Source organism: Carlito syrichta, unplaced genomic scaffold (genome assembly GCF_000164805.1).
Source record: "Carlito syrichta isolate Samal-C Ts95f unplaced genomic scaffold, Tarsius_syrichta-2.0.1 Scaffold307168, whole genome shotgun sequence".
In the NCBI taxonomy this organism is placed as follows: Eukaryota; Metazoa; Chordata; class Mammalia; order Primates; family Tarsiidae; genus Carlito; species Carlito syrichta.
The window spans coordinates 1-72,089 of record NW_007251264.1 but is presented as its reverse complement, the minus strand read 5'-3'; the positions used below and the strand labels follow the sequence as shown (position 1 = coordinate 72,089).

The 72,089-nt window shown below is 38.2% G+C and overlaps 1 protein-coding gene across 1 annotated transcript; it reads right to left on the bottom strand.

Annotated features, from left to right (window-relative positions):
• Positions 1 to 34,182: 34,182 nt before the first annotated feature.
• LOC103266373 (utrophin-like) lies at positions 34,183 to 70,326 on the bottom strand. The gene is made up of 11 exons (XM_021715495.1): positions 70,090 to 70,326; positions 69,800 to 69,936; positions 61,701 to 61,739; positions 61,407 to 61,472; positions 60,252 to 60,317; positions 50,620 to 50,778; positions 50,043 to 50,283; positions 47,006 to 47,114; positions 45,082 to 45,174; positions 39,971 to 39,993; positions 34,183 to 36,209 (listed from the first exon to the last, which is right to left on the bottom strand). Exons 1-11 carry the CDS (start codon positions 70,324 to 70,326, stop codon positions 36,201 to 36,203), a joined length of 1,179 nt encoding a protein of 392 aa, XP_021571170.1. The 3' UTR covers positions 34,183 to 36,200.
• Between the last annotated feature and the right edge of the window lie 1,763 nt (positions 70,327 to 72,089).

The following is a 72,089-nucleotide window of genomic DNA, read 5'->3' as shown; positions in this document are numbered from 1 at the left end:
AGACTCTGCCCTTTTGTGTTTCTTTCCCTTCTGTCACACTGAAGTGAACATGTCACAATACTAAAGAAGATGCTGACATTAGACTTTTATTGCTTCTTTGGACTGTAACACCATTGTTACTTTGGGGTGTTGTTGTTGTTGTTTTGGTGTTACTGCATTTAAGAGCATTTAAGTAAAGGTTTGCTCTCAGAATAAGAGAGAGGTATGATAACTAAACTGAATATGCCAATATCCCTGCTCTATTCCCAGACCTCTGCTGAAGAGGCACAGGTGAGCACTGATAGAGTCAAGTGGACACTTGACATAAAGGTAGCCTGACCAAAGGTGGGCAGGTCTATTACACTGGTACAGAATAAAAGGTGCTGCCCAGGCAGGCCACACAGATTGTCTCTGCATAAAATTTGGGTAGGGAAATAAGATAAAGTTAACTAGCAGGAGGGTAGTTAGAGAAATAAGAATAAAGCATACAAAGACAGCAGAGACCAAAAGAGGAGCATAGTCACCAAGGGAAAATAGGTTAGGTTGGCTGGGTCATGGATCTGCCTTGTGTCTTCAGGTACAGCTCTTGTGTTTCTCGACAGTTCACTCTCTCTTCGTGCCATTGGTCTCGGGGTAACCCCACTGTTGGAGGTAGCTCTGAATTCTTCACCACCGATCAGCTAAACGCAATGCACCATTTTCTATTTTCATTTGTTATTGTGCTTGAGTCTCAAATGTGGCAACAACTTAAAAGTGGAGTACAACGTAGTGAATGTTATTAGCCACTACCTGGCAATCTGTTTCCATCTACAGCCTTCTTTACTTACAGAAACTGAGATACAGAGAGAGAAATTCTCCAGGAAGCTTCCAAGAAGTTTTCTTGTTCTCAAGAAAAAAAGACACATTTTTCTTTTCTTCTGGTTGCTGGCGTGGCTGAGAATGAAGATAACACTAAAAGCATGGCAAAGGAGAAAGAGAGAGAGAATAGCATCAACCATTATATCAACCTGAAGTCATCTCTACTTCCAGACTTACCATCCCTCAATATTTTTTTAAAATCTTTTATGTTTAAAACTGTTAGAGTTGAGGTTTCTATGACATTGTATACCTATAGTTGGAGTGAGGCATGTTCCTTTCTTGCCAGCCGAAGTTCCTTGTGATGAAGATGACAGGAGAACCTGGGAGCCAGTGGAGTTTTTCAACAATATGGAAAAGTCTCAAATAGGGTCCCTGGCATCCCACATCCAGGCCTGGTGCTTCATTCCTAGTGTGCCAGAAAACAAAGATCAGTTTCCCAGTTCCTTCCTTGACTTTTGACCTGAGGCCCCAGGGCAAACCACAGGTGGACAGCTGATGTTTGGAAGCCACTCAGGAAGGACCACTGTCCCCCCGCATTTCTCCTGGTCATCCACTTAGACCTTCATTTCCGTGTCACATGGCAGGGATCACGTTAATTCAAGTGGCATGACTGACAGTCAGGAAGAGGGAACATTTCAAGGTCTCTTTGTCATGTATACATTAGTATAAGCAAACCTGAGAAATTTTCTTTAAATTGTGTCCTCACATGAAACAGAAGGGAGAAAGAGGAGGAAGTAAAGGTCTTTTTAAAAAGGATGCATTTGTTTGCTAGGGCTGCCATAATAACGTACCACAAACTGGTGATTTAAACAATAGAAATTTGTTTTCTCACAGTCCAGGAGGCTGGAAGACCAAGATCAAGGTACCAGCTGAGTTGATGTCCTCTGAGACCTCTTTCCTTGGCTTGCAGGTGGCTGCCCTAGTGCTGCCTCTTCACATGGCCTTTCCTCTGTGCACACACACATTTTTGGTGGTTCTCTGTTGGCCCAATTTCTTCCTCTCAGAACACCTGTCAGCTTGCATGAGGGCCCACCCTAATGCCTCATTTTAACTTAGTCACCTCTGTAAAGGCCGTGTCTCAAATACAGTCATATCATGAGGTACTACTGGTGGTTAGGACTTTAACATTTGAGTTTCGGAGAGAAACAAAGCCCCTACCACAGAAGGAGGAAGTTTGCAGCATCAGTGGAAAAGTTCCTTCCTGGGCATAGGGTAACCATCAGGTCCCTGCAGCATGATAGGTGAGGACCCAGCAGAGCGCTGCTGAGGATGACCTTACAAAGGCCTTGCCCCATGTGGGTCCCAGGGAGCTCTGCTTTCCTCATAGTCTGCCCTGTTCACTGCATACTCTGCCTTCCTGATCCTGCTGAAGGTTGACCTATGATTCTCCCTGGACACTTCACAGCCCACACAATCATGTTCTCTACTCAAACCCTTCAACCGTTTTCATTGATGTGATAGACCTGAGTGTGGCAGCCCAGACTCCATCAGATTCTTTGGCAATGCTTCCTTTTCTGTCTCAACCCTTCCTGCCAGCAGAGTTGGCTAGCCCATTTGCCCAGAACCACTTGGCTTATTTTAAACTCATGATTCTTAAAAATAGCCACCAACAAGGTTTATTGGATTTCCACCCATGTTTAATGGTATGGGCTTATTCTCTGACTGGCCTGCCCTGGGTACTGAATTTCTTTAAAAATGTCAGTCTGAGGACTCCCACGGTCAAAGTCAAGCAGGTTTTATTTCCACACACCGGGCAGTTCTGTTTTCCTGAATAACTATCAAAGCAGATGAGCAATGCCCAACTGTGTGTCTTCTTCTCCTTTGAAAATATCTGTCTTTTGTGTCAACTAACAAACAGGAATTTCTACCAAAGATTCTTCCAAGCACACAAAGCTGACCTTGAACTCCATGAGTGTTAGGAAAGCAGTGGGGTGTTTCTTGTTGGAAAACCACAGTAAACATTTCCAAAAACTGTAACTGTCCATCACACTGACACTCCTGGTGTTATTTAATGTCCTCTGTAGCTGGAAAAACTGATTATTGGCCAAGTATGAAGGGAGAAAAGGAGGAGTGCTGTGTTTCTATGGATTATTTTCCTCCTTCTGAACACTTGATGTTGTCTCATCCATATTATATTTGCTGTGCTGCAGTTTCCCTCTCAAGTTTCCAATGAAGTGTTTATCTTCCAGCATGGTTGTTTTGTACTTACTCGGGAAATCTCTGGCACTATCAGTCTCAAGTGGCAGAGAAGAGACTCCTTAAGAGCAGCAGAGACCAAGGGCAGCAGGCCATTCATGGGTATCCTCTGGTCTCTGCCTTGCCCTTGTCTGTATTCTGCCTCCCTGTGTCCTGCTGGAGGTCCCTCTGACATTGTGCCTATGAGATACACACAGCCCCTAGTTCCATTCTCCCTCCTGACTTTTTCGCTGTGATGAGATGCTTGAGAGCCTGGTGACCAATTTTACTACAAAACTGGACTTTTAACATGACCCACAACTTCAACAGAAAGAAGTCAGTTGTCAGTATGTTTCTTTCTGACTAGTTCCACATTAATCTTTTTAGAGGTTTCTGCATATATTCTCAGTGCATGCATTTGCAGGCAAGATAAAGCCCAAAGGTATCAATCAGCCTCCAGAGAAGCCTTCTCTCTCCTCTGTGCCTTTCCATCTTTCTGTAAGTGGACACTGTGATAAGTACGTACCACGTGATGACCTTAGAGGGCAAAAAGAACATCTTTGTCCCCATAATTTAAAGTCTAATTTCCAATTAAGTAAACTTAGTGAAGGGTGAAGATGAGACTGTAACAAAACCAGAAGACTCCCTGGGAATCCCTTGTCTACTAAAACGGAATCATAACACTCCTGTGGCAATGAACCTGAATTACCTGATATCCATTTCTGTCACAACTAGTCTTGGGTTTCTGCCTCCAAGGGAATGTGTTCATTACAGTTAAGAGAAATATGAAACAGGGGAGGGGAAGTGGCATTCTTATTCAAACCTATGTCTTGCTCCATCAAGTTTTCACTTTTTTTTCACATCTATCTTGTTATGGAAAATTGATAGGAGCTGTAATTACTCTTGGAAAGAAATAGGTCAAATCACTTCTTTGCTTGCAGAGAGGGCTGCAGGGATGAGAGGGTAAGAAGAAGCATCTAAGCAGAGACACTGCTTGCCTCTCTGTCCTGATATGGATTAAAGGCCATCATTACCACCGACAAGGAGAGGCACAAAAATATGTCAGTCAGAAAGATGTACTCTATCTTTCCATAAGTGGACACAGTAACAAGTACATATCAGGTGATGACCCTCGAGGAGAAAAAGAAACATCCTTGTTCCATAATTTGAATTCTAATTTCTAATTTAGTAGCTTGATCGGTAGCTCAGTGCAAAACTTCCAGTCCTATGGCCTCTCAATCCTTCCTAATTCTATCTTTCAAAGTTTAAAATGATGCAACCATGTAAAAGTTATGCCTTATTATACAGAGGAAGAAGTTGTGCTTAAGCCTCAGAAAATTGCTGCCAGCAAAGAATAAAGAGAGGGTAGAAAGATCTAGGAAAGGGATGCATCATCTCAGACCTGGTGGGATCCCAGTAAGTTTGAGTATGTTGCATGATTTTGTGCATGCTGTGGCCATGAGGCAGATGAAGGATTCCTGAGCTCTGCACCTGGAAACCAGTTGGAGCTTTGAGAGCTAGATTTTGATCTGGTAACTGATGGTCTCCCCTGCCAGCTCTATAGCTGCCTTCTGCGAGTCAGGATTCCAGTGCCATCATTTCCTGCAACTCTGTGGATTTATCTTTTCTAAGAGATGAGATCTTACTCTTTTTGTCACATAGGCTGGAGTTCAGTGGCACAATCATAGCTTGCTGAAGCCTTAAACTCTTGGGCTCAAGTGATCCTCCTTGCCTCAGCCTCCTGAGTAGCTGGGACTACAAGTGCATCCACCACCACACCCAGTTAAATGTTTTCCTTTGTTTGTTTGTTTGTTTGTTTGTTTTGGAGACAGAGTTATGTTGTTCAGGCTGGTCTATGTAGTCTAAAATTTTCATGCTTTCCCTTTCTGTAGTCTAATGTGGTTCTCCTGCCTCACTTTGCCTCTTCCAAATTCAAACTTCCTGGGAACCAGGTAGAAACAAGAAGCTAAGGGTGGGAGAGGCGTTAGGTTGCAGAGGAGACATTTTGGTAGGGACATTCCTCCAAACTCCATTCAGATGTTTAAGCAATCTGAGGCTACCTCACTGTCACGTATTCACGGGGTTTGAATATCCTCCAGAGATTTTGCAGGTAGAATTGACTTGAATACTAAACTTTGTAAGGCCTATAGCAACCTAGAGCCCTCTCCATGACTTTTCGTGATTCATGATGATAAGCTAAATCAGGGGGCCTGCTGTTGCCACTGCTGTGTCCACAGAGGCTGCCTTGGTTACTACCCAGGCACAAGCCTCACCTTTCACCTGAGTTTGTCATAGGTGCACTCATACCATGCATGTTAACTACAGTGCAGCCTCGAACTTGTGGGCTCAAATGATTCTCCCACCTCAGGCTCCTAAATAGCCGGGATGGCTATCAAGTATGTTAACGTCACTGGAGATATGAAGAGTCTTAAGGAAGAGTCCTAGCATGTCACATGCAGCCATCAACAAACCCACTTTCTCATCTGTCTTGTTCTTCCTTCTTCTTCTTCACCTTTCTTCCTCAATTTGCCTCCTCTCTTCAAACCTCCTTTCCAGAGTAATGCACACATTTATTCTTTTGTCTCCTACAGAACAAATGTACTCTCAGGAGCCCATGACATGCCACTGGCTATTCTTAAGCTCTGGTATTTTTCCAAACACAAAAAACAGTCCTCAAGGGAAGTTCTGGTGCCAGATATTTATCTAGTGCCATTGGCTACTTTTTATCAATTACACTGGCTGTCCCAGTAATGGTGCTTGTGTCCACTAATCCTAAAGGAAGAATTGATAGATGAAGCATTCAGGTAGGGAAAAGGAGTTTAGTTAATTCACTACCTGCCACCCAGCCAAACTTTTCTCAGCTCTTAAGTTTTCCTGTTCTAGTTGATAGAGAGAGCAGCATATGGATTGTCCAGAAATTTGCTTTGTTTGGGAGCACATCCTAGGAGGAACTGTTGAGTCCCTGGGTCTTAAAAGAGGCCTACCTTTTGCATGCTTTCCCATTCACCATCGTGTGGAGCAGAACTGGCAGCCCTGATGTGTGACTCTCTTGCAAAATGCCATCTAAGGGCATCTAAGGATAGGGATTGAGGCAGTTCATGTGGACACAGCGGTGGAGACAGCAGGCCCCTGAGTAAGCTAATCATCATGAATCATGAAAAGTTATGGTGAGGGCTCTAGGTTGCCTAGGTCTTATAAAACTTAGCTAACTAAAATGCAAATTAATTTCATATTGAGACTATCCCATCATTCTAGAACATTCCAGAGTTAGGAATCATACCTTTAGAGGTGCTCTCTTTTGGTACAAATCATACATTGCCATGGAGCGCCTGTATATTCTTCTGCTCAGGCTACCATAAAAAAAAAAAAAAAAAAAAAAACCCACAGCCTCGGTGGCTTTGACAAGAGACATTTATTTTTTCACAGTTCTGGAGGTTAAAAGTCCAGGATCAAGATGCCATTAGAGTTGGTTTCTTGTGGGACTTTCTTCCTGGCATTGCAGATGCTACTTTCTCACTGTGTCCTTACATGACCTCTATCTCTTCTCTGTGAACACATGGAGAGAGTGCACCCTTGTATCTCTTTCTCTTCTCATAAGGACACCAGCCCTATGGGATTAGAACCACACTCTTATGATCTCATTTAACCTTTATTACAAACCTATAGGCCTCATCTCCAAACATAGTCACATTGGGGGTTAGAAGTTCAACATATGATTTTCAGGGACTCAATGCAACTGCAATCAGATTTTTCCTACATGGAAAACTTTAAAAAGTGGCTACGTCAAAACAGTCGCCACCTTTTATAACACAGATGATTCCTGAGATAAAATCATATGTGTGAGCCTTATAGACAACTATTTTATAACTTACCAATGCCTTTAGAATCTTTATTTCCTTTGGTGCTTATAACCCTGTAAGAGAGGTGGGGCAGGTAACTGTATCATCATTTTTAGATGAAGGGAAAAGTTCACAAAGAGTAGCTCATTTTGGAAATACTTTTGGCTGGGGAAGGGCTGAGCTGCAGCTGGAGTCCCCGTTTTGGGCTTCAAGGGGTTTCTAGCACAAGACTCAATGTCCACACATACATACAGAAACCACAGTAAGCGTTTCCAAAAACACATAAAATAAAATGATCACATCAGACCCATCAAAATGTTTGCCTTGGTGGTAAGGGGAGGAGAAGGGGAGCAGATAATGACAATAAAAGGGAATTATCAGATGATAAAAGCAGAAGAGAAGTCTGGCACCAAGCTGGGCGACAGTCTGACAAGAACCAGAGGCTATGATTAACTCAACCCTCCACACCTGTTGAACAGAGGCGAGAAATGGCTTGATGCCCAGAGTGTCTCTGATGTGAGACGGTTGGGGACCGAGCTAGAAATACCCAACCTGGCTTATCTAAACCAACATCTTATAATAAACATGAAGGAAAGTGTGGAGTTCTCCTGGAAATGGTCATCAGTTCCAAACCTTACTCAGGATGTCCTTGCCTTGTTGGAGTTTTAGCCTGATTGCTGTTAGTTAAATGATCTATGGCATGCTTGCTCTTTTGAGAGGCTGTTTTTTGAAGTAAGAACACAACTTTGGAGTAAGGCATATCTGGATTCAAAGCCCAGGCCTGCCTGTTACCTGCTGAGGACATAGCCTTGCCAAGCCGTTTCTCTAGCCAGCAAAATGGGACCCCAATAGCTATCCTGCAGGGTGTCATGAGGACTGGAGCAATGTATGCAATGGGTTTAGCACAAGTGTCTAGCAACACAGAAAGTGTTTAATAAAGGCAAATTTTATTATTTTAATTCCCAGTGAAGTGCCAGGAAAGAATTAATTGAGGGATCCAGAGGTGATTGAATGCATCTTCCCATTGTTTAGAGAGCCACGAGGCAATTAATAAGTAACCAGATTTAGGGACAGGTTTTATCTTAGGGAAATCATATATGAAAGTAAGAAGTTCTATAGTTCTTAGGTATTAACCATTATTAAAATATTTGTAAAGAGTTAATAGTAATGGGCATGTGTACTTTAGTAACTTTCTAAAAAAATTATGCTGTCAAAAGAATTATCCCATGATTCTCTGAAGAAAACATCTAGTTCTTATTAAGCGTAGAGAGAATGGTGACCTTAGACCAAGAAATGGTTGAATATTGCAGTCCTATTCTCCTCAGTGCTATTTTATCAGATGTTTTAAAAATGGATAAACAGGAAAATTGTCTGTCCAAAGGATCACAGGATGTTCTTTGTTGTGAACAGAAAACTCTTTCCTGTATTTAAAACAAAATTACATTCTCAGCTTTAGAAATCATCGTTTTTACAAAGATATGAGTATTACATGTTCTCACTCATAAGTGGACCTTGAATATCTATCGTAATACTATAAGAAAAGGATCAACAGTGGTGGGAATCTATGGGGGGGAGCAGGGAGGGCAAGGGGGTGGGATTAATGGTAGTCAATATCTGTCTGGGGACGGGGGAGGGACACCCCTTATCAACAAGGGTGCCTGAACGATGCATACTTGTATACCTAACCCTTAACTGTACCCCACAATTTTAAAATAAAAAATATGTTTAATAAATAAATAAATAATCTATTTTTTCCTCTTGTTTTTTCCATGAAGCTTAGTAGTAAATGGTGACCATGTTGGCATGATTGTAGGCGTATGAGTCTTATAATTTTTATGCGACTTTTTTGTTTTTGTCAACTACAGAATTAAATACAACTCCCTTTTGCCTTTTTGTCCTTGAATTTTGAGTGTGTGTGTATGTCTGTGTGAGTATGAGAGAGAGAAAGAAAGAGAAAGAAAGAGAGAGAATGACCATTACTAGTGGAATGGGTATAAAGTAATTGTCCACAGAGAAACTTTGAGTTTCCAAAGTGAATTTCCAGAGATACTTCCTCCTTTGTTCACTGCAAAGTAAGCATATACTGAACTTTCATAAATGCTCTGCTCTCCTTGGTATTATGTAGATTGATGGAAAGAGAATACTAAGATTCCGGATGCTCTCATTTTTGCTTCTTATCTTGGCACTTTCACCATGCAGACCAGACCCTTCTGTGATATATGCCACTCCATCTTAAAGGAACACTGTATGTCCCCATTGCTACTTTATGGTTCATATTACCTTTCCTTTCTCTTTCACAAATACGCTTTGCAAATGAGTTTATTATACACCTAGCATCTCATAGTTTCCTTATTTGATTAGTCTCTTGTGGTCTGCATCTATCCCAGATTCTACTAAAAAATGTATAGCTAAAGCATGGAAATTAACTCAAATGTTCATTGAGGGATGAATGGGATAAAATATGTTGCATACATATGATGATATATTATTTAGCCTTAAAAATGGATGAAATTGTCATGCATGTTACATCATGGATGAACCCCGAAGATATACTAAGTGAAAAAAGTCAGAAACAAAAGGAAAAATGATTTGTGATTCCATTTTTGTGAGGTATCTGGAATGGGGAAATTTATAGACTTAGAAAGTGGAGTAGGATTTTCGGGAATACAGTGGTGTAGCCAGTTGTACTGCATGAGTCTGTGTGTGTGTAAGTAATCGTAGAAACGTTTCTGCATGTGTTTCTGGGAGTAAGTGGAAGTTTGAAAGGCTGATTGAATGGGGACTCAAAAGCAAGTGGCCAGGGCTCTCCTGTGAAGCTGCTGGTGCCACAGCTGTTCTGCTTGGACCCTAGCACTCCCCAGAGTGCAGAAGCTGAGCGCCATTTTCTATAATCAGCAGAGCTTTTCACAGGAAGAACTGCTGGAGCATTTACTGACTCCACCGACACAGCACCAGGCTGAACGCTGGCAGCAAGGACCATGGAAGGAGTGCAGCAAGGGAGCCTGAGACAGAGTCCTGAAGAAGCAGTGGGGAGCAGCCACCCCAAGCCTGGAGTGGGCTCCAGAGCCTTGCCACCAGGTCCCAAGATTCGGAGACTGTGGTAACTGCTGGAGAGGGAGTTATTAATCACATTTGTGGCAGGAACAGCAGCCAGTAGCGACACTGAGCAGATTCTCTAATGCCTGGGCAGAGAAATGCTCCTAGGCAGCCTCTGTGGAACAGCAGAACTGCATCTTGAGACCAGGTGCTGATCTCTGCATTGTGTTGGGCCTGCTCTTTGCAGTCTCAAAGAACATTGCCCCTGGTGCACAAACCCTGGTAGGTAACCGCAGATGTGGAACCCCAGACAATACCTTAACCAGGTAAAGATCCAACAAAGAAAGAGAACTACAGACCAATATCCCTGATGGACATAGATGCAAAACTTCTCAACAAGATTCTAGCAAATTGAATCCAACAACACATCTCAAAAATCATCTACTGTGGTTAAGTAGGCTTCATCCCCAAGGATACAGAGCTGGTTCAACATCTGCAAGACCATAAATAAAATTAAATATATCAACAGATGTAAAAACAAGAACCATGTGATTATATTATTAGATGCAGGAAAAGTTTTCATTAAAATCCAGCATTGCTTTTTGCTAAAAACCCTTGAACACCTTGGCATAGAGGGAACATACTTCAAAACTGTGAGTGCCATCTATGATAAATCAACAGCCAACATATTGTTAAACAGACAGAAATTGGAAGCACTTCTCTGAAAACCAGAACAGGACAAGGCTGTCCACTCTCACCCCTCCTGTTCAACACAATGTTGGAAGTACTACGATTGCTAGAGCAATCAGTGGTATCCAAATAGGAAAAGAGGAAGTTGTGTTATCCCTCTTTGCTGACAATATGATCCAATACCTTGAAAATCCAAGATAATCTGTCCAAAAACTCCTTTCACTGATCAAGGACTTTAGAAAAGTCTCAGGGTACAAAATAAATGTGCAAAAGACAATCACATTCTTATACGCCAACAACAAATAGGCACAGAACCAAATAAAAACACAATCCCATTCACAATAGCCACACAAAAAAGAAATACCAGAAGAGGTGAAGGATCTTTACAATGAAAACTACAAAACACTGCTCAAAGATATCAAAGATGACATAAACACATGGAAAGATATTCCATGCTCATGGAATGGAAGAATCAACATGGTTAAGATGTCCATCCCACCAAAGGCAATCTACAGATGCAACATAATACCCGTTAAATTGCCAGCATCATTCTCCTCAGAACTGGGAACAATACAGAAATTCATATGGAAACATAAATGACTATGAATAGCCAAAACAATCCTTAAAAAAATAAACAAAGCAGGAGGTATCACACTTCCAGATTTTAAACTTTATTATAAGGCTACAATAAACAAAACAACCTGGTATTGGTACAAGAACAGGCATATTGACCAATGGAACAGGATAGAGATTCTGGAAGCCAAACCTCAATTTCTCACTCAACTCATCTTCAGTAAAGCCTCCACCAACAACCACTGGGGAAAGAAGAACCTATTCTGTAACTGGTGCTAGAAAAACTGACTGACCATGTGCAGAAGAATGAAGCAGGACCCCTACCAATCCCCAAACACAAAAATCAACTCCAAATGGATCAAAGACCTAAATATAAAACCCCAACCTTTAAGAATCTTAGAAAATGCAAGAGATACCCTAATAGAAATTGGAATAGGCAACCAATTTCTGATCAAAAACCCATGCCATAAGAGATAAGATAGACAAGTGGACCTCATCAAACTGAAAAGCTTCTGCAAAGCAAAGAAACCTTCAAGAGTGGGGAGACAGCCCATAGAATGGGAAAAGATATTTACCAACTGTATATCTGACAAAGGCCAAATATCCAGGGTCTGCAAGGAACTCAAATGTGCTGAAAGGAAAAAACAAACAGCCCCATTAAAAAGTGGGCAAAAAACATGAATAGATACTTCTGAAAAGAGGACATACAAGAGCAGCCAACAGACACACGAAAAATGCTCAGCCTTACTAATCATCAGAGAAATGCAAACAAACCACATTGAGAAACCACCTAATTCCATCATTAATGAAACAAAAAACAGCAGATGCTGGTGAGGATGTGGAGAAAAAGGAATGCTTCTACACTGTGGGTGGGAATTTAAATCAGTTCATCTTCTATGGAAAACAGTGTGATGATTCCTACAAGAACTAGAAGTTGGCCTTCCATACGACCCAGGAATCTCACTCTGGGAATATACCCAGAAGAACTTAAATCACTCTATAAAAGTGATGCCTGCACATGCATGTTTATTGCAGCACTATTCAATAGCAAAACATGGAACTAAACATACTGCCCATCAACACTGGACTGGATTTTTTAAAATGTGGTACATATACATGATGGAATACTATGCAGCCATAAAGAAGGACAAAATTATGGACTTAGCAGCAACTTTAATGGATTTAGAGTCTATCATACTCAGTGATCTATCACAGAAATCAAAAACTGAGTACCACATATTCACATTCATAAATGGATCCTGAATATTTACCCTAACACTGTAAGAAAGGGATTAGCAGTAATTGGAAATTGTCAGGGGATGGACAGGGGCACATAACATCAATAAAGTTACCTGATCTCAAATCAGGCAAAGTGGAGACCAAAGGGAGGTCCAAACTTTACCTGTATGATGACTGCTTGTATGACTAATCCTGAATTGTATCCCACATCTTTAAAATAAAAAAACAAAAACAAAAAAAGTGGAGTAGTGGTTGCCAAGGTCTTGGGGGAAGGGAGGATTATGAGTTGGTGTCTAATGGGTACAAAGTGTCACAGTTTCAGCTCAGGATGATGAAAATGTTTTGGAAATGGATGGTGATGATGATTGTACAACAATGTGAATGCACTTAACGCAACTGAACTGTAGACTTAAAAATCATTAAACTGGTAAATTTTGTTATATAAGTTTTACCACAATAAATGTGAAGTCTTTTTTCAATACTTGTAAAGGTGTCTAATGATTTCCTAATCAATTTTCACATTTTGTCATGGTATACAATTTCCTTAAAGGGATAGGCTATCTATCTACTATTTTCTATCTACATTTTTGCCTTCAAAAATCTCATGTGCCATGTTTCTCAATTGCAAATCCTGTCTTAACCTTGTTGCTTTTGCTCCAGTCTGACAAATACAACCATATTGCTTTTAACATTGTCCTGGCACTTTCATCAATTTAAAGAATGAAATTTAAAATGTTTAAATATTCATTTTATATTTATATATGAGTCATGATTTCACCTTCTAAAAATATTGAAGCAGTAGTTTTCTAAGTCTATGAACCCTCAGAAATCTCTAAAAATGTTTTTAACTATAATTTGTTAAAATAAGAGAAACTTCCTTAACCTCAGTTGACTTTGTGTTTCAGAGCAATTTGATTCTGTTGTAACAGTAGGAGGTTCTCAAACTTTAACCTGTATCAGCATCATCTGTAGGGTTTGTTAGATACTGTGAGGCCCAATCCCAGAAGTTTTGAGTCTGTAGATCTAAAGTAGAGCCCAATAATTTATACTTCTAATAAGGTTTCAGGAGATGCTAATGCTGATGGTCCAAGAACCACACTTTGAGAACCAATATCTGAAAGCAAGTCAAAATATGTTGACTATTGATGGGAAGGATTATCTGAACTTGGTCTGCAAATTCCATTGTATTGACAATAGCTCTTTCATCTCATAAAACTTGACAACCATTTTTTCATTTGATTAATGGCTATTGAGAGTTTTCTTAAATATATTAAACTAATGATCCCACCTTCTTCACCAAAATATCTTATACCTAAAAGTAAGTCAAACAAATGTGTACATTACATTTTCAGACTGCGTTGCTAAAATAATACTTTCCACTCTTGCAAAATGAATTAACCTTGATAAGAGGCTTCCTGAGACTCATAATATAAATACCACAATGTAATTTTCAATAAACGTTTTTGTGATGTACAAGACGAGGAAGATAAGTATTATTTAAACCCTAGTAATGATATGTTTGTTGGTAGATTTTGATTTTAATGTCTCTAAGTTTGCAGTCCATTTTAATCAATAATAAGACAATCGCATATGCAATCAACCTGGGATAGTTACATTTGTGAAAATGCAATGCTTCTATGGAGATAAAGCATATAAATATATATCCAAAAATCTACCTGCACACTGCTTGATGTCAATGCTAACATGATTTTTACTAACATTACTTTGACATTCCATTGTTTCTGTCAACATGATTTTACTATCCAGGAATCTCTTGCCCAAGAAGATAGAAGTTGCAAATAACTTCATTCTTAATCCAGGAACTTTCCCAAACTCCATTTAAATGAACATCAAATTATTCAACTCTTCAGTTGATACCATCAAACATCTGTTCACTCCTCTCAGTCTTAAGATTTTGCCTCAAATCCTTGCCTTGCTATGTCCACAAATTTTAAACAACTATATCATAATCTTTATCCTATCCTAATAAAAACCCTGCATTGAAATAACCACCTTAAACCAGACTCCAAATTCATAGGTGTATATTCTGTCTTTGCCCTCCCCACGCAAGACTGTCAAGTAGTGGTGTACCAGCTGTGTCTCAGCAATAGATTATTTTGGTGTTTTCTTTTGTTTTGTTTTCAGGAAATCAGTATTTGACACTTTTAGAACTCCCACTAGGATCACTGTTCAAGGTCCTTGACTTGGAAATAGGTACTTGGAGGCACTTTGAGCCCTGGGGGATCCTGTTAGAAATGCAGATTCTTAACTCTTCTCCACCACAGCAGACTAAGTTTAACCCTTAGGAATAAAGAACCCACTTCAGGAATTATTTGTTATCTGATCAGATTTGAAAAACTTTTATTTGTGGTGCAAACTGCCTTAGGATTAACAACACGACTACTTGTCCATCCTTGTCATTTTTTGTTGTACATTTATAAGGAAAAAGCTTATAGAAAAGAGGAAAAGCAGAGGTCCCAAGACCCTCTGATGCAGGTCAAGGAACCTCAACTTTGGGATGCCACCAGAGTCACCAAGGAAGATGAAGCTGGCAAACCCCAGAATTGAGATTTGGCTGGAAAGGACAAGTAGGTTTTTGGCTTTGCACAGGAAGGAATTCAAATGCAAGCAAGCCATAAGTAGGAAATGAAAAGTAAGGTTATTAAAGAAGTGAATCCATAGGAAGAATAACCCACATGCTTCGCTGGGGTTTCAGTTGGAAAATGAAAGTAGTTTATTAAAATGACAGAAAGACAGCTATTCCATAGGCACAGTAGCCTGGCCTCGTCTATAGGTAGAACAACAACCATACATCACTGAGGTTTTTTTAATTTTATTTTTATTTTTCGAGTTGGAGTCTCACTCCATCGCCCAGGCTGGAGTGCAGTGGCACACTCACAGCCACCCCAGGATTGACCTGCTGGACTCAGGTAATCCTTCCGCCTCAACTTTCCAAGTAGCTGGAACTACAGAAACACACCACACTCAGCCAATTTTTTTTATTTATTGTAGAGATTAGGTCTCGCCAAGTTGCCCAGGCTGTTCTTGAACCCCTGGTCTCAGGTAATCCCCTCCCCTCAGCATCTCAAAGTGTTGACACCACATGCTTGAGCCACTGCGCCCAGATGGGTTTTATTTTTACAGCTGTCTCTTGAATATATACTAAGCAAGGGGTGGATTATTCTTGGGTTATTCTAGGAAAGGGGTGGAGAGTTCCCGAAATCAAAGGTTCTTCTCCCTTTTAAACCACATAGGGTAACTTCTGGGAGTTGCCATGGTAATTGTAAACTGTCATGGCACTGGTAGAAGTGTATTTTTGCATGCTAATTTATTATAATTAGCTTATAATGAGCAAAAAGGACAAGCATAGGCCCCTTTTAATGCCATCTTGGGAATAGTTGGCCTCAGATGGCTTTGGTCAGTCTTCTCATTGCAACCCTCTTGTCAGTGAGGTCAGGCCTTGTGATCTTTGTTTTGGGAAACATCCTGCCAGATCCCTATCTCCCTTTCATCAACCTGGTCTAGGAACTGGAAGGCCAGGTTTCTTGTCATATGCTGTTTGAACAAACTTTGTCCTAGGTCACTTCCCAAACCTCATGAGAAGTTTCCTCAGCGAAGTCTTGTTTTGTTTATGAAGTCTGGTTCTAGGAAAGATCTCCTCTCCAAACCTATCTTCTGTAATTAGTCAGGCTGGCAGTCAGAGGTAGACTGGCCTTCAGGCTGGTGGGCTTATGTCATGAGGTGCCCTAACCACACTTCTAACAATTCCAAAATTTCCATGGGTTTGTCTTAGTCTCACATATGTCTATCTGCATCCACTTTGGCCAGATGCCTACTTCTCACATTTCTTACACTACAACTTCAAATCAACTAAATAATTCATAATTCACAAATTAGCTAAATAATTCATAACTCACAAATTTACAATTACAGTTATCTTCCTCAGTATCAGACAGGGTTGAGGGATAGTGGGGGATATTCATCCCAGGACACCTGCAGACATCAAAATGCACAGATACTCAAGTACCTTGTATAAAATGATGTAGCATTTGCATATAACTGATGCACATCTTTCTGTATATTTTAAATCATCTCTAGATGCTTATAATCTCTAAAACAATGCACATGCTACGTAAATAATAGTTACACTGTGTTTTAAAGTTTGCATTATTTTTAATGTTGTTTTTTAAAATTGTTTTCTTTTTTCAAATATTTTCTGTCTGTGGTGGTTGAATCTGCAGATGTGGAATCCATAGATACAAAAGGCCAACTATCATGGTCTCTGTGGGAGAAGTTTTGATATAGAAATTGTTTATTTGAGAGGTACCTTAGAACTAAAAGGAACCAAAATTCCAAACATCCAATTGTCTGCAATTTTTGATTGGTGTAAGACACTATCTAAAAGAAGTTCCGATTTCAAAATTGTTTCCTTAAGAAAATTTTTGATCAAAGCAAAAGAAAATGTGTAAAAAAAAAAAAAACTATTTCTCTTTTGATACTCTCAAATCAAAAGATAAACCTAATGCCTTTATCCTGCTATCCTTTTCCCAGCACACTATACAACTATACACTCCTATTTTTATCTGTTCCTGTGTCCCTCTCTGTTATACTTCCCTTCCCCCTTGACTGGCTAGAAATCCCCAAACTCAATTAACTATTCAATGTTTCCACAGAGCAGGGAAAACCTCTGCAGGGGCCAAGGAAAATTTCCCCGTTTACCCTCTGAAAACCAACTGGCAAAAGGCAAATGAAAAGGAGAAAAGGCATGCAAATACATTAATATGCATGAGGGAGAACCTCAGAGTGATACCTCCAAACATCCCAATGGACTCTTTTTAACAGGGGAGGGGAATGATTGAGAATTTAAGTAATGCTGTCGAGTAGCAATAAGTGATTGCTAAAGAGAATGAAGGAATTGGAAAACACAGATTAATTTATAAAGAGTTCTTTTAGGAAATTGAATCCTAAAACACAGACATTATCTTGTGAAAAGTTCCATTCGGGCGTGATTACATTCTTCAGTTTTCTTTTCTGCAATAGATAGTGAGATGACATAACAGAAATAGGAATAAAAAACAATTATTCTCCTTTATTAGTCCTTCTGATCTTTACGTTGACAGAGGGAAACTCTCTTCCAGCATCTGTTGATCTTTAAAGGCCTTGCATCCAAAATGCTTATTATATAAGACACCCATATTTTGGGGTAAAATATTTCCATTTCCCTCACCTTTTATGATTGAGTCTTGATCTCACTCTGAGCTGAAAGCCATAGTCAAATAGTTTCTAATCCCCTGAAATTTGCAGAGGAATGTAGAACAGTTTTTGGAACAAATAAGTCAGAGTGTCCAGGTCTGTACCAATTAATTTGCTCATTAGTGGAAACTCAGATGCAGAAAATTAAAAGAATAGGCAGAACAGAAAGATCTCAAGGGTAACCTCAAAACAGTCTTAATTAAATAGGAATCTAGAAGGCGTTAGAAAAGCTAGAAGTGTTGCACAGTTTTTGGAGGCTATCCCCAAAGACTTTCTTATGAACACAGAATAGGCTCTGACAGCCTTGTAGGTAGAGAAAGGCTGAATTCATCTGACACTTCAAGAATAGGTTCTTTACCACCTTTAGATAGAATGCAGAGATACATCCTGAGGCAGATGTCATCCTTAGCTTTTATTACTACTATAAGAGGCCAGGATGTGCCACCTCAAATATAGACGGTTCTTGACCTACATTGGTTCTGCTTACAATTTTTTGACTTTACCATGGTATGAAACTGATACACATTCAGTAGAAACTGTACTTTAAGTACCCATATAGCCATTCTATTTTTTTTTCTTTCTGTACAGTATCCAGTAAATTATGTGAGATAGCCAACACTTTATTATAAAATAAGCTCGTGTTAGCTGAATTTGCCCAACTGTAGGCTAATGTAACTGTTCTAAGCATGTTTAAGGTAGGATAGCCTAAGCTATAATATTCAGTAGCTTAGGTGAAATAAATGTGTTTTCAACTTAGGATATTCTAAACTTACAACTAATTCATCAGGATAAAACCCTATTGTGAGTCAAGGATGCCTTTGTAGCATAAGGTTTATTTTGAGCTGATTATTTTGAGAAAAAATAGACACTGGAGAAGGTCTGAAAACAGAATATCAGTTACCCTTCTGTAAGGAAAATTTATAAATGAAATCTCCATTTCTAAGGATGTCTCTCTCCCTGTACCATGAAGGGAAGTATGACTTTCAGCAATGAAGAAGGAAAGGACTTAAATTTGCATAACAAACATTCCTGTTTTTCTGGTTACTTTCCCAAAACTTGCTTCTCTCACACTCTTCTTTTTTTGATTTAGCTTAAGATGATATTAAAGCCCAAGTTTTAATCACTTCTTTAAGTTACTCTTCCTGACTTTCTCCAAGGTATGTATGAGATATGCATGCTAATAAACCTTGGTTTGTTTTTCTCTTGTTAGTCTGTCATTTGTAACAAAGGCCCCAGCTGAGAACTGAGAAGCATAGAAGGGAAGATTTTTTTCCTCCCTTTTTTAATTTTAATTTTTTATTTTTTTATTTTAAAGAGGTGGGATACAATTCAGGGTTAGGTATACAAATGTTCATTATGCAGGTACCCTTGTTGATGAGGTGTGCCCTTCCCTCCCCTGACAGATTCTCACTACTGCCAATCCCACATCCTCTGCCCCACTGGCAGTTTCCCACTACTGCCAATCTTTTTTTTATAGTATCATGATAACTGTTCAAGGTCCACTTATGAGTCAGAACATGTGATTCTCAGTTCTTTGTTTCTGTGTTAAATCACTCAGTATTATAGACTCTAAGTCCATTCAGGTTGCTGCAAAGTTCATGATTTTGTCCTTCTTTATGACTGTGTAATATTTCATCATGTATATGTACCACATTTTTTTAATCCAGTCCTCTTTCGATGGGCAGCACAGTTGGTTCCATGTTCTTTCTATTGTGAACAATGCTACAATAAACATATGTGTACAGGTATCTTTTTCACAGAGTGATTTGAGTTCCTCCCGGTATATTCCCAGTAGGGGAATTGCAGGGTCATATGGAAGGTTGATTTTTAGACCTTTTTTGTTTTTTGAGTTATTGATGATGGTTGTCCTGACTGGAGTTAGTTGATGTCAGTGTAGTTTTAATTTGCATTTCTTTGATTACTAGTGAGGCTGAGCATTTTTTCATGGTCTGTTTGCTGCTCCTATGTCTTCTTTTGAGCAGTGTCTATTCATGTTTTTTTGCCCACTTTGTAATGAGGCTGTTTTTTTTTTTTTTCTTTTTGGTATGTTTGAGTTCCTTGTAGTTTCCAGATGTTAGGCTTTTGTCAGACATACAGTTGGCAAATATATTTTCCCATTCTGTGGTCTGTCTCTGTGCTCTCTTGACGGTTTCTTTGGCTTTACAGAAGCTTGTCAGTTTGATGAAGTCCCATTTGTCTAGCTTATCTCTTATGGCATGGGCACTTGGGGTTTTGATCAGAAAATGGTTGCCACTTCAAATTTCCATAGGGTGCCTCCTATATTCTCTAAGGTTCTTATAGATTGAGGCTTTATGTTTAGGTCTTGTATCCATTTAGAGTTGATTTTTGTATATGATGATAGGTAGGGGTCTTGTTTTAATCTTCAGCATGTGGTCAGTCAGTTTTCCAAGCACCATTTACCGAATAGGTTCTCCTCTCCCCAGTGATTGGTGGTGGAGGCTTAGTCGAAGATGAGTTGGTTGAGAAATTGTGGTTTTGCTTCTGGAATCTCTATCCTGTTCCATTGGTCCATATGCTGTTCTTGTACCAATACCAGGCTGTTTTGATTATTGTAGCTTTGTATAAAGTTTAAAGTCTGGAAGTGTGACACCTCCTGCTTTTTGTTTATGTTTCCATATGAATTCCTGTCATTTCCAGGTCTGACAAGAATGCTGCTGGTAATTTAATGGGCATTGTGTTAAATCTGTAGATTGCTGTGGGTAGAATGGACATCAATGTTGATTCTTCCAATCCATGAACATGGAATAGTTTTCCATTTGTTTGTGTCATGTTTGATTTCTTTGAGCAGTGTTTTGTAGTTTTCATTCTTTCACATCTCTGGTTAGGAAGATGCCAAGCAATTTCTTTTTTTGTGGCTATTCTGAATGGGATTGTGCTCTTTATTTGGGTTTCTGTTTGTTTATTTTTGTTGTATAGAAATGTGACTGTCTTTTGTACATTGATTTTATACCCTGAGACTTTGCCAAAGTCCTTTATCAGTGTAAGGAAATTTTTGACAGATTCTCTTGGGTTTTTGAGGTATAGCATTATGTCATCTGCTAAGAGGGATAACTTGACTTCCTCTTTTCCTATTTGGATACCCTTGATCTCCTTCTCTTGACTGATTGCTCTAGCTAGGACTTCCAAAACTATGTTGAAAAGGAGGAATGAGAGTGGGCATCCTTGTCTTGTTCCGGTTTTTAGGAGAAATGATCCAATTTCTGTTTAGCATATGCTGGCTGTGGGTTTCTCATAGATGGCTCTTACTATTTTGAGGTATGTTCCATCAATGTCTAGACGTCTGAAGGCTTTTATTAAGAAGGAGTGCTAGATTTTATCAAAAGCTTTTTCTGCAACTAAGATATAATCATGTGGTTTTTGTTTTTACATCTGTTGATGTATTTAATTACTTTTATAGTCTTACAAATGTTGAACGAGTCCTGCAACCCAGTGATGAAGCCTACTTGGTTGTGGTGGATGATTTTTGAGATGTGCTGTTGGATCCAGTCTGCTAGGATTTTATTGAGAATTTTAGCTTCTATGTTCATCAAGGATATTGGTCTGTAGTTCTCTTTCTTTGTTGGATCTTTACCTGGTTTGGGTATCAGTGTGATGTTAGCTTCAGAAAATGATTTGGGTAGAGTTCCATCTTTCTCAATTGCCTGGAATACTTTCACTAGGATTGGTATCAGTTTCTTCCGGTATGTTTTTTAGAATTTTGCTGCTAAGCTATCTGGTACAGGGCTTTTTTCGTTTAAGGTATTTTTCTTATGATGTACTCTATTTCCTGGATTGTTATTGGTCTATTTAGGGTCTCTGTTTCTTCTTGTTTCAATCTGGGGAGGTTGTGTGATATAAGAAAATCCTCCATTTCATTCAGTTTTTTGAGTTTGCTTCAAGTGTACATTGTAGTGGCTGATAATCTTTTGTATTTCTTCTATGTCAGTTGTAACTTGATCTTTTGCATTTCTGATTGTGTTTATTTGGGCTTTTTCTCTCTTTTTCTTAGTCGGTTTAGCTAGGGTCCATCAATCTTGTTTATCGTTTCATAGAACCAGCTTTTTGTTTTGTTGATTTTTTGTATTATCGTTTTGTCTCCTTTGTCCTGAATTTGGGCTTTTATTTTGGTGATCTGAGTTCTTCTGATGAAATTAGGATTTTGGTGATCTTGCTTTCCAGCTTCCTATGGTGATTTGTTAGGCTGTTAACTTGTGATCTTTTCATTTTCTTCATGTGTTTTCATAGAGATCTGAATTCCCCTCTTAGTACTGTTTTCATGGTATCCCAGAAATTTTGATAAGATGTTTCTTTGTTTTCATTTGCTTCCAGGTATCTTTTAATATCTGTTTTGATTTCCATGTTGACCCAGGGGTTGTTTAGCATCATGCTGTTTAGCATCCATGTCTTTGTGGGTTTTGGGGGAATTTTGTTGATATTGATATTTATTTCTATTGTGGACTGAGAGGGTGCATGGCAGTATTTCAATCTTATAGAATTTGCTTATGCTTGATTTGTGACTGAGGATTTGGTCAATCTTAAAGTACATTCCATCGTAATGAGTACAATGTATATTCTGTGGTTGTTGGATGGAGTGTTCCTGATGGTTTCAATTAAGTCTAATTGTTCAAGCATCACATTGTGGTTCTGAATCACTTTGTTGATTTTTTGTCTTGATGATCTGTCTAGGATTGTGAGTGGGGTATTTAAGTCCCCAGCTATGCTAGTGTTAGAGTCAATATCTTTTTTAACTTTACCTGGAAGCTGCTTTATGAAAGTTGGTGCTCCAATGTTGGGTGCATATATGATTAGGATGGATGTTTCTTGTTCATGGTTTGAGCCTTTTATCATTATGTATGATAATGACCTTTCGTATCTTTTAATTGTTGATAGCTTAAAGGGTATTTTGTCTGATATTAAGAACAAAACACCTGATTTCTTTTGTGTTCCATTTGCCTGAAATTTAGTCTCCTATCATCTGACTTTGAGTCTATGAGTGTCCTTTCTGGTGAGATGAGTCTCTTGGAGACAATATATTGTTGCCTTATGATATTTTATCCAATTTGCCATTCTTGTCTTTTTAGTGGTGCATTTAGTCTATTCACATTCAGACTAATTATTGAGATGTGAGAGTTTATCCCTGTCATGATGTTCTTATAGCATTTGTTCTTGTTGCTGCTGTTTGTTTATTGTCTTTCTTTTGATCTGGGGGTTGATTCATGTGTGTTTTCAATCTTTTCCTGCATTCTTGTGAAGGCTGCTGTTGTTCTTGTTTTCCTTTCTTCTGTGTTTAATACTTTCTTAAGTGTTTCTTGTAGAGCTGGTCTGGAGGCAGTGTAAGCTCTCAGGGGTTGAATGTCTGGGAAAGATTTTAATTCTTCATCACTGACAAAACTTAGCTTAGCTGTGTAGGTAATTCTTGGTTGAAATTGTTTATCTTTGTGAACTTTGAAGATTGGGCTCCAAGCTCTCCTAGGCTAAAGTGTTTCTATAGATAAGTCTGCACCTATTCTAATCAGTCTTCCCTGGTAAGTAGTCTGATTTTTTTTCTCTTGCCGCCTTTAGGATTTTTTTCTTTTATACCTATTTTGTTTAAGCTAATTACTATGTGTCTAGTAGTTGGTCTTCTTTATTGTCTCACAGGGGTTCTCTGAATCTCTTGTGTTTGAATGGTCACATCACTTATGAGATGAGGGAAGTTTTCTTGGATAATTTCATGGAATGTTTGTTCCAGGGTGGTCTCTGTCTCTCTATCTGCCTTGGGAATTCCAATTAATCTTGTTTTTGGCCTCTTGAAATAACCGTTCATCACTTGAAAGTTTTGTTCTGTCTTTTTAAGTTTCTTTTCTGTGTTTTTAACAGTTTGGGTTACTTCCATGTTTTGATCCTCAGGCTCTGAGTTTCTTTTTTCTGCTTTGCTCAGTCTGCTTTCCATGGTTATCAGTTTGTTATTTATTTTATTCACTGTATTCTTTATTTCTGTTATTTCAGTTATCAACTCCTTCATTCTTTCTTCTAGTCTCTCCTCAATTCTATTTATTTTCTCGATTAATGTCTTGATACCTGGGTTTGTGGTTTAAGACCAGTCATTCTGGGGGCTCTTCATTGTTTGCATTCTAAAGTCTATATTCTCAGTATCTGACCTCCCAGGGCTCTGTGTGAGACCCATATCCTTCTTTTGGTTTTTCTTTAGTTGTGTAGATCCATCCCCCCCTTTTTATAACCTCTTCTTTAATTCTGTTGTTCAAGGATGGGAGTATAACTTTTACTTCTGTTTGCTCAATCTCCTCATCTTCCTTATGTGAATTCTCTGGCTTTGTTCAATTCTGAAAATGGACTGTGGGTGGAGAGCTGCAATTTTTGCAGTTTTAAGATTTAATTGAGGGAAAACCATGATTCAGAAACTATCTGCAGATCCCAGTATCTGCTGAAAGGTGTGTGGACTCCCTGGAGCCTACTTCCCACTGCCTTACAATCTGTCCATGCAGTGGGGGAACAGGTTTGCCCCTAAGCAAAATGAGGTAAGAGATAGGAAAAGGAAGGAGGGGGATGAGAGGAAGGTGGAGAGAGTGAAGAATAAGAGGGAAAACAGACAGCCATACCAACTATCAAATGAAAACAGACACAAATAAAAGATTTTTTAAAAACCAAAAACATACAGGAAATCATACAAACACACAAAGTGACCCTCCCAAAACCCTATTAATGTACTCTCCCTCAAAAATACCCGTACGCTAAAAGGAAGTCTAAAAAAAGACAACAATAAAATAACAGAAACAAAACAAATACAAAAACATAATCAAAGACAGAAAGAAAGCAAGAAGAAGAAGAAAAAAACCCTCACAAAACTAAAACAAAACCATGCAGAAAAAACAAACAACAACAAAAACAACTTGCTCTGATGCAGTTCCTGCTACTTCAACTTCCTTTCAGCTCTGGTCTCCAACTTTTTCCCTCTCATCTCAGCCCAGGCTGATAGGGTTGCTCTCAGCATGGGTCAGATGCCCCATGGACTATTGTGGGAGGAGGGTGGATCAGATATGGACTCATCCGACTCACTGCTGTCAAGTCTCCCACTCAGATCTGACATGACTGTGCCTGTTCCAGTGTAGGGGAGGGATATCTGTATCTCCATGTTTGATGAGATTACCTCTAGGTCCCAGGTTGGAGGCTGGGTGAAGCTGGGTGGGGCAATGCAGGTCTCTGCCTCATACCAAGACAGAGAAAATGGCTCTAGCCGGCCTTTCCTCACCAATGGTGGGGCTCCTCTCCATCTCTTTCTGACTTCTCTCTCCACAGATCGGGGTTCCAGCTGCTTTGCTGGCATGAGTGATGGTGTGTGCCAGGCTCCAGGTGATGAGGATCAGCTATATTTGACAGGCTTTTCTCAGGAGAGCCTAAAGAACAGTAGACGATCCTGCAGGCCAGCAACTCCAATCTCAGAGTGGTGGGAGATTGTAGTCGTCTCCGGAAGAGAGCCCTGGGTGCATGAACCTGAGTCTCCCCTCAGATGAACTTTCACCCACCAGCACACACCCACTCATGCAGAGAGTCTTTATGGACACTCACTTTTGCAGTCTCTCACAGTCCGACCTGTCCTGTCACCATCTTGCTGGAAATTCCCACACTCTCCTCTTCCTGTCAATAGTATTAAACTAGAAATCGAGGATTTAATTTGAAAGCAAAAAATTTGAATGAAAAACAATCCTTTCATCAGGCTTCCATTACATCACCAAACACTTTGAGAAGACTTAGAACAAAAACAATAATAGTCAAGATAAATGTATGACTTTACAGAAAAAAAATTCTAGATGCTTTCATCTCAGTCATTGTATATGGGAGAAGGGGGTTTTACATATATATACATATATATATAATTTGTTCAAGACATCAGGGTAGTTATTCTCTGCTTCTCTGTAGTACAGAACTCAAATATTATTTTCTTCTAGTTGGTTTCTGAGGCTACAATTTTACAGTAGTAAATCTGTGCTCTGCTTGCTTTAGTGTCTTTTTACGTCAAAGTAGTCGGTACCTATTTGATTTATCTTAGAAAAATGAACAAACTTCCTAACTGTTTTGGTCAAGAAGGTTATTGGGGCATCCTCTTACTCCTCACAAGTCTTTAACCATGACCTCGAAGACATCAAATTTTCTGTCATTCTAGTCTTATTCAACATGTGATTGGCCTTTTGTTGTGTTCTAAGAATGAGGTGAGCTCTAAGATTAATTACATTTATCTGTTTGCTGTTTTCAGAAAGGGCATATGGTTTCCAAAGAGAGGGTACAATTTTGTCAAAGTAAAGTTCATTATCTAGAATATGACTTATTCCAAGGAGGGTAATTCCTTTCCCATAACATGCTGCCTTTCAAAACTTTCTCAGCTCAGTAACTAAGAGACAACTTAAGAGGATTCCTGGATCTCACTGGCTATTGGCATTGCCAGCTTTTCTGAATCTCCACATCACTGTATGATGTGATTTGCTAACCAAATCTTTTCTCTGAGAAAAAAACACAAACATTCCTTTCATAAGTTAAAATTAACTCTTCAAAAATATCCCACTCTATGCTTACTTAATTAGCACCATTTTGCCTATGTATATATTATGTGAGATAATTGAATAAGCCTTGGGTATTCTGACTCAACTTCATGTGAATCATCAGAGACAAATAGCTTATTACACTTTCTCCCTTAACCCAGTGACAAACGTTTACTCACTTTGTCTAAGGGCAACACCCACAGTAGCTGAACTAGAGGTGCTCTGTTTGCTTGATTTTTAGAATTTTCTTTAAACTTGGTAGTCCCTCATAGTGTACATTCTTTGTCATTCACTGAAGACAAACAACTATCAGTAAGTAGACTTACCTCCTAGGAAATCCTACTCCTCTCTTTATTGCATATTTCCACTTTTTATTGAATTCTGTAATGCCTCTTCCATTTTCTTTAAAAAGGGGCACTCATGACTGTCTAATCTCTGTTTATAAGCTATCTAGGCCTTGAATAGATATGTTTTATACTACTATAGAAAATCAAGTCTTAGTTTTGTTTACTGATGAGTCGTAAGACTGAAATAGGAAAATATTAGGTAAAATATACTGTAACAGTTCTCATTTTGCTTCTAAAAGATGACTTTTTGCAGAAGCAAATCTACCAGGTGCCAGAACTCACTGCCCTTATCACAGTTTGTCAGTTAGCTACAGACAAGAGAACTAATACACATGCTGATAGTAGATATGCCTTTGAGGTAGTTTATGATTTTGGAAGATTCTGCAAATGTTCTTGATTTCAATAGAAATCTCAATCAAGAACGCTCACTAAATTAAAGGAATTTTGAATGTGCTACTGCTTCTTCACAGGTGGCTAAAATAGGAACTTATATAAAAAGAGATAAATGTGGAGTTCAGGCAGCCTTCACTAGGATCCTAGTCCTTATGACTCTTCCAAGAGACCAAATATTTAAATATGTTCAAATAAACTATTACAGATGTTATGGTTTGACTGTAGCATAAAGAAAGGGTACTGGGAGATACCTAGATGCAAATTGCCTGAGAATGATTTCGGGTACCCTGGGGATGACCTTTAGTAGCAATGGAGCTTTGAAAATATTTTACACAAAATCTCCTGCCACTCCAGCAAGGACATATTTGCCTGTGTCTTCAATTAACATCAGTAGGGAAACTTTACCAAAATGGCCAAGGTTGTCTCTGTGCATGTCCCATTTGTCAACAGCATAATCCTGGTTAAATAAATAAATATGCGTATGTGTGTGTGTGTGTGTGTGTGTGTGTGTGTAAAGGTGGGACATGGAAACAAACCAATCCTCAGAACTCTTGTGAATACTTTCAAATGGATTTCATACACTTGCATTCTATGATGAGTTTTCAATATGTTCTGATAAATATTTGTTAACTTGTATTAAATATTTACATTACTAGCAATAACTTTAAAAATTACTTAATTTTGTGTTCCCAAACTTGGGAATTACTTATTTATCTTTTTAGCAATTGGAAATCCATTTTACTGGTACTTGTTGAGAGCTTTGCAAAGCTCTCTCACTTACTCAGAAGGGCATTTGTCCATGTCACTTTTAGTCTTCAGGCAAAGTGGAAAGAATGAGCAGGTTTTTGAAACTCAAGTTATGAAACTCTCAGAGACTTCTGTGGTTTAACTTATTAGTCAGTATTAGTTGTTTGCTTTAATAATGATGGGATTAACAACTTCTGGAGTTTGTTGACTCTCCTTTTATGGGTTAGTAACAGACAAGTGAGTGGTTTCAGAATATATCCACACTACTGCATGCAGACATAACCAAATATTGCTGGGGATTCATACCATACACTTAGTCCTATCATCCATAGGAAGAAGCTTTTTTTTCAAGTCACATTTACATCCTTCTAAATCACCTCTGCATGACCTAGATACTGGGTCTTCTAGAAAAGATATCAGAGAAATATAGCCCTCAAACCCTGATGAAAAGGATTCTATCAGGTATTGCTAACAACTAGTGGGACTGTGAAAATCCAAGGAGTTTATTCTTGGAGTCACGTCTGTTAGAGAAGTATAAACCACCCTCAAAATGGAAGATGAAGTCTCCTGTGGAACCTTAGGTTGAACATTCTTTGGACCCATTCATAAATAGATCTTGAGAGGAAACGATTTCCTCCAATACCTCTGAATTCACCCAGGATTCATGAAACAAGACACAGATTATCACACTTTCAAATGAATTATCCTGTTCATTATTTTCCTATCTTTCCTCTTTTGCTGGTTTCAGGCTACTTTTAACTATGTTATCTACAAAGCACCTATTTTTAATTTTAATTTTTTTTTTTTTGCATCCTTAGTCACTTCTAGGTTTAAGCTAGAATTTACTTGAGAACTGATTATGGCATAAACCAAATAAATAGTTTGATTTGTATATGTTTCCCTTTGGGAAATATTCAGCTTTTCTTCATATCATTTCTTTGCAATGAATTAGTTGGCTTCCTAATTCCACAATTAGGTGACTTTTTAGATGGCAAATATCACAACACTAGAAATCTAAAACCCTTACCACATTATACCCAAATATGCTAGTTCTCGTCTTCCCCAAGACAATGTTCAGGGACCTTTCATGAAAGCTAGTTTTTGTAACAGAAATTTCACAGAAATGAAACTTGAGAGCAGAGGGCATATATTTGAAGGCTGTCTCACTTTCACAGCTCTTGTAAGACATATTACTTCTCTTTTGCTTTCTATCTATCTAATGATAACAATACTACACATTACATTGTCTGGTGCCATACTACCCTTGAGGGATAATAAAAAATAGTTCCAAATTGCTTGGCAATAATTCATCATTGTTTCATAGGGGTATTTTGGCAAAAAAAAAAATCATTGGATGGTCCCCTAGTGTAAAGTATTGAGTTTTTGGCTACTACCTGGACAGGGACTCCTTACATTAGTAAACTGATGCCCACTTTCAGGATAACCTCTGACATTGCCTATAATATATTTTGGCAATCAGTTTGTTTTTTCTTAGACAAAGAAATTGGCAGATAACATTCCAAGAAGAATAAAAATTAGGACTTGATTTGGAGTCCTAACTATTCAAGGAGAGTTGGATTACTTTCTTCTTTCCTTATGATTAATTTCTTGCTTTCAAAAAGTCTGAGAAGTTGGGATAATAACATATATGATAATCCAAAGACTAGCAGGAGAGTTAGACAATACCACCAAGGCTTTAGAACCCCTGGTCTGAGAGTTTCATGAAATTGGTCATGTGGTGGTTGAGAATAGAGCTGCTTTCAACAGCATCTTTTTAACAGCAGCTATTTTTCTGGGCTACAGAACTCAGATTTGTGATTCTCAGAGTTTTACATGCTATGTGTAGCTGATGTCCCATGTTATGATCCAACAAATGACCACATAATGAAAAAAGGACAGGAAAACCTGACACTTATGGCATCTGAAATGACCACCCCGCGAACATAATACTTCATCATGACACCTCAACTTGTGGTGAAAATGTGACTTGCTTATGTTTTCAGACATTAATGGTGTATCCTTTAGCTCAGGTTGAAGAAGTTGAGAACTAAAAGCATCTACCCCCATGCAACTTTGTCTCCACTATCATGACTTCACCAGTCTGTCATCTTCACTAACATGGATTTGGTATTCCTCTGTCTTCACAATCAATATTTATTATAATTTTATTATCAATCCCTAAATTTTTCTGAATACCTTATTTATATGAACATCAAACTGTTAACTCATTCAACAGATGCATCAAACGGTTGTGTTTCCCAAGCTCATTTAAAGCCCTTGGCTCAAAGCCTTGCCTTCCTAAGACTCTCAATCGTAAACAATTCTAGCATCCTTCTTATGCAATCCCAATCAAGTCCTTTCTCCTTCTGAGGTGCCACAAAAACTCTGTCAAGCAGTGTTTTCTTAGAGCTTTTAAAAATTAGTCCAACTTTGTTTCACAAAACTTTGTTTTGTGGTATTTTCTGGAAGCAGCAGGTATATAGAACCCAGATTCCTAAGAATCACCTGTGGAGCCTCATATTCAATATTTATGAGGAGAGTCTACCCAGACTCCAAGTGATTCTGAGGAGGGTGCCATGAGGACCACAGTTTACTGTTCTAACATCTAACTGTGTTTAACCTTGCAAAACCAGTTAAGGTTCAATTAACTAATTCATCTCTGAGGGTAGGCCAAATAAAGTGGCATATTCACTGGTGCCCTTATTCACAGGTTTAATCCTAATCTGTTCTGATTCAGTAACTCCATTAATGTATCTGTGGGTGATAAAACCAAAGGGAATTGGTACTTGCTAACTAACTTCAAGAGAATCAGTGTACATTTCTAATAATTGCTATCTAGAATTTATTCTTTTATTATCAATATGAGAAATAAAATTAATAATTAGTACATGCTTGCTCAATACACTAGAAGAATAGATTTATAAAATATTTCAAACAGGTTGTGACAATCTATTGTTCTGCTTTTAAAAAAATTAGAAATAAATCTGAAGAGAAATATGAACCTTTACCTGCATGCAGAAGAGCCAGATCTTAAAAAGGGGCATTGGGGAGACAGAGAATAAATGTTATTTGTAGCTCTATTTATTCCATGGCAGTCACATTTCAATTGTATAATGTTTTACTCAGTTTTAGCAGAAACTGGGAATTCTTATTTTTAATTAGACAGAAACAAAAAATTTAAAAAATCAGTATTTTTATATCTGAAAAGTGGTCCTAAAAAAAAGTGGCATCAGAAACTAATTGCGATCACATCCTGTAGCAACCTGACAGCTTTTCTTATTTAATTATGGTGATAGTTAATTTTATGTGTCAACTTGACCAGGCTAAGGAATGGCCAAATAGCTGGTAAAATATTAATCTTGGGTGTGTCTGTGAGGGTGTTTCTGGAAGGGATTAGCATTTGAATTGCTAGAATGAGTAAAGAACACCATTACCAATGTGGTGGGCATCATCCAAGCCACTGAGGGCCCGAATAGAACAAAAAGGTCAAGGAAGGGCAGACAGGGTCTCTGTGTGTGAGCTGGGAAGCCCATCCACTCCTGCCTTGAAACACTGGTGCTCCTGGTTTGCAGAACTTTGGGCTCAGACTGGTTCCTACACCGTTGTCTCCCCTGGCTCTCAGAACTCTGGGTTTGGACTAGAACTACACCAGCAACTTTTTGGGGCCTCCAGCTTGCAGATGGCAGGTGGTGGGACTTAGCCTCCACAATCATGTAAGTCAATCTTTCATAATAAATCTTTCTATAGATTTGTATTAGCTGAAATTCTTTAGCTGATAACTTTTATGCTAAATGATTGGGATTTCAGTTGCTCTGGCCAGGGCTCTTCTAACCTCAGTTGGATTTGTTTAGCTATTAAATTAATTAAACATTGTTAACAATTCAGTCTGAATAAATGTTCTGAGCAGTTCTTAATGGCCTTTTTATTCCATTTCTCATACAGATTGTTTTTCTTTTCTTTGTTTTTTGTTTTTACTAATTTTCCTATCAGTTCTGAGGTCTTCTCCTTCTCTTAGGATTTTGGATACAGGCACGCTGAATTTTCCTGTATGAATTTTCCTGTATGTCTGTGTTTACCCTGAAATTAGATTGTTAGTTTGTGGTGAAAGAGTATCTTGACCTTTGTTTTAAAAGGACTTGTAAAGAGGCTGCTTCCTTTTTCTTCATTAAGACAGTGGACATGATGCCTAAGGAAATGGATACTTTATATTCTGACCCCAAGTCCTCTGCTTTACCTATCTTAAAGTTTACATATTTAAACCAAATGACTTCAATTCATTACCCTCTCTGTAACTACACCCTTTGTTCTGTGACTTTGCACTTTCTCGCACTAAATATTTAGAATGTATTCCCCACATCTAGTCTTGTAATTTGCTTTGACCAACAGAATTCAGCTGAAGTAGCCGGTGTGGTAGCGCGCACAGGTAGTTCCGGCTACTTGGAAGGCTGAGGTGGAAGGATGGTGGGAGCCCACATGTTGACACTGGTGTCGCTGTGAGTGTGCCACTGCACTCCAGCCTGGGCAATGAAGTGAAATCCCAACTCAAACAAAAAAATAGAATTCAGCTGAAGTGATGGTGTGCCAGTTGTCAGCAAAGGCCTCCATTTGCTTCTGCCATCGCATCAGAACATTCTACTGCTTAGCCTGCTAGTGGACAAAAGCACTCGTGTCCCCAGTCATCCTAGCTAGCCATTCCACATCAGTCAACGGCCAGTCAAACCCTGGACATGAGTACAATCCAGCCAAGATCAAAAGAGCCGTCAGGTGATCCAAGGCCAGCCTCAAATGCGTGAGCAAGTCCAGCTGAGATCATAAGAGTTCTGGCCAGTATAGCTGAACCTCATGTCCCATAAGCTAAATAAATGTCTAGCATTGAAATTTTATGTCTGCTGTGGGACATTATTGTGGCAATAGGTAACTGATACCACAAGTACTGGATATAATGTAATTATGACTGTCTCCTGGCCTCTGTAACAGATTCATTCTGGTCACTTAACCTCACAAAAACATAAGCTGACATTTTATGTCAGTGACGTTTTTAGACCTTACACATAGGGTTGAAATAGTAGTGTTGGTGGTGGTTTACTGTATTTTTATTAAATTCTCAAATTAATTTAGAAAGGCCTGTGAAAAAGTTGATGTATTGAAACAGTGAGTGTGGGTGGAAGGAAAGATGCCCAAGAGAAAACTACATTCTTTAAAATATATGTATAACTTCATAGAAAACAAAAATCTGAAGGCTTAGTATATATCTCAGTTCATTTTGTTCTGCTATAATAGTCTACCACAGACTGGGTAATTTACAAAGAAAACAAATTTATTTCTCACAGTTCTGGAGTTGGAAAGTCCAAAATCAAGCCTCTGGTATCTGATGAGGGCCTTCTGGCTGCATTAGCATATGGTGGAAAGTGGAAGGGCCGGAGAGTGAGCAAGAGTGGACCCAAACTGCTTCTGTAACAAATACACTCTGGAGGTAAAGACCACACATCAGCAACAAGGATGTCAATCCATTCACCTCTCAACACTGTGGCACTGGAGATTAAGCTCCCAACACATGAAGTTTGGGCAACACATTCAAATCATAGCAGTCTGAAAAAACTTTTTCCTTTGCTCTCACTTCTATTTTCAACTACCTATTCAATAAGTAGCTAGAAGTCAATTGTTTCCTTGGAAATGCTTAATGGGGATATTACTTCATGGTAGACAGGATGTTTAAAATGTTCATAATCATGTTATCAGTTTTCTTATTTTAACAAATTTCATTTTGGGTGACTTTTCTATTTCATAGATAGCTTTTAATGTTAGAATCAAGTAACATGATTCTTAACACTTGAGCATCCAATGTAATACTATAAGAAAATGACTGACGGTACTGGGAAACTATGGGGAGAGGGGGATAGGATTAACAGTAGCAAATATCTGTCTGGGGATGGGAAAACACCTCTTATCAACAGGGTGCCTGAATGAAACGTAATTGTACACCTAACCCTTAACTGTACCCCACAAAACCATAATAAAAAATACTGATTAATAAAAAAAAAAAAGAAAGAAAAACAAAACAAAACACTGTTTCCCACTGGATGACTTCAGAAATTGATTAAACCTAGTAACAGAGTGTTTAAAATTCAGTGTCCAGATAAAAAAGCAAAGTATTTAAAAGCATGAGGTGGAAAGTGGATTTGAAAGGGTAACTAGCTAAACTCCAATAGCATCTAGTTATTAAAACAGAGACACAGTAGGCTTTATTTGTCTATATTTAAATCCAACATTATTTTTCTCTATCAATAAGCCTTCTATCTGTAAAGGAGATTGAAAATTATATAATTAAAGTATGTGTAAGAGAGAATAAAGAAAAAGAGAGACAGAATGAGAACAAGAGGAGACAATATTAGTATGAGAAAAACTGCAGAAAATATGCAGATTTAACAGGATACAAAGCTCTCTCTATATTTTTTCATAAATGTACATTCGAAGCTCATTTTTTATCAGTGAACCTAGCTGAAGAATATCAAAGTCATCTTGTGTTAAAATTACTTTTATTCAGGATGAAAAATACAATATGTAACCAGATTAGATGATAGTCTGTGATTAGTTCTTTACCACACATTTCAAAAGAACTACATACTTATTTTCCATTGTTGTTACTGCAATATATTTCTTTTTATTTATTATTACTTAGAAGATTACAATGTAGTGTTTTATGTAGTTTTTCCTTAGTAGCAGATAGAAGACATTTTGCATACAATTACAGGCAACAAAAATTAACACATGACTTTCAAAGTAAGAACAAGGAAGACACCAAATCTACAACTTGGAGTTCAGAGTTCAGGGAACTTTTTTTCTTTAAATAGGTACTTTCTTGGGTATGATATGGCCTGATAAAAGCTCTAGACTTTGCAGACTGCAGTTGGCATAAAGCTATTTCCAACGCAATGGATGAAGATGGATTTGAGGTAGAAAGGTGGTCATGGCTTTCCTTTTATATAAAACAATTTTCTTCTTCTCAAAATATCTATGCTGCAAATAAGCACCCTTGCCCCCAACCCACCCAACCTATTCTAAAATAATAGCTATTTCTAACTTTAAGCCTCCTTCTGGCCAGACCCCAGTTAAAGAGAACCCAAAGTTAAAATATCTTGATGTTTTAAAAGCACATTATGTTTGAATCAAACACATTATTTTCCTTTTTTTTGTTTTTGGTTTCTCTACATTTGGTAACTAAGTAACATGTTTAAATGGAAACAATTAAATGTTAAATCAGAAGCTAAACCAATACACTCAAAGATGTAGGTGGTGTTACCACCATCTAAGCATTAATTTCATTTTTCTGTAGAAGCAATGACATAGACTTTTGATAAACATCCTTCCCAAATATATCGATCAAGTGAAGGGTAATAAAACATGTTAATTCACCCAAAAGGTAAAATAAGCCATGCACTAAATTTGTGTCTGCTTTCGGAAATAAAATAAAATTATCAGGAGTTTCAAGAATTATTAAAGACTTGAAAATACAAAACAACAATAAAATTATCTTTAAAGGGAATGAAAGACAATGATGTGTTCTGATATCACAATAGGTCAAGGTGTGCTGTGCATTTAATAATGACAACCCAAATCTGGGAACTAGGAAAGGTTGTACCAAATTTTGTTTCTATGTCAACAGGAAAATATGCTTAAATGGGCAACCTTTGGTAAAATGATCTTCGAGATTATTATAATGCAGTCTTCTCTATCATATAGATTAGGACAAAAAATAAATATTCAAGTCCTACTTATATAAAAAAGGGAATACAATGCAGGGAAAAATATCCCAATAGAAATGCCATTTAGGGCCACAGGAGTTTTACTGCGGTGATCCAAGTGGTCACCAAATAAGTAAGAAGAGGATGTCAACTAAAGTTAACGGTATATAGAGGGCTGTAGCCTAATCCATATAGATATTTTATATATGTATTTGTAATATTTGATTGAAATATGTGAATGTATTAATTATGCCAAATTGTGAAAGCAAATACATGGAATCTGTTTGGTCATGTAGCTGATGAATTATAAATAAGGAAAACATTTTGATAACAGAATCAATGAAATAAATGAAGTTATTGTACAAGGTTAATATGAACAGCAGAAGGAATGTAAAAATGTCAAGTGGTCTTCTAATTCTTATGCAATTTGTGTCATGGTTTTTAAAAAGACGGCATCATATTAGAAAGCCCCCACCCACTTTCCCAATGCTGTATACATTATACAAATCAGTGACAAATGTATTACCATTTCCAAATACCTCTCTGTTCATTAATATACATTTGCATAGAAAGGGAAGAAGAAAACAATAATATACGGTTATTATAAAAACAAAATATCCTTTTCTCTTTGGATATAGTCAGTGTTTTACTCCTTCAGTAGAACACACAGTCAGCGCTCAACAGTGTGGGTCATGGACAGACATGGAGCTTCTGATTAAATGAAACTTGAAATTGGCATTTGCTGAAAGGGGCAATACTGCATGTCAGGAAATGTTGGTTGGCTAGATGAATACTTCACATTGCCTGCAGGAAGGGAAAATAGCACGGTCAGAACAACATTTACATAAAACATTACAGGTAGCAGAGATCGGTCAACTCTTCAAGGAAATGAAAGCGCCTCTTTCAGAATCAATCTTAACTCCCATGTGGCCTCTGCTCTATGACTTCTGTTCCCTGCAATGAAGTCCTTCCCTCTTATCCTGAAGTTACCCCACCTGCTTTCTATCACTGCATCTGATTCAGAGGGAAGTCTGGAAGTCTTTTATCTCGCTCAGGCTGTAACCCGAATTAAAATTGAGAGGACTTGTATTCTTTCTACTGAAGGTGGATGAATAGGCCGGTACAAACTCTCTCTCCACTATGGGAGGTCTCCAGTAGAGTGGGTACCCTAATAATGCCAACCCATCTCAGTCCCATGCTGTAGTCCAGAGAAGAGAAATAAAAGACAGGAATCATAATCCAAGGGTATGCAGAGGTGCCAGTTAAAGAAACATTAATAAGGGTACCTGATCTCAAACCAGGCAAAGTGGGGACCAACGGGAGGCCCAAACTTTACCTGTACAATGAGCACATGTATACCTAATACTGAATTGCACCCCACATCATTAAAATAAAATAAAAATTTTGTAAAAACTGAAAAATAAATAAATAAGCAAATAAATAAATAAATAAATGTTCCAGGGAAGAGAGGATATAAATCTAGGGCACACTCAGGAGAGTGTCATCAACCTTTTGAAGGGAAGGTCAAATAGTTGATCTTTTAAAGTATTTTGAAATTAGAAAAAAAAATAGAAATCACTCTAAAAGGAAATTATCCAAACAGGACCAGGCCTTATAAATCACGAGAGGTCTTTTAGGACTCCTAAAAAAATATGCTTTGTCTGTCCTTACCCCTTACTTTATGGGGGATATTGGCATGAAATCTTACTCCCTTGGAACTGTCTTCCCAAGGAAGTTGCTGGAAAAGTTGCCAGAGGGGCCTCTCCTTTCCCCAGGTAGGCCAGAAGCAGCAAACCCATTTGACTGTGACCAGAGCCCCCATTACTATTCAAATCTGGCTTCTTCAGAAACTTGCTTCTATACTTTGAACACTTCATTGTCATGTTAGAGGGCGAAAAAATTCAGCAAACACTGAGAGGATGCCCGCTGGATTCCAGGCATCATACTGAGGCTCTCACAGGAAGCCTGTGTGAAAGATATCTCAGCAGTGCAGTCTCAGCAAGTCTCATTCAATTCTAACACAATGTAAGTGCTGACCATAAGTCAATTCAAAGTAGTTTGAGAACAGAGACGGGGAGAGATTAATTCTACCTGAGAAAGGAACATGTTACATATAAATATTGATCACTAATGCTTTGGTGCCGATGCATATTGCAAATAAAGTCTAAGAGGATTTTAAAATTATCTCTGTTCTCTATTGTCCTTCAGAATTGGATGTGTCTATTAATTAGATGCACAATTATTCTCACTTTTTAAGCATCAGAATTCTAAAAATTTAACGTTATGCTATGTAAATGTTAACTTAACTCTCTAAGTGAAAATATACACTTTTCACAAATTTCCATATGACCTAAGACATAGAAAATGAGAAGAGGAGGAAAATCCTGAAAGGGCACAAAAAAAACAAACAAACAAAAAGGAGGGAAGGATAAAAAGAGGAAAGGGATCTCCTGCATTGAGTCTGATCTGATGTTTGCTCCTTCCACTAAGCCTAGCTCTTTTTAAACTCAATTTTTAAATTCTAAGAACAAAGTAGGAGGCAAGGATCTCTAAGATCACTTTCTGTTTTAAATTCTGAGCACTTGTAAAGTATTTGAAGATTTAAAAGAAGATTCTCTCTTCTGTCCTTGGCCTCTGTCAGTTACAGCCTCCTCACCACCACCTGGAGACTGTCAGGACTAACCTCATCAGACCCATTTTATCCTTGTTCTTAATGGGTCACCATAAAATGCTCCAGACTTCTTGTCTCCTTTTCATCACCTGTAGTCTGCTTCATCTACAGACCCGCACACTCCCCATGTCCTGCCCTCTCTAGTTCTTGAAACCTGTGCTCTATGCCCTCTAGCTCACATGGTCCATGATCAGCAAAACCAAGAGTTCGCAAACTCTCCTCTGAATGCTGCCTTCACTTGCTTGTTCTAATCAATATCTGAATCTCTCTGAAGACAGACTTTTTCCTCACACACTGCATGAATATCTTCCTAGGCCTCCAATTAAGGCCTTCAGAGCATCTTTTTTCTCATCTCCCCCAAAAACACTCAGCATTGACCTCATGTCATCAGACTATACCAACCCATTATACAGTTAGCAATTGGCTCCTTGGGTCATGGTCCCTCACTCTTGAACAAAAATAACTCAGTGTTACCTACTGTAAAGCTGTGTTTAAATCTTAGCGAATTCAACACCCACAGAGATGATTCTTCAAACATTATGGCCTCAGTTTTTTGGGCTCCTTTCTTCCAACAATCCCATCCTCCACCCTTCTTAGCGATGTGCTCAAAGGTACAAATATGAATCATCACCAATATTTGCAACTTTTCTAACTTTTCTTTTGCAAGTTTTAATTTCAATCATGCGACCTTTAGACAACCACCTCTATCTTTCCAGCTCACTTCTACTAGGACCACATCTTCATCCATCCTTTGAAATTAATATCCATTGATCTTTCTCTTTTTATTTCTGTCTCCACACAGGACATGTCCTCAGCCTCTCTTACGATTGAGCTTAAGTATCTGGTTAAATTATTATAAATCACTTTTTTGTTCCTTCCCTTGAATCACTGTACTTACTTTGCCAAATCACAACTTCAACTTTGGTTAAATGCAACACAGTCCATTCTAGTGCTTGTGTTCATGAACTTGAATATAGCTGGAAGGCAACACATAACCTTGCAGACTGGCCTCATGCTAAATCCATGAGTGGCACCTTTAATGCTGTCTGTAGTCACACTCTATTTCTCAGTCCATCTGCCTTCCTCTTCTCTAAGCTGCTATCACACATCCTCCAGTCTCTCCTCACACCTCTGATACCTCCTCCCCAACCTCACTCCCTGCTGGTCTCGGCTTCCAATTCACGAAGACAACAGAAGCAAGCAGAAGACACCCACAGCTCTTGCCACATCCCTCGTCTACTTCACACATCCTTGTCTTCTAATCAGAGGTCCCAGCTCCTCTTGCCAATAAGACAGTCAATCAAAAGGTTCACCATTCCCAAAAGATTAATAAACAAGTTCATGAAAGAAAGTGTTCTCCAAAGAGCTCTTGTGGCCTTGTGGCACAATATTACTAAAAGTGTCTGAGAAAGAAAACAATGAAAGGCATAAGGCTATAGCTGCCGACAGTTGTCAGAAAAGTTTTAAATAAAAAATCACAACTTTCTGCCCATCAAAGTAACAAAACTATCTTTGTAGTACCAATCATTTTTTAAAAATAAAATCAATGTTCTGTGATAGCTACCTTAAGTAGACATTTGGGAGACCAGTGGTGGTCAAATCTATCTAGAGTGACTTTATGTATTACGTACTGTACCACTTAAAAGCTGTTAGAACACAGAAGATCAAATGCATAGTATTTTTGGTATCTGGAAGAACCTGGCTTGGGAGCCCCCTTCCTCCTGCTCCCACAGACTGACAAACTGTTGTACAGAATCAACTAACATTTAAACATCAAGCAAGTTTACTTTATTTACATAGAGAATAAAGTAGGAGTAAAATCAAGAGTAGCTCATCTGCTTACTCTAGGTTGTGATCAGTTAACTAATAAGCCAATCAACCCATTAACTCTTACCTGTGGCCTGCTGGGGACATTGGCTGAAAGAGAAAACAAAAGAAATCAGATGAAGGTGACACTGTCACTTTGTAGGCTACAACTTTCAGGCATGCAAATATGTGGAAAGGACCACTCTACGAGTCCAGCTGTTAAATGGATGCTAATAGGAAAATAAGAAACAGGTCTGAGTTTCTTTCCTGGCTAAATGCTTTAACAAGGACTAATTTTCCTAGTTAGCTTCTCATATCCCATGGGATTAAAGCTTTAGTGTCTACACTAAAGAACTCAGTGAGCATTTAATCTTGCAAAAAATCACATTCCTTATTTAAATCATGACATGTATTTGGTTTAAGTATCAGAACAGAGCAAATTCTGTTTAATTTGCCTAATAGTACAAATTTTGACCAGGGGACCTTTGAGGCATGAGTCTTTGGTTTCTGCCATTCACCCTTGGCCCACCCTTGCTCCTGAGACCTGGGGAGATGGTGGCCAAGTGCTTGCATCAAGGAAAGGGCTTGCCTAATCCTCAGCAACCTTCTGGATACTTGGGATCATAATACCTTGGATGGGATCATAATGCCTTGGATGGGCCCAGCTGGGAACACTGGAGAAGTCAGAATGTGGTGTCTGATTCACCTTTGCACATGGGTAGCTCAATTCCTTTTTGGTTCCAGAGCCCATGACAGTGAAGATGACCTGGCGGGTTTTGTGAGGGCAGCCACTACCAAATCTCTTCTCCAAGTCCTCTGTTTTCCATCCCTCCTTTCATGGCACAATCATCTTATTCTCAACACTCAGAGAAAAAAGAAGAGATCTGCCCCCTAATAATGGCAACATCTGTTCTCGGTCAATTAAGAACTGTCCCTAGTCATCTAGCATGTCGCACTCCTTCCATCTCTCACTTTTCTATGCTAAGGGGTAAGAAAGATATCAGTGGCTACACACTGGGTGCTAGTAGCTTTGTGAGAAACAAGAGCAGGCGTGAAGGGTACCCTTCCTATGACACTTGCAGGGAAAATGTTAGCCCAGTGTTTAGGGTAGGAATCAGCCTAAAATAAGCCTATTCCCATCATATCTGTAGATTACATTATGGGTTGGGGGGAAAGTAGACTGCCACATTGTCCAAGAGACAGATGAATTGAATTATTTTAAAGCATACCATAGGTCTCCACACTCTTTCTAAAAAAGACAGAGTTATGCTTCTCTTGCAAGTAACAAATATAACAAATAGTCAAACTCTAGACAAGTCTAATCCATTTTGCTCCAAGCCAATACTCTTAACCCTAAGCTTTTTATCAAATAAAAGGCTATGAGTATTCCCCTGAACAAATCATACAAACATATTTTGAAGGAAATTATTGCATTTCAGTAGGTTTTGAATTCTGGATGAATGTCATTCAAGCTTAATAAACTTAGGCAATTCACAGTGAAAATATGCCTGTGGGTCAAAAATAATTTTAAAAGCATTTGTTGGTCTAGCAAAAATTACTTGGCTTACTACCAGTATCCTGTAATATTTGAAGGACATAAATGAAAAACTGACCAAAAAAATTACACTAAAAAAGAAACGCTTACAGCAGTCAGTGGGAATTTTAGTGTGTACATTGGTTAATAGGCAGCAAAATTACATTCCCTACATTAACTCTTTGGCAGGAAGAGGTGCAAATGCCTCCCCTTCTATTCTGAAATGCAATATAAATAATTTTTCAATGATTTTAAAAGGCTATTAAGTCAAGTGTTCTATCATGCCCAGCTGGATATTAATTCAGATGAAGGAATTCTACGGTATTATGTGCAATAACGTGTAGACGTGGTTAAAAAAATTGGCATGGTATAGTAAACAATTCATGCAATTAGGATTTCTGAATACAAAGTTTCATTTTAATTCCAAGATTGCCAGAAGTGGAAATTCATTTGGGGCCATGCTAATTTTTAATCCACAAAGGCTCAAAAGTCAGGATTAACATGCAGATCAATTCATTGTATGCTGGTGACAAGCAATTTTAAGTTCTCATTAGTTACAGGGACTCAAGGGATTGGCTTGGCATTGGAAGGGTGCCAATCTGATTTGTTTAGATAAATCCTCCAAAGGTGGTCAGTAGGCTTTGGGAATTGTAAAGGCTTATTAAACCATTTGCCAGCTGAGCAACTTAAAAGGGGCAACAAAGCAAATGAATCCTACAGAACCTTCTGAGTACTATTTGGGAAGGCTTCAACAACTAAACCTTCCCACTTAAAAAATGTAACCATTCGTTCACTCATTCATTCAATTCAGAAACATGTATTGGCACCAAGTCTATGTCACATGCTGATATAGAGTCCCTATCATCAATTTTTTAAAGGTTTGATGATTTTAGGTAGAATTTTAAAATATGTATCCATTTTATAAATAAGTCAATCAATGCAGCCTTTAGTTTTATGGAAAGCTGTCTCTATTTTGGGTGTTTTTACATAGCAAAATATGAACATAAATACGAAGAAGAGCAAACTAAACCAAAACTAATAGCAGGACTTTCAGAAGCCAAAAATAATATCTAGATTTCAAAGGATTAAATAAACTATTCATAATTTCTTGCTGAGGAGCTGAGGATATACTTGAATTCTTCAAAATAACACATGACTAGTAATGTTCGTTAACAGAAAACTATAAACATTAGAAATATTTGTGAATGTGCAAAGTTAAGATTATGAGAACATGAAGCCAGTTTCCCATTAAGGAATCTCAGCACTCCATAAACCACCCTCCAAACGCTGAGAATGAATGACACAGGTGACAAGTGTTCCAATACAAGGGAGAGGTTGAACCTCTGTGATGTGGGTCTCATTGAATACACTGTACATATTCTTTTCAGGAGTCAATATCCATGAATAGCTAATTAATTCCTAATCAATAGGAATTTTATACTTCCCTTTAAAGGGAGGAAATAACATGAGATGAACACAGTTGCTGCTTAAGATTCATTTTTGGTCTATAATTATGATTATTTTTAATTCATAATTAATATACTTAAAACTCAATCATTTTAAGTCTGTTTAAAAAGCACATACATTAGTCTTTTACAAATTCTAGATATCAGAATATACCTTGATAAAACTTTAAGAGTAAATTCTTTAGAAAATGACCCTTGTAAAAAAAATCTTACATTTTTAGAATAAAGTTTTTAATATGAACATTATACATTTTATATTAATTACAAGGCATGTATTTAAATACATTTCCCATCCTGGTTCTCACTGCCAACTGACTTTTAAATTGAATATGTCCACCATAACACTTAAATAAAAACTTGTAAATAGGCTTTGGCTTACAGAATTTGTTCTCAACTTAATATTAAGATATTTAGGTATGAGCTGAACTGAAATGTAATTTCATTTGGAAACTTAATTTTGAAATTCTGGCTTATAAAGACTATAATGGGCTTTTATTTAACCATTAAGTAACATACAACTCAAAATCAAAACCTCTAAAAAAAATTCAATTATAGAGTCAAGTATAGTTCATATAAAAGATTTAATCTGTTCACCTATAACAGTGGTTACAGACCCTAGAGAATATGCCACAATCTAATAGCATGTGGACATTCACTAAGCCTTATAAGCTTTTGGGAGACTCTACAGAGCCAAAAGTGGGCATGTTTGTGCATGTGTGTACCTGTGTCTGTGTATACCTGCACATGCTTTCTGAGGGGCAAGTGTGAGGATTAACATGCTATATAAATGTGAGTCAGCAAACTTGAGAAACTGAATCATTGAATTATAAAAAAACAAAAAACAAAAAACTTGGGAAATGACACACTTGTAAATATAAACTGATATATGTATATGTTTGTAGAAACTGTAATATGCCCTTTAGGCAAATGCTCCTGAAAAGTCAGAGAAATATATTTTACTTTTATTTATTTATTTGTTTATTTTTCAGAGATGGGACTTTACTGTATTGCCCAGGATAGTCTTGAACTCTAAGCCTCAAGCAATTCTTTTGCCTAGTGCTGGGACTATAGGCAAAATATATTTTAAATAGCTGTTTTCACATCCTAATGATAACCTTTTTAAACTACAGAGTCATAAAAAATGAAGAACAATTTTTGATAAAATCAATATATCTTATCTATACACTCCTGATAATTGATTTCTTTTTTCTCATTTCATATATTTTCTAAGGAATTGACAGAAAAGGGTAAAATAAGAGGCTATGCTTTATATAAATTCTTAGTTTAGTGACTGCCTAAATTTAAAATCAGTTTAAAGGGAAATAATCCTAAAATTATAAATACTATCTTCATATCTTTTAAGAGATTGTTTAAAATATAATTGTAGCATCAAGTAGTGTGTGTGTGTGTGTATATGTATACACACACACACATATATATATACACACACACACCTTATACAAGTAAACTGTTTTTGTTTGAAACAGCCGAAGTGATTTAGGTGAGAGCTCAGTGGAAATTGCAAGGTAGCAAGATGCTAAAGCCAAACATTTGGAAAAATGAATAAATAAAGATCATTATATAAATTTACCTGGGAGTCAGACTGTGGCTTTTAGTTATTCATATGGAAACTATGCCAGGTCCTAATCTGTGATGACTTAAATTGTCTGACTTTTATACAATGACTGTTCTATTCCATGAGAAAAGAAACTGGGGGAGGGGGAAGAAATCTGAAAATAATCCATTTCTGCACTAGTATCTGATGACATCAGAGAACAATGTCTGAAGAAAAAAGAGGGAATTACATTAAAAGTGCTCTTTTCATGCTTTGTTTGGCATGCTTCTAAAAGTTCTTCTTGGAATAATATCTGTTTCGTTTTGTGCATTGAAGAGGTTATGACTTCTTAAAATCAGACTTCTTATTGTATTTGCCTTCATTTTATCACTCATAAGGCATATTGAAAAATCTCTAGGAGCAGCAGTACATTGACACTGTACCCCAGTGATGTGGTGGTATCTGGGCTGAGTTCCATTTTTTGCTTTTAACCAAAGTATGTAATGTTTGCCTTGTTTTCAAATAACCTTCAGTCCTGTTTCTAATAATGCTTTTGTTATCTTACTGAAGACAAAAGGCTGCATGCAGAAAAAGAGAAAGGGAAAGGAAAAGCACAACTGTGGCATTATTATCTTCATACTCACAGCAGCAAGATGGAAATGTGCTGTTGATCTGCTCCATGACCTCTGTGAGATCTGTGCTGGTGTCATGCGGTGGAGCCAGCAAGTCCTCTCCCGCTGCAACAGCACATAAAAAAGAACAAACTTTCTAAAATCAATATTTAGCCCTCTACCAAAACCCACATTCTGGAGAAAATGCTACTACCAGCCTCTAAACGTTGATAGGAAAAGAGTTTCCCCATCAAAAAAAAGAAGAGTTCCCATTGAAAAAGACCATTTAAAAGGAAAACCAGTAGGGCTCCGTGGCTCAGCCTGTAATCCTGTGCCTTTGGGAGGCTGAGGTGAGTGGATTGCCTGAGCCCGCGGGTTCAAGACCCGCCTGGGCAACTTGGCGAGACCTCATGTCTACAATAAATCAAAAATTAGCTGGGCGTGGTAGCGTGCGCCTGTAGTTCCAGCTACTTGGAAGGCTGAGGTGGAAGGATTGCCAGAGCCCAGCAGATCGAGGCTGCGGTGGCCGGTAGTGTGCCACTGCCCTCCAGCCTGGGTGACAGAGTGAGACTCCAACTCAAAAAAAAAGGAAAACCAAAGAACATTTTAGTATTGATGTTGGTAATATAATTTTACACAATTAAAATGTACTAGATGTTTGTGTAGAAAGAAACCATGCACGGGGGAAAATATAACACTGAAAAATAAGTAATGTAGTCATATTTTTTAATGTATGAGTTAGAAATCTATTACTTTGCATTGCAAGTGTTTTTTCATACAAGATAAATATTCTACTAATTTTCTTTTTTCCTTCCTTTTTTATTTTTTGGAGCCTTCGGCATAGGCTAGCTTATTCTGCCACAAAAGTAAAGGTATCTTATAAAATACTTTTCCCTTTGTTGTGTTTTATATTCTATAATCAATAGTCAAAATAACTGTCATATTCTTAAAAATATTAAAACAATATTTTAGTTTTTCTTCTGATTAATGTGTCAAAAGATAGCCCACAAACTAATTAATTTGGTTATAGTATGTGGTCCTCAGTAAAATTTCAGAATTTGAATTTCATTGATAATAACATGTTACTCCTGAACATCTAGTTAACTGAGTTCATCCTAGTATTACTGACAGGTCCCCTCTGTGGCCAATGACAGGCTGGGTGGGACCTCTGCCTCAGACATGGAGAAGGAAAGTCTACATGGACTACGATGGAGAAAAGCAGATGAATAAGTTCCCAGACTTGAGCAGAGAAAGACATAATGTTTGGTATAATATTATTTAGTGCTATGTCCTGAATATGTAAAAATGTGAAATTTCAGAGACAGAAAATGCACATGTTCTCAAAGCAAACATTCTCAAAGCAAATTAAAAAATATTTTCTGGATCATTCTAAAAGGAAAAAGTAGTTTTTCCACCTTCCACCAAAATTCAACCCACTACTACATATTATATAAGCAGGTGTATTATAGCTGACTATTATACAATGTTTGCTTTTTGAGATTGTTTAAATGGATTTGAACTTAGAGAATACAAAGCTTTTTTATGCCCTAAGGCAGCAATCCCCAACTTTTTTGGCATCAGGGACCAGTTTTGTGGAAGACAATTTTTCCATGGATGGGGGCGGAGGGGATCACCTGGCATGAGATTCCCATAAGGAGCATGCAACCTAGATCCCCTGCAAGCGCAGTTCACAAATTCTCATAGAAATTCGCGCCCCTGTGAGAATCTGATGCCACTGCTGATCTCACAGCAGACTGAGCTCAGCTTGCATGCTGCTCACCTCCAGCTGTGCGACCCAGTTCCTAACAGGCCACACATGGTACTGGTCCTAGGTCCGGGGCTTGGGGACCCCTGCCCTAATATACCAATGTGCAAGAAGGCTACTTAACATGAAAGACAAACAAATATTAATGTACAAAGCTGACTGGGCAGAGTAGCTGTGTTTGAAAACACCGACCTGCCTGGTGGAACTGTGGGCCAGGGTCTGGATCCAGCGCGTAGCTCAGGGCCGAGTGCTGAGGTGAAGTCCAGGGGGAGACACCATTGATTCGGGAATCAGATTCAGGCTGGAATCAAATTCCGAGGATAAAGCAGGGAAGGATTCGAATCACCACAAACTTTTCCTTTAACTTCCCCTCCCTCACCATAGATAATTACATCATGCACAGTTATTTGTCCTCAGACATTTTCAAACACATTTTAGCATCAGCTGGGATCACCGGTACTTCACCTGAACACTAAATGGTCCCTCCCTTTCCACCTTGAAGCACTCACTTGGTTATACTGCAAGACTTATTTATCAATGACATTTTCATCCCTCAATTTTTATCTTATTTTTACGCCAACCAAATGAATTTAGAAATGTGTTTCACTCATCTTGAAAAAATTAGTACTGGGCTTCTAATATGGTGGATTTATCTAATTTCAAAATCAGCATATTTAAAGGCAATATTGGAATGTGGCGAAGAGCGTAATTTTGGATTCAGATTGCCTGGATTCCAATCACTCTGCTACTTAGAAGCTGTGTAACTCTGGGCAAATTATATAACCTTCTATGCCTCCGATTCTTTATTTGTAAAATGGGCATGGTAATGACAGTGCTTGTGCCATAGGGTTTTGTGAGGGGAGTGATGAATTACTATTTCTGAAATGATCAGGACACTTTCGTACCTAGTAAATATTTTGCAAATGTACTCACACACACATCTTTGAAATGGTGATGGATATGTTGACAAGTATATGGTCAAATTACCAAGAATGATCCACTGTATAAGGAATACAGGAGTTATCATTTTTTTAATGCAAATTTTTCCATTAAATCTATATTAATTGAGGCCTGGTAGTTTTGCCAGTTTTTACTATCAGAGTTGAATTTTCCATCTACTTCTGGCATTCATCATGCTAAATCATTAAGAAGAGATAAGAGCCCTTACAGTCTGAGATATACAGAGCCATTTAGATATCAGCTATCTCAAAAAGCATTACTGTGCAATTCTGAAGGCACATGAGCCATTAGGCAGCACTGTCTAATGGGATGGAGAGAGTAGGGGAAGGTAAGGGTGAGCGGAAGAGCCTTTCACTCTCCTAAGAGCATAAGCAAGCCAAGGCAGAGAAAGCTTTCGAGCACAGCTTCACTCTGCAGCAATCCCATCTAAGCATTAAGCTGTTACACTAATACTTCCTTCATATTCTACATAAGAGATTGCAAGAGAAAACCCATCCCTGACTCAGATACCATTTAGAAACTTCAGATTCACAGTACAAGCAAGATAGGTTTTCCTATGTATGTGACTGGCACCAAGGTAAGAGTCAAATATTCCGGGCTTCTAGAAAGCCAGGTCTTGGGTTACTCTTGAGGATCTCTTATTTTCCAAAGATGCAGAATTCGGAGGCCCTGAAGTAAGCCTTACACAGAAAAGCTCTACACAAATTCTGTAACAGTGAGAGAGACAGAGAAAGATATGTGGTCAAATGATAAAGAGTGAACTATGGCCCACTGTATAGGTAATGCAGAAATGATTCTGGTTTGAATAATTCTGACAAGTTGAAAGGGCTGATGGTACACCGGGCTCAGTGGCTCAGCCTGTAATCCCGCGCCTTTGGGAGACTGAGGTGAGTAGATTGCCTGAGCCCGCGGGTTCGAAACCCGCCTGGGCAGCGAGACCTCATCTCTACAATAAATCAAAAAATCAGCCGGGCGTGGTAGCGCATGCCTGTAATTCCGGCTACTTGGAAGGCTGAGGCGGAAAGATCGCCGGAGCCCAGCAGGTCGAGGCTGCGGTGGCCGGGAGCGGCCACTGTACTCCAGTCTGGGCGACAGAATGAGACTCCAACTCAAAAAAAATAAAAAAGAAAGGGCTGATGGTAACTGTGAAAAGATGGTTTTCTGAAGAGAAAGTTGTTTCTACGTTGAGTCAACAAACCATTTCTGGAGAAAGGCATTCCTATCACACTGCCTAAAGGTCCCATACGGCACAGACTAGAGAAGAAGGCACGAATGTTGATGTCAGGGATTCTTTAAAAGAGAGAAGTTACTGACCTCTGTGCTGGGATTCTACACTCTATGTACCTGCTACAAAGGTTTTTCCATCACTAGTTCTATGACATGACTCCTATTCCTAAATGCTATGTGCAACTAAGTACTTAATTCTCTACATTACATTGTGTTTTTAAATATGATACTATCTTTTTATGATCCCTAACAAGACTACAGGTACCAGAAAGGTAAAAACCGTATTGATGTTTCTTTTATAATTCCAAAGAACAGTGTTTTTCAAAATTGCAAGCCATTACCCATTGATGAGTTATACAATTGATTTAGTAGGTCTTGGCCAGCATTAAGAAAGCAAAAGAGAGAGAAGAAAAATAGAAGGAAGGAAGAAAGGAGAGAGGAAGGAAGGAAAAATAGAAGAGATGACATTTCTCCACAGGGGCAAATATTACTTTGCATTCACCATACATGCATGCATTCACCATAATGTAAACTGTATTTCTTATCATCCAGAAAGTTTGCAAGCAACTGCCATAAAACATGGTTCAATGTTAGGAAGTAATAGCAACAAATTAATAACTATCTGTTACTCAAGTTATTGAAAATAGAAAATAAGGATTCCCCGAGTTAGCATTCTTGGCTCACTGAAGAAAGCTCTAGCATGTAAATTTCAGGTCACTCTATCCTTGCATCGCCACAGATGTAATTTAGCAGATATGTGTCATAGGATATTTTCCCTCAAACTACTCAGAGCTGAAACAGATTTCAGTATTCAAGAAAAATGGGAGATTTTATTGTTAGCTGGGCAAACACGCTTTGTGTGTGTGTCCCAGTGAGGATTTAATGCTTACATGTGAGAAGGAATTGCTAAGGCAGTCTAAATGAACTACGAGGGTGAGAAATTGAAAGGAGAACTCTCTATCTCTCCTGACACCTAGACCAAGTCCCAGGGCAGTGGACAGGTGGTGTGGGGAGGCGTGACACTGAATTCTGCACACCCTACCTGCTCCAGCAGCTGTCGAAGGCGGTGGAGTTGAGACTCCAGCTGTTTATTGTGATCTTCTAGAATCTGCATCCTAGCCTCCAGCCGACCTTTGTGCTGCCTGAGAAGTTTTGCTTCTGCTATAAGTTCTGAATCCTCGGACGTGTGATGAGGAGACACAATCGAGTCTGGGGGAGAACCGACTGGGAGCCCCCTTCGGAGGTGCTGATCCTTCAGCTGCTCATACTCCACCTGCAGATTTCTAACACAAAAATGGAAAAAGTGGAATTACTAGCGTGTCCACAGACTACTCTCCACAATTGCCTGTGAGCTTCAAATTTAGCTTACGCTATCTCCTCTTACATAAAATGTGTATGGATAGTAAAATGAGCATGCGTGAATGTCCCAGGAGACATCACAGAACCCCAAAATGCTGCTGGATCTTCAGCCTGTATCCCAGCTTGTTAATGTCCTCTGAAACTTTGACTCCACCTTGGTTTCTCTGAACAACAGTCCTGAAAAGAGAATGTGTAGGGACTACACTGAACTTCATGTGAAAGAAAGGATGACATATTCTCTTCTCCCAGGCCTGACATACCTTTGTTCTTCTTCCAGGTCGGCAATGATCCGCTCCAGTTCTCCACGTTCTTCTCTTTCTACCGACTTCAGGATCTGAGCTGGGCTCTGTGGCTGGCTTACCGGGGACTCCCCTCCAAGTGTCTGGCAGTACTGCTGGATAAGGGCATGCTCATCCTCGCTAGAAAGACAAAAAAAAAGAAACTCAGAGGATCACATACAGATAGTGATTTCTCTAGACATAAAGGAAGTAAAAAGGATGAAGAACAGGATGGTGGCTGGGCCCAGTTTGCCTTAGAGCTCAATGTCTCCATGACCTTCCTTTTAAAACTCTAGGAAGACATTCATCTAATGGCACATGTGTATTACACAAGCCAACATTTGGGGCTTTGCCTTAGTCTAACAGCTCTATGTCACAAGACTCAGAAAATATATTTTGCTCAACAGGAAATAAAAATAAGGCACAACACTTAAACAGTTAATATAAAAGCCATTGTAGGCAAAGTCAATTGTCGAATGCCAAAAGGGTAGATTAAAACACCATTGAGTAAGAATCAGCTGACTTCACTCTCTGTAGCATCTGGTTGAAAGCAATTCTGAAATGCTTTGTAACCCATAGGATGGTGTTTATAATCCTTATGTTCCTTTAATTAAATAACTTAGCACAAATTATAATTGTAGATGCTTATGAAATATCTATAGATTTTACTTGACCATTTTTAGGATGGGTCATTTTGCACTAAAACAAGAAACTACATTTAATTCACTTGGGTTCTCCCATTTATCTAACTGCACAAATTATAATTGTAGATGCTTATGAAATATCTATAGATTTTACTTGACCATTTTTAGGATGGGTCATTTTGCACTAAAACAAGAAACTACATTTAATTCACTTGGGTTCTCCCATTTATCTAACTACTTGTCTAATGAAATAGACATGACAATAATGCTGCTGAATTAATGACTGACATACACAGAAGTATAATAAAGCAGACAAAGCTGATATATTTGTGGCAAGGAAATGTTTTCCGGTAAACCCAGAATTCCTTCTCTCCCTTTAAAAGAGAGCTCTAGCCAGATCCCCTTGTAAATGTACAAATGTGGTCTGGCTAGTACTAGCAGGAGCGTCCTTGGGCAGATTGCACTTGGTCTGTTTTGATGGTTTTGGTAAACAATTCCTGGAATTTACGGATCTGTAGGATAGAGCATCAGGAAAACTTCATGCAAGCTATGTAGCTATCAGAGTACAAAATGGAGTTATCCCATGACAGATGCAACTCCTTTCTGTGTACGTGATGTGGCTGCAAATATCCACTAGAGACATCTGTTACTTTGGGGTTGCGGCACATCCTAACACCATAAGAAAAACATTGGTGTGTGGTACTGGCAGTCCCAAATCTTGCTCACCTTCACCCAGGGCCTCGAGATTACTTGTGCCCTTGAGCTGATTAGTAACACTTGATACTGGGCAAGAGCTCTGTTTCTGGTGACTATGATTTGGAAATCCATCTCGGGTATTATGGCAGTTTACTCTGACAAAGAGAGGACTTCAAATTGTATCCGAAATTTAGTGAATTCTTAGAAAAGGTTTGTTCTGAGCCTTAAAATCAGAGAGACATGATGATGAGAAAAATAAGTGTCACAGTGTATGCTTGCCAGACAGCCAGAACAAAGGTTTAGATGAGTCACCTGTTGATTTATTTTGCTTCCTTATCAATAAAACTCCCCCTCTATCTCTGTTTCTTTCACTCTCTTTCTCTCTCTATATAGAGAGAGATAGAGATATGTATGTGTGTGTATATTTAAATAAAGGTCATACATTTTTGTTAGGATCACAATATAAACATAAATCCTAACCCAACCATTCGTTTTTATCAAATAAATTTTAAAAGGGTAGGGGGGTGGGACTCTTTCAACACAGTTAGAAGCTAGAAATGGGAACATGAATGAGTTAAGGACTGAAGTAAGCTATGGCACCATCCTCTGATTCCCTTTCCTGAGAAAATTCAGCATCACTGGGAAATAAGTAAAGGAGCCTCTAGAAGAATCTCGTGCTTATTCCTAGGCTTAGAAGGATGAGAAGAGGAGAGGATGTGTACTACACCACTGCAGAGAGAAGATCCAGAAGGTCCTCAGTTGCCCATGTAGCTGAAACAAACAGAAATCTGGCAAAGAGATATGGGCTGTGTGTGTGTGTGTGTGTGTGTGCGTGTGTGTGTGTGTGTGTGTGTGTGTTTTCCTGACAGGAAGTAAGTGGCAAACACCCTAAACTTAGCTGTATTATGCAGGGGCAGAGACAAGCTGTGAGACTAATGGCTATACCATTGGGATGCCAATTAGCTGCTATGGATCATGCAACCTGAAGTCAGTGATGCTTAGAGGTACCTCACTCAATTCACATAGAGAGAAAGGCAATAAGAAAGAATAAAAAGTATAGCTCTACCCTGTGGACAGGACAAATAGACAAAGTACAAAGACATATTAGATATAAAAGAAAATAATAGCAAAGTGAGTTACAGTAAAACATTTTGTAAATATTTCTCAGGATGAAAAAATCTGGGTCTAGAAACTTAAAAAGACAGAGTATCCAAAAAATAATCATAGAAAAAGCAGAACATTCATTCACACATATCCCAGGAAAATATCTATATTTTAAGGACATAGCATTATAATCAGCCAGAAATCAAAATAAAACCATACAACATATTCTGAAGAAGAAAAAGGTTTACCTTCCTCCTCTCCATAATGTTAGATGCCCAAAGACAATGCAGTAATATCTAGAGTCCTAACCTACCCATTCATATGACCAGCCAGGTCATCATTCATATGTACAGGCAAAGCATTTTGCCCCTTTGACGAAATAAAGAATGAGCAAGGATAATGCAAAATAGAATAGAAGTAGATGGTCATCTTAGATGTTACAATAAATAAGAGGCAAATGGTTTCTCATATTGGTTATAAACAGTTAATTATGCAATACCTACACATAATATACCTCAAAGAAAATAATAAAGACTGAAAGTAAAAATGTAAAAAAAGAAGTAATATAAGGTCAACAAGAATTAAAAGAAAACTTGGGTGTCCTAAGTTACCTAGCCATGATTTGGCCACAAATCCTGGCACAGACTTTCTCTGATATCACAAGGTATTTACCTCCTCAGATCATTTATGCCAGAACTTGACCTCAGAAATTAAATTTAGTGCTTAACATTAACACCAAGTAAATTTTTGTTTTAAAGATTTGAGGATTGACTATCCATGCAAAACCAGTCGAAATTAGAGTTGAGATGCATTTTGTTGTCAACATTCACATAGATTCATTTCCCTAGGGAAGCTGATGAAGGGTAACATATTATAATTTTCATCGCTACTATCATTACATTCTTTCATTAAGGTATCTGGAAAAGAATGAAGGCAATTCTCACAAAAATAAGAATTTAGTAATCATTTGTATATAGTGTATAATTTTAGTCTTAAGTGTTTTTCACAGATTATTAGGTCTAAAAGTTAAATATAAAAATAGATACATTCTAATTCTTAATTATATACAGTCAAAACTAAGAGTATACTCTTTAAATGCAGATAGAACATGAGGTAGAAGATAAGGGTCATTAAAAACCAATTGTGTGTCTTGTGCTAATACAGAAAATGTTATAAAAATATAGGTCTGCACCAACAAAATACCATTGCATAGAATATAATTATACTATATTTAAGTCACACATAGTAAATACTATCTAGATTACAAAATTAGTGCATGTCAGACAACAAAAGAACTGTGATTCATTCAATGAGCTTTTTAAAGTAGACAGGACATAAATAAAAATAACAATAATTTTCTTCTTTTTAAAGATTGTTCTGTTTTAGGCTTCAGATTTGCAAACTGCATTGCCAGTGCATAAACCACAGCCAGCCTCCTCATTCTATCATCCCACATTAAACAGTGTCACCCAAGGGCAGACAGCAGATGGAGCGAGACATCCTGATAGCAATGGCTGAAGGAACCGTTGTCCTTGAGTTTCTGCTTCTGAGATTCCCCAGAAGCAGACACTAAGTATCTTTAAAATTAATTGTCTTTTAAATTGTCCAGAGTCAGTCTCTAGAAAAATATGGAGTACTGGGAATTGGATCTATGTGTGGTAAAAAGCCATGAGATTGGTTCATATTCTAGGCTGTGGCAGTAGCAGCCCAGGATATGTGAAGGTGCGACAAATAATTAACCTGCTTCATGAAAGATGAAAGCCATGGAGTCAGGGAATTGCTTCCATAAACCAATTTGGGGAAAAGAGAAAGGTTCAAATTGCAAGCAGAATGGTGGCTTCTGAAGACACAAATGACTAAAAGGGACTTAGGTAACTTAAAGAGAGAATTACAAGTCAAACCTCAACATTCTTATCTCAAGGCATAAGGCTTTTCTTTTCTTTTCTTTTTGAGTCAGAGTTTCCTCTGTGCCCAGGCTGGAATGCAGTGGCACACTCACAGCCACCACAGCCTCGATCTACTGGGCTTAGGCGATCCTTCTGCCTCAGCCTTCCGAGTAGCTGAACTACAGACAGGCACCACCACACCCAGATAATTTTTTGACTTATTGTAGAGATGAGGTCTTGCCAAGTTGCCCAGGCTGGTCTTGAACCCATGGGCTCACCTCGGCCTCCCAAAGTTCTGGGATTACAGGCATGAGCCACTGCGTCTGGCCAAGGCTTTTCTTTTATTGCCAAATGTATGACTGAGATCACCCCAAATCAAACTTAAGAGATTGATCCAGCAGGTTATTGATTGTCAAGGCTTCGGAACTAAAAGCCTAGTCAGGTCTTGAATGTGAAGCCAGGGCATGGGTGGATAACAGGCAGGATTGGAACAAAGACAGTGATGACCTCCAAAAGGACTGGACGGATCTGCAGATCCTCTAGCCCATGCCAAACACCACCCCTCCTGGGAAGCTGTCTCTCTTCCCAAGGGAGCAGAGATGGCACAGTAGCTTGGCCAGGAGCACCCATACTTAAGTCACAGCTCCACCACTTAATGACTTTGAGGGCAAGCTCCTTAACCTCCCAGGGCCTCCACTGACTCATCTGTAAAATGGTGCCAACAATACAAACAAGAATTTCATTTCAAAGGGTTTCTAAGAGAAGTAGACAAATAAGATGTGCAAAGTACTTCAAATAGCATGCTCTATATCCTTTTCATTTTATTTTAAGGATGTGGGGTTCAATTCAGGATTAGGTATATAAGTGGTCATCATACAGGTAAAGTTTGGGCCTCCCTTTGGTTCCCCACTTCACCTGGTTTGAAATAAGGTACCCTTATTGATGTTGTGTTCCCCCCTACCCTGGTAGTATCCCGCTACTGCCAATCCCTTTCTTATAGTATTATGGTAAATGTTCAGGATCCACTTATGAGTGAGAACATGTAGTACTCAATTCTTTGTTTCTGTGATAGATCACTGAGTATTATACATGCTCTATATCAAGGAGGAGGAGGTAGCAGCTGTTTTTGTACCATCACCATTATTATTCAAGAGAAAGCTCACAATGTTCTTCACAGACCAGTCTAAAATAACAGAAACCTCAAGAGGTGACAAGGTGTAAAGTGGAGAATTCGAAAAAAAAAAATTTCAACAAGAACTGTGGAAATTTGCAAACATATCATTTTTTGCCTACGGTGCTTTGAGTTGGCTTTCAATATTTCTCAACATCAAATAATTTCTAGCATCTTGAGGCTGCCTGCCTCCAGATGTAGGCCTGAGAATAAAAGCAGAAGAGCTAAGGCTGTCTTGGGAAGCCACCGACCACTCATTTAGAAGCTCACCGTACTGTTAGATGGTCCTGAAAACTGTCACCTACTGGGTCTCCTGGGATTGTATTGTGACTCTATCAATGCTGAAGCTTTAAGAAATTTCCAGGAAAAGGCCAAGTTGTTAGAGTATGTTGCACTCTTACTGCTACTGCTATATCATAAGGTCCTGTAAGAAACAGATGTTTGTCCTTGGGCAGGGAAGAGGGGGAGTAGAGTTTCCAGCAGAAACTTATTTGACAAAACCCAAGGATTGGGAAGCAGATCTGCTGTCTATGTGCACTTTGTAGGTACTCAGACTTGGCAGTTTCACAAACACCTGTGCTTCTCAGTAGGAACCAGGACCCAGGGAGAACAAAGGCCACTGCCAACTGTCCTGCTGTAGCACCAGAGGCAATAAACAACCCAGTCTAGTGCTTGTTGAAGGAAGGTATAAATTCTGGACAAGAACTAAGGTAGGAAATTTTTTTTTCTCTAAATATTAGTTAAAGACTCTCAGAGTACAAAAATGAAACTTTTTCAGAGTCAGGAATTCCAAGGTAAACAAACATACCTACCCAAAAGGATGACTCCACTGTGATGGGTTAAATATCCTGGATGTTGTATGTTTAAATCTGTATTTTACAAACCTCGATCATCTTCATGCCACTTTCCTAAATGCTACCACAAACACATATGACTAATTATGAAATGTTTTTTAACTGCCTGTAACTTGGAACACTCTAATTTGTACTCGTTTTATTCTAACTAATAAATTCATAAAACCATTGATTTGATTTGCTTCTTATAGATAGATTTTTTGAATATGTATTAAACCATATACACAACAATTTATTCAAATATTTAAAAATGTCTATTATCTCATATACTATTCCTTTTAGAAAAATCTGTTTTAGGTGATGCAAAAATATACTTTTTTGCAAATTGTTTAAACAATTTTCTGCCTTTAATTTTCTATAATTCTCAAGGGAATCAAATACACCCATAAATTTAACTGTAATGGTATCTGGAGGGAAGGGAGAGAGAGCTGTCTGGAGTGGAGCGGGAGGCCAGCCCCAAACCTTCTCCTCCATCCAAGGAAGGTGCTTATGGAAGTGACATGTGAAGCTGTCACCAGTGCCACCGTGGGAAAGGGAGCAGGGGTCCACAGTTGAGGAGGGGGCCATCTAGTGGACAGTCTGTGGTCACAGAGAGAGTCTGGGGTGAGCAGTACGTAATCCCATCCCCTGTTTTTAAATATCTTAAAGGCAGGTGACCTAAAGGCTATATGTGTGAGCCTTCTCTACCCTAAACTAGCTAAACAATAGATACCCCCTTTAACAAGTTAGAAAATAGTTTTGTTTGGTTGAACAGAAAAGGAAGAGGAAATAGACTGTCACATGTATTAGGCTATTACCAAGTCAGAAGTGAACAGCAATGAGAAAATGCTGAAAGCCTATTTTGATATTGATGTATTTACTGTAGTAATAGTTATCAATAATGCTGGTTAGAATGGAAATGTTTAAATAAGTAAATAGTATTTTTCAGTCAAGCCACTGGCTTTTAAGGTTTTGATGACCCAGACTACCTGTGAGCATTTTCACTGGAATGCCAGAATTACTGCATGAAAAGAACCCCAGTATACCCAGAAATTCAAGCTGTGAGAGAACAAAGAATCTCTACTTGGGGCCTTTAACAAAATGAGATTTATTAACCTCTTTGTCAAGAAAATACTAATGCACCAGTAACTGGAAAACCATTTGTCTTTAGTGGCCTATAAATTCTTATACCATTAATTTAACTTAATTTTACATGTAAGTGAGAATTTGTTTCTCTGCCTTTTCTGGCACCTTTAGGTAACCTGCATTCCTTCATTTTCTAAGCCAGCTATTGTAGCATCTGCAAATCTCTCTCTAGCTGACTTCTGCTTCCATAGTTACCTCCTTCTCTGACTCTGACTCTCCTTCCTCTCTCTTATAAGGACCCTTGTGATTACACTGGGGGGAACCTGGATAATCCAGGATAATCGCCCCATTTCTACAAACTTAACCCCATTGGCAAAGTTTCTTTTGCCATGTAAAGCAACATATTCACAAGTTTCAGGGATTAGGATGTGGATATCTTTAGGGGATCATTATTTTGTCTACCACGATGCCCTCACCATGTTCTTATCATAGGATCATGTATCTACCTCTCTTCTAGCCTGTAAGATTTATGGACTGTCCACGTCTATAGCTTTATTGCAGTATTTGGTACACAGCAGTGGCGTGTTGGTAAATGCTTCACAATATGTCTTCCAAAAGATAAAAAAATCATAATTTGTAGCACTGGCAATTGTTGTGATTTAAATACTTTCATCATGGCCAATTTTAAGCTAATGACTTCACTACATGTGGAGTTGGGAAAAGATACATGGTTGTATACCAGTTACCAGATAATGACCCCAAGGGCACAGATAATAGTAATATGAAGTAAAATAATTAAGGGATAATGAGTTTTGAATATTACCTTTATTTTTATTTTAATCAAATTGATTTAATTGTAACTATAGGCACATGTGTATATATTATCATTAACAAGAGCTCTGTTTATCAAACAGCCTAAAATCTTCCTGAAAATGTAATAACTGCCTCTCACAATTGGCTTTAGTGCATCATTGCAGTAGATATGTAATAAATATTTGTTGAATAGATGGATGAATACGTTAATACACCTATTGATAATATATTAATTAATTAAAATTTATTCCACTGTTAATCATCTGAGTTTTTCTTTTCTGAAACATTAGTGCTAATTTAAAAAATAAAGACTGTGTATTCTAATTTGAAGACAGGGCATACCAAATTTGAGCATTACCTTTACTCTGTTCACAGGGCATAACAAAACATTTTCAAGAGGTAAAATTGGGTCTGAGTTACTATTTTTTATTTCCCTTAATTACTTGGCTATTGTCAACCTCAGTGGAAGAGAACATTCTATATTAGCGTTCTTAAGGTACTTCAACTTGGGTCCCTTCATAATCTTTTTTAGTGAAGAACACCTCATCTACTATGTTCCACAATTTTTCTGATGCCTTATAGGTCTGTCTGCCTACCAGATCTGAACAATAAACCTGCGCAAGTTACATAAACTTGATCCTAATGAAGTTTTTTAGATATTATTCAGAATTAAAAATGTGAATTCCAGGGCAAAAATAAAAAAAGAAGAAAAAGTTCCAAAAGTAAGATGACACAACCGTGAGATAATCAGAGACAAAATATTTGCCAAGAAAAGTTCCACAACCAAGTTGAATATGCACAAATAGAAAAATTAGAGATAAAATATTTGCCTAGGGAGCTTTTAAAAAGGTATGTTAAAGTCAGTGAAGCTTTTTCTACTTGCAAATAAAATAAAATATTGGCAGAGGAGTTAACACTTTTCAATGAAGAGTGAGGAGTATATATCTAAGCATGTGTGGGTCAGAGTTGCTAAATGCAGACATTATGGAGAAAATGTTAGCTAGCAGAAGGGAGAAGATTTTACAGAAAGGCAAGTATTCTGTGAAACTACATTTGTTAAGTTAACAAGAAATATAAGACAAAATGAATAAATATATATACACCTGTTATTCTAAACAAAATAATCTGATTTTCCTGAGGCAGATTAATTCACCAAAGTGGGGTTTTTTTCATTAATTGATATGAAACAAAGTAAATAAACATACTGAATTTATATTACCATGACTTGAAAGCATAAAATCTATGTAGACATTTTTGGAACCACACTTATCAATTTTGATTGGGATCAAAATTCAGAGTTACAGTCAAGGGAGATTATTTCCGACAGCCGTAATACAAGAACAAGCCTTCCCAGGCAGTGCTGATTTCATGATTTACTTACACACTTCCTGTGGTAGAGCTGCTATCAGTGAGGAAAGACCCATTAGTCCTTTCCATTTGGGCCAGTCTACAAAATGAAAACAGGGACATCAGATAATGTGGTCACATAGGACATGGAGACCCATCCTTAGTCATTCTTAAATTGTCAAAACTTTGACAAAACACAGAAAGGTCCACATCTCTTCACAGGGTTGTAAAATTAAAACTTCTAATGCTGGTTACATTTCTGTCACCAGTACCTCAATGCCTGGAAGCCTTTATCTTGTGCCACGCCATAAGGTCTCCTAATTGACCCAGCCTCCTGTTGATCATCTCCCAGATCTAGGCTCTGCTTAACCCTCTAGTCAATCTTCAACAGTGAAGTGCGACTTACATTCTCACACAAATCTAATGATGTTCCTCTCATGCTTAAAGACTCTCCAAGACTTCCCTTAATGATGTGATCCAACTTCTCGGCAGCCTGGACCTTTATTATCAGACCTCACCCTGTCCCTTTATGCTATCTTATCCCTTTCCCTACCAGCATTCTGTTAACACGCCATCTTCTTTCCCAGCTCAATGCTTTTGAACACGTTTTTCTGTCAGCCCAAGCCTGCCTTTCCTCAGAAATTCTACTTGGCCTAGACTCAGTTCAAATGTTCTTATTTTTATGATGCTTGAACTAACCTTTTTAGGCATGTCTAGTCACTAGTCAACCCACAGATGCCTAGTATATACCACTTTTCTAAAAGTTTGTGCATACCATCAAGAATAGCCTATATTTTATATTGGTTAAGAACTCTAAAATAAACCCCTATCCTAAAGTATTAGCATAAATTTAATCACATATTATGATTCATATAGGCACCATCTCCTGAGAATACTTTCAATCCCTACTTTCATTCACTGACACTGAATTACATGATCTAAATCCTGCTTGTAGAGTGTTTGAACTCGATAATCATATCCTATTGAGATTTACTCTTCATAGAATATAGAGCAGGTGTTTGTTAAAGTGCAAACTGCAACATGAAAAGATGAGAGCCCAGATTCCAAATGTGATGGAATCACAACTTCTGCAAAAACACATTCCTTAAATCAAATGGCATCAGATTAATCAGAAGTAAATATATTCTGGGTGGCAGTGTGGCAGAGGACTCCTATCAGAGTTGCTTACCGTGTGGCATATTGTTCTATTCTTGAATGCGTGTCATCATGAAACAACTGAGGCGACTGGGAGGGGCTTCAAAGGAAAAAAAAAAGCAACAATTTTATGCCCAAATATTGATACATATCAGTATTAGAAATGTTAAATTAGTTAAATAATGAATTTGTCATGCAAACAAACCACTAGGATTGCTACCCAGGATGGAGAAGTATTGTTTTAGACCAAGTGAGTTTAGTAATCACCCCATGCTAATACAACTGATCAGAACATCCATCTCCTGTTTATGGGGCTGTGAATACTCACTCATAGTGCTCTGGCCACATACTGATGAGTGTGATAGGACTGCAAAGAGGGGAGAGGGAAACAAAAGTCACAGAACATTTTAGAGCAATTTAAGACAAAAGCAGTAAGGGGTAGGGTAAGATTCTCATTTGTCTTCCACTCATATATTTGGTTGCCCTAGCTGCCACCGTGGGGAAATCGAAAGATACAGAAGTCACAGTTTATTCTAGAGAAGATGCTGTATATTCAACTGTCTGCAGGGGCCTATTCGCAGGTATTATGAGATATTTGTTACAGAATAGCAAACACATCTTTAGATCATCTCACTGGGGGGAAAAACCCCAGAATGCTTTAAAATAACTCAAAATTTTACAATAATTTAAAAGATAACGTCCTATAATATGCCAAGGGGAGGTGAAATCAATTTTTGTTTTTCCTGAAGAAGAAATTTAGTTAGAAAGATTAAGCTAAAAATTAAAGACTACAGGAAATGTTGATGGCAGAGATGCAATCAAAATTTTTTTCCGATTTTAACCCAATTTTAGATATAAAAATTCATACCCACGTGTACACAAAATACCTCAACTTCACAGATCCACTGAAAAAAGATACAGCCTAGATATCGCCCCCATGCCCCACCAAAAATATCACATCGTCAATAAAGCATATCATTAGTCATTCTTAGATTGTTAACAACTCCTCTATGTCATGATGCACTTAATTGAAACAAAATTTTATCCAGAAATTCAATCTATGAATTGATACAAGAAAATTTGCTCTGCTTAAATCAGGGGCTTGAGTCTTGAGAGATCATTTAATATATTTTTAACCTGGGGGTACCCTTCAACCTCACATACTGCTTAGGAATTCCCAAGTCTCCTTGAGATGCTTCTAAATTGCTTCTCTGAGGTGCCCACAAGTGTATTTGAGGAGAAGCTTTGAGAACAAGTTGAGGAGCTGCTGTCCTTCTATGAGACTGTGGAGATTCCACAAAAGAATATGGATCTCATGAAGGAAGCAATGGTTCAGGCAGAGGAAGCTGCTGCTGATATTACTAGGAAGCTGGAAAAATAGGAGAAGAAATGCTTGAAGAAGGAAAAGAAATGACTAGCTGCACTTGACCTTGCATCTCCAGAAAACAGCAATAGTACTCCAGAAGGAAGAATGTGAGATTGCAGAAAAAGCCAAAAAAGAAGAAAAAGCAAAAGCCCCAGGAAGCACCTCAGGAGAATGGAATGGAATACCCATCTATCTCTTTTTCCAAACCGAAGAAAAAGAAATATTTTTCCAAGGAAGAATTGGCTAATAGTGATCTTGAAGACACCACTGGCAGCACAAGTCTTCCCAAGAGGTAGAAATCCTCACCCAAGGAGGAAATAGCTAGTGAGCCTGGAGAGGCAGGCAACAGGAGTGTCTCCAAGAAAAAGAGGAAATTCTCTTCCAAGAAGAGCCAGTCAGCAGTGGACCAGAAGAGGCTGCTAGCAGCAAGAGCAGCTCCAAGAAGAAAAAGTTCCATAAACAACCCCAGGAAAATTAGAATGGACTTTGCCAGGTAGGGGGGCATACCATAAGGTGACAATTTCCCATCCCAAGTTCTGTACCCCAATAAAAAACAAAATTCAGGAAAAAAAGAAAATTTAAAATACAAAGTAAATTACTCTCTAATTAAATAAATATTTGCAAAAGCTAACACTGATTGAAACAAAATTATTCCAAACCACTGGCTTTTAGATGCAGAGCAAGACTTTGATGATCCAGACTACCTACCTTTGATTCTCCTATTTATATTATGCATACATACTTAAGAAAAGTATGTACATATGTAATACATACTTTTCTCATTATCTCCTATAATGAAGCATCAGCTTATTGGGATGAAAAACTAAGACTCTTCGGACCTACTTTAAAAACCAGACATTTATTCCACTCTGTGTTTCTCTGAATGTCTATAGTGTCAGTAGACTTAACTATTCATGTGCAAAATACAAAAATAAAACAACACAGTAAAGTATTATTCAATACTTTCTACATCACTACTTTTCACTAACCCTGAAATAGAGATGTTAAACGTCAGATGAATGATTTGCTATATACTTTCTAAAAACAGGACCTGCTCAAGAGATTATTTCTAAAATTCAGATGTACCAAAACATTTGCCGTGAACTTTAAATCGAAAAAAAAATGTGTATTTTTCATCTTAATCGACCTTGGAAAAGCTTTGCAAAACTGCTCAACTGGCTCTTGTCAACTTAATCTAGTTAGCACAAATATGATCCACGAACTAATATTGGAATGGCAGGGAAAAAAAACTGAACTAAAGCGTTTCGCAAAAGATTTTTTTTTTTCCCTTGTAGAATGATTTGACTCCTCTGGATATATTGCCGGAAGGGGGATTGCTGGATCATATAGAAGGCCAATTTCTAGATCTTTTAAAAATCACCATAACGTTTTCCATGGAGACTGAACTAGCTTACACTCCAACTTATAGTGCAGATATGTGCCCTTTTCTCCGCAGCTACAACTGGTTTTTTTTTTGACTTATTAATGATGGCCATTCTTACCGCCCCTTTCCTTTCTTTTCCACTTTCAATGGGCATCTGAGTTGATTCAATGTCTTCACTATTGTGAATAGTGCTGCGATAAACACATGTGTGCTGGTGTCTTTTTGGTAGTGATTTATGCTTCTCTGGATATATTCCCAGGAAAGGGATTGCTGGATCATATGGAAGCTCAATTTTTAGTTCTTTGAGAAATCACCATAACGCTTTCCATAGAGGCTGAACTAGCTTACATTCCCATCAACACTGTACAAGTGACCCCTTTTCTCCACAGCCATGCCAGCACCTGTTGTTTTTCAACTTATTAATTATGACCATCCTTACTGGTATTAGGTCATATCTCACTGAGGTTTTGATTTGAATTTCTCTGATGATTAGTGAGGCTGAGCATTTTTTAATGTATCTGTTGGCTGTCCCTATGGATTCTTTTGAAAAGTGTCTATTCATGTTTATTTTATTTTTTATTTTTATTTATTTATTTTTTGAGTTAGAGTCTCACTCTGTCTCCCAGACTGGAGTGCAGTGGCCGCCCCCGGCCACCGCAGCCTCGACCTGCTGGGCTCTGGTGATCCTTCCACCTCAGCCTTCCAAGTAGCCGGAACTACAGGCGTACGCTACCACGCCCAGCTAGTTTTTTTTTATTTATTGTAGAGATGAGGTCTCGCCAAGTTGCCCAGGTGGGTCTCAAACCTGTGGGCTCAGGCAATTTACTCACCTCGGCCTCTCAAAGCATGGGATTACAGGCTGAGCCACCGAGCCCGGCCTATTTATGTTTATTGCAGCACTATTCACAATAGCAAAAACACGGAACCAACCATGCTGCCCATTGAAAGAGGACTGGATTTAAAAACTGTGGTGCATATACATGATGGAATATTATGCAGCTATACAGAAGGACAAAATTACGAACCTTGCGGCAACTTGGATGGATTTAGAGTCCATCATACTCAGTGATCTATCACAGAAACAAAGAGCTGAATACTACATGTTCTCACTCAAAAGTGGGTCCTGAACATTTACCACAATACCACAAGACAGGGATCAGCAGTAGAGGGGATACTGCCACGGGAGGGAGGGACACATAACATCACTAAGGGTACCTCATTCTAAACCAGGGGGAGTGGGGACCAATGGGAGGTCCAAACTTTACCTTGTGTACCTAAACCTGACATGTACTCTACATCTTTATAATAAAATAAAGATACTTTTAAAAAAAAATTTAGCCGGGCTCGGTGGCTCAGCCTGTAATCCCACGCCTTGGGGAGGCTGAGGTGAGTGGATTGCCTGAGCCCGCGGGTTCGAGATCCGCCTGGGCAGCAAGACCTCATCTCTACAATAAATCAAAAAAATCAGCCGGGTGTGGTAGTGCACACCTGTAGTTCCAGCTACTTGGAAGGCTGAGGCGGAAGGATCGCCGGAGCCCAGTAGGTGGAGGCTGCGGTGGCCGGGAGCAGCCACTGCACTCCAGTCTGGGCGACAGAGTGAGACTCTAACTCACAAAAAAAAAAAAAAGTAAAAGAAAGAAAAAAAGGAGAGTTTTAAATATACATATATTTGGAAAGTGTCTAAGAAAATAGATAAAGACAAAAAAATCAAATTCTATGCTTCACTGACCTTGTAGTGTTTTGATTTATAGAAAAAAAGTTTAACAATAAACTTTCTCACATAATTCTAAAAGGAGAAAACAAACAACTGCATAGTTAGAACCTATCATTTTAAAAAAAGAATCCATTAAAACGTGGGCAAAGGACATGAACTGACACTTCTCAAAGATGACACACAAGCAGCCAACAAACACATGAAAAAACGTTCAGCTTCATTAAGCATCAGAGGAAAGGAAAGTAGACAAGGAAAATGTGGTACATATACATGATGGAATATTATGCAGCCATAAAGAACAACAAAATCACGTCACAACCTTTGCAGCGACTTAGATGCAGCTGGAGACCATTATACTAAGTGAAGTATCACAGAAACAAAGAACTGAATCCCGCATGTTCTCACTCATAAGCAGGCCTTGAACACTGGTCACACTAACACGAGGGTGGGATTGGCAGATGCTGAGCACGTCCAGGCGAGGTGGGGAAGAAAGGAGGGAGGCAAGTGGCTACACAGTGGGTGCCTGGCCCACTATCAAGGGGAGAAAGGCCCAAACTTGACCTGCATGAAAGTTACTTATGTAATAAATCTTCGCTTGTGCCCCATAACTCTAAATTTAAATTAAAAAAAAAAAAAAAGGAGTTGAAAATTAGACCAAGTGTGTGTTAGCCCAGATTTCACAATTTCTGCTTTCCAGTGTTATAAACACGGTGCTTTGGACAATCACACATTAATATTCAAGAAATCAGACTCTGCTAAATATACTTCATATGATATGAAATGTAACCCAGACTTTGAAGAACTTGGTGACCTTTTATAGTGCCTTAAATTCTCAGCAGGCTACTCCCTGTGCTTCCAGTCTTTTGCCTTCTTCAATTCATTTGCCCCAGAGCAGAGGAAGCGGGAATCTGGTTGCTCTTACATAAAGACCCTCAATGGCTCCCCACTGCTTTCAAAATAAACCCCACACACCTTGGGATGGTTTAGGAGGCACTCCATTGTCTGGTTCCAGCTTCTCTCTCCACTCTCCTTTCTTGCTTCTTTTCCTAGTTTCTCATCCCAGTTTCCCAAACTATCTTGCCTCTGGGCTTTTGAAAAGGCTTCTTTTGCCCAGAAATTCTACCTTTCCACTTCCCACACCAAACACTCAACACTTGGCCTTCAGCTCAGCTCTCACTCCAGGCTGGCGCTATTGTAACTATGAGTTGTTTTTTGCTATAGCAAAAGCTTAGAAAAAAAAATCATTCCATTCATGTATTCCACTTTAACTAATAACAAGGTGACTATTTTACTTTTTTAATCTTTAAGGAAACCAACCTAACTTTGTAGTTAATAACATCTCACAATTCTCAAATTATTTTTGCTACTGTTTTAGCTTTTTTCTCAGATTTATTTTCAATGCTACATTCTTTAATCAAGCTCTAATCATTTATTTTGATTTATTTATTAGAAAATTTTGCATAACTATAAAATTAATTAAATAACCCTAAGTATGAGTTTGTTTACCTCCTTTTAATAATAACTCATTTTCCCCATAAATCCCTTCCATGCATGCATGTATAATTACTGGGCAGAGGAAAAGACATTACATTTTGCAAGAATGAAAGAGAAAGAAGCAAAAGAAAATTCTAATTAGCTTCATAAATAACTTCAATGCATTTACCACTTCACTGGTTCTTCTCCAATGTTCTCCTCCCACAAATAGAATAAACAAAATCAAACTATTTTACTACCCACTCACATAAATTGTTACACCAGAAGATTAAGTGGCCCTGGACCAGGAAGGGCTCAGCAGAAAAGTGAACTGTAACCAAGTCCGAAGAGCTCAGTCTAGGATGAAAAAAGGAAGAAAATCTGCCCACTATATACAGTAGGTCATAAATCCTTTTCAACAAGGATCTTGTGGCATCTGATGCGCTCTTATACTTTTTCATTTCTTTCTCTTGTTTTTCTCTCACTGAAGATACTGGTGAATCCATGTTCAATGAAGTGATTATTTTAGAATGATACCCTAAAACCATAGCACAAAATTATTTGGCATGCTTTTGACTTTAATAGAGTCCCTCAGAATAGAACAATTGATGCCAATGATTATTCTGACAAAGGCAAATTATTGAAAATGCTTAAAAAGAGTATAAAAGATGCATCTATGTGCATAGTTCCTGTATAGGATGTAGCTATTTGAGATGCAAAATGCCAGTGATTTATCAAAAGATTGAAAGGGACACCACTAAGTTCAAACCTATCAAATTGTCCCCAAAATTAAAGTACCAGGTAATAACTTTATGCCTCAGAATTACTACTCTAAAGCTTAACAGGATCTAATACAAAGAAAAGTAAAATTCTGTCTCCATCATACGGTGTTCAGTACAGTTCAGATAGTAAGACAAATAAGAATGTATCATATAAGCTTTTGAAGAAAAGGACAAAAGCATAACCACGAAAAGACGAATCAAAAAAAAGAACCAAAATCAGTTTGATATCAAGCAGACTTATCAAGAAGTTTGAATTCTTATGTTCTCTATGTGTATATGTTATACACAAATCAAGCTACCTATGCATCTACACTCTATTTCTTTCTAGATGCACACACATGACATTACCTACAGAGGGATAAAAAAATGTAATAAGCCTTGGCTGTGGTACTTTTTTTTTTTTTTTTTTACATCTAGGAAGTTCCACAAATAAAACAGAAATACTTGCAAATAAATTTAGCAGAGTTCCAGGTCTGCAGGTCTTTATGTGGGGGACAGGGGTGGGGGAACAGATCAAACAGTGTGATCTTCTATTTCGACATCTTTTAGACACAGACTGTCTTAATACTCTGAACTATTAGTCATCTGATTATCTCATATACAAAATAAAATGAACTATGAATTTTGAAGGTTAATGAAAGTTTCATTTCCCAAAAATTGTACTTGACACACTTTGAAAAATATTTCTTACTACAATTTTCTCTACTATATACAGTAGAAAACTTCATGCTTCACATTTTTGAGCTTCTCTTCTGTAGTCATTTGAGAGGATGGATTTCTCTAGCTACAACTTCATTATGCCATATAACTAGGTACTTGATGATGATTAGCAATAAAAGTCCATTTGTCTCGAGCTGTAGCCACAAGAAAGTAGCCTTAGCAGGAATATTTATACTGCTATTTTAAAAAGTGATTCAAAGATTTACAATTATATCTATTTTAATCTTGATATATAATCATTTAAAAACAATATTACTTCTTTGCATTTCTTCTGGGTCATTAAAAATATTTTTTTCTTTCAGTTCAGTTCACAAATTCTTATTTTCTTTGCTTTATAATCCCATAGTAATTTTACCATCTTGAAACTTTCATTTATTCTTGTCAACTAAAATTATATGCTTTTAAGAAACTGTCAATTTTTTTTGTAACGTATAAACCTGCGTCATTTTGCTGTTTTCATTTTCAAGAAAGAAATAGCTTAGAAACATAATATGAAATTTTGATGAGATTTTAGTATATATACTCATCTGAAGCAAGATATTAAGTATTATCAATATACTTATACTAGAAAGATGCAAATGGAAAGGAAAACATCCTACAATAAATAGTAACCCCACTCGAAAAAAGAAAAAAATGTGAAATAAAAGAATATATAATACCACAACTGGATTTAAGTATTTTTTTAAAAAGGGATGACCAAAAAAATACATGAGCAATACGTCTTAAAGCTGATACATTAATGTGTATTTTAAAATTCAGAAACATGCACAAAGTTAAACCTAGAATTTTCGCTGTGAAATTGTCAAAGGCAAATAATAAAAGTTTATATTGTAAAGATTGATCCCAAGTTTAACTTACTTCTTTTAAAATGAAACATTTTATCAAAACACTAATCTCTTTAGTATTAAACAATTTCTTTTGTGTCATTAACATAAAAAGACAACACAGACATACTTGTTCACAGATATAATATTAAAGTCAAACTTACGTCTCTAAATTGTCACCTTCAAGAACTGTCTGGACAGGCAGGTAGCCAAGGCGAGGATGTTTGGCAAAGTATTTCTTTGACCTGAACTTGTTCTTCAGCACCTTTGTGAAGTCTCGTACATCTTCCCCAGATGTTGTCTATAAGGTTGGAAAAATTACACCTCTTAAGAAAATTGAAGGTGATAACTCATCTACAATAAAATCAGAGCAAATGGAAATTGATGCTATTAAATGCCAACAGTTTTGGTAGTTTTAAGCATTTTGGAATATAGCACAATATCATGAAAACACTTGGTAAATGGCCTGAGGTGTGGCCGGGGTCACAGGCGGTGCCTTCTCCCGCGCCGCCAAGCCCCCCCACACCCTGCAGGGTGGCCGCATACTGCGGGATCCAAGTTGGAGATTGCAGGGTGCGCGGCGGCGCCTCGAGGAGCAGGAGCGCAACGTGATGAACTGAGCCATGAGGAGACCGCGGGCTGGAGCCCGCCGCCTGGACCCTGCATGGACCCTGCCCCCCCCGTGCGCCATCTTGGAGCTCCGCAGCAGCTACGACAGGGACCAAGACTGCATACTGCTGAATAGACAGACTGTAAAGCAGAGGGAAAAGTGAACAAAGCCAGAAGACCCTCATAAGGAAGAACAGGTCATTGCAGGAGAGAAATAAAAGCAACCCCACCTTCCCTCAAAAACAGAATTGAAGAGGGGGAGGGAAAGGGGGAGAGGGAGAAAAATCTACAGAAATGAAGAAAAACCAAAAGAAGAATATGGGTCTCTCCCAGACGCCTGGGAGGCAGACACTGAGAAAATGACTTTGGAATACAAACAATGAAAAGTCCCCAGAATGAAGGGTCTCAAAATGCAAATGTAGATATCAAAACAATAATGGAGAGACTAAAAAGAATTGAGGAGACACAAGAAGAAACTAGGAAGGAGCTGATATCTGAGATAACAGTAATAAAGAATACTGTGAATGAAATAAATAACAAATTGATAAGGATGGAAAGCAGAATTAAACAAGCAGAAGAAAGAATCTCAGAGCTTGAGGATCAAAATATAGAACTAACCCAAACTCTTAAAAACACAGAAAATAAGCTCAAAAAGACAGAACAAAACCTTCAAGAGATGAGTGACTACCTCAAGAGGCCTAACCTAAGAATAATCAGACTCCCTGAGGCAGAAAGAGAAACAGAGACCACATTGGAACAAACTTTCCATGAGATCATTCAAGAAAACTTTCCTTATCTAATCAGTGATGCAAAAATTCAAACACAAGAGATTCAGAGACCCCTGCAAGACAACAAATGAGAAGACCAACTCCTAGACACATAATAATTCGCCTAAATAAAGTAGGCACAAAAGAAAAAATCCTAAAGGCAGCAAGAGAAAAAGGCCAGATCACCTACCATGGAAGACCAATCAGAATAGCAGCAAATTTATCTGCAGAAACCCTGCAGGCTAGGAGAGCTTGGAGCCCTATCTTCAAAGTCCTAAAAGATAAACAATTTTGAGCCAGGCTCGGTGGCTCAGCCTGTAATCCCACGCCTTTGGGAGGCTGAGGTGAGTGGATTGCCTGAGCCTGCAGATTCGAGACCCGCCTGGGCAGCAAGACCTCATCTCTACAGTAAATCAAAAAATTAGCTGGGCGTGGTAGCACACGCCTGTAATTCTGGCTACTTGGAAGGCTGAGGCGGAAGGATCACCAGAGCCCAGCAGGTCGAGGTTGCGGTGGCTGGGAGCGACCACTGCACTCCAGTCTGGGCAACAGCGTGAGACTCCAACTCAAAAAAAAAAAAAAAAAGATAAACAATTTCAACCAAGAATAACCTACCCAGCCAAGTTAAGCTTCATCAGCGAGGGAGAAGTAAAATCTTTCCCAGATATCCAATCCTTAAGAACTTATGCTGCCACCAAACCATCTCTACATGAAACACTTAAGAAAGTACTAAACACAGAAGAAAAGGAAAAAAGAACAATGTTCTTCACAAGACTACAGGGAAAAGAATAAAGTATACATGAACCAACCCCAAAACCAAAAGAAAGACAAAAAAAAAAAAAAAAGAAAAGAAAAAACCAAGTGGAAGAACAACAACTCAATATGAACTCCATGATAGGGACGAACTCTCACATTTCAATAATTAGTCTGAATGTGAATGGACTAAATGCACCACTGAAAAGACATAGAATGACAAAATGGATAAAATATCACCAGGCAACAATATACTGCCTTCAAGAGACCCATCTCACTAGAAAGGACATACACAGACTCAAAGTAAGAGGATGGGAAACAAATG

Bases quoted from the DNA above. Each gene is read 5' to 3' on its own strand.
- LOC103266373 (XM_021715495.1), bottom strand. From the start codon at position 70,326: ATGGCGCACGGGGGGGGCAGGGTCCATGCAGGGTCCAGGCGGCGGGCT. The intron at 61,740-69,799 runs GTAAGTTTGACT...CCCTCTTTGCAG, and splicing joins GAAGGTGACAATTTAGAGAC to TCCTATCACACTCATCAGTA. The intron at 61,473-61,700 runs GTGAGTATTCAC...TTTCCTTTGAAG, and splicing joins ATGTGGCCAGAGCACTATGA to CCCCTCCCAGTCGCCTCAGT.